The sequence below is a fragment of the Marmota flaviventris genome, chromosome 4 (assembly GCF_047511675.1).
Source record: "Marmota flaviventris isolate mMarFla1 chromosome 4, mMarFla1.hap1, whole genome shotgun sequence".
In the NCBI taxonomy this organism is placed as follows: Eukaryota; Metazoa; Chordata; class Mammalia; order Rodentia; family Sciuridae; genus Marmota; species Marmota flaviventris.
In genome coordinates this window covers 87628464-87683596 of record NC_092501.1, presented here as the reverse complement: position 1 = coordinate 87683596, position 55133 = coordinate 87628464, and the positions used below count along the sequence as shown (strand labels likewise).

Sequence of the window (55133 nt, the reverse complement as noted above, 5' to 3'; positions counted from 1 at the left end):
TGTGCGTATTCACAATAATACACTCTTAATACTGCAGTGCATGCTAATATCTTGTGTAATTTCATTAAAACAAATTAAAATGCTAGTAGAGAAATCACTACATTTCATGGTTTACAGCAGTGCTAGAACACATGAATGATCTTTATTCAAACTAAATTGCTTGGAATTTAGAAATTGCAAGTCTTTGGAAGTTATAAGGATCCTAACAATATTAAAACAATTATGTTTTAAAAACAATATAAATTATAACAAGAGAAAATACTAAACCATAACCCTGTTGCTCTTTTCTATAGTTTCTACCTTTAGCCCACTGATGTATATATCAAAATCGTGGAGCAATAACAAGTCTGAGATTGTTTTTCCCATTTGTGTGACTCAGAGTACTAGGTGGAGGGCAGGATTGCTTGCATTTTCTATTAGCAGTGTTTTTGACTGGTCTAGACTGTCCAGAGGAATAATAATGATGGGATAGTCAGAAGAAGTGGCTCACTTTTAACACTACACTAAAGACAATGGGCCCCTCCATCTTATTTTTTGGTTGGTTGGTTGGTTGATTGTTCTGAGATGGATTCTTATTATGTTGCCCTGGCTGGTCTCAAATTCCTGGGCCCAAAGGATCCTCCACCATCAGCCTCTGAAATAGCTGAGACTATAGACTTGTGCCATGATGCCCAGCCCCTTCATCTTATTTAACGTATCTCTACAATGTGCATACTACTACAATGTGCATACACACATGCACTTATATGTGTGTGTGTGTGTGTGTGTGTGTGTGTAGATACTACTGTTAGGTACAGCAGGAAGAAAACCAGAATTAAACCACAAGCTCCCATGGCTCTATGATTACTTGATTCCCTCTAACTCTACTCTTTATCAGTTAAGAGCAACACTACTCAGTTCCTCAGCAATAAATTTTGGCATCATTCTTTCTTCTCTTTCCACACGATCAATTAGTAAAAGTCTTCCCAACTCTACCTCTGATTTTTGTGCTCAATCCCAAAGAAGGTTATAATCTAATAGAGGAGACATTCAACTAATACATTAAACATCTAGTATATGCATAAAACCAAGATTCTATGGATATAGTAGTGAATAAGATCTATCTTCAAGGAGCTTAAATTCTGGTAGGAAGGGCAGACTGTATTTTTTTAAAGAACTTTAGATTTATTAAGTATAGTCAAAATTTATTGAAATGCAATAGGGAGTGATTGTGGTGAAGGAGCAGCTTTAAGAGGTAGCATTTGATGAGAAAAAAGCAGTGTTCTAGGCAGAAGGAACAGCAAGTACCAACACCTTGAAAAGAGAATTAGCTATATATGTTAGAGTGGTGTTAAGTTAGACTGATATTGATATAGTCTACCGCCCACACGGATACCCATCCGTGTGGGCGGTAGACTATATGTGCAGGAAAGTAAACAGATGAGATCCAAAAGGTAGACAGGCCAGGCCATGCAGGCCCTTGTAAAGACAGTTTGGATCTTATTCTAGTTATGGTAGAGAAGCCCTTGGAAGGTTTAATGAAAGAGAAATAAACAGTTTGCTTTCATTCAACCTTTACAAGCCAGTAATCACACTGATTGCCCTGAAAATGAATTGGGATGGGTAGATAAGAGTGGAAAGAATTGAAACTACTAGCAATTGTCTAGGTAAGAAATGAAAATGACTGAGACCAGGTTTTTAGCAATGGCAATTCTAAGAACTGGTCAGATTCAACACATAACCAGAAGTAGAACTGGGAAGAATTTTAATAATTATGTGGAAAAAAAACTAAAAGAAATTTTTTAAAAAAATCATAGTCACTGGAAAGGTGTGAAAGCAATTAAGACTAAACTAAAATTGCAGAGGGGAAAGCCATTTTCTAAATAAGATAATTCCAACTGTTTTCATCTCAGCTGTTTCACAATTCTGGGAATGGGCTGAGAATTTGACTTGACAGAGGGAAAAGGGCTCTTTCTAGGGAAAAGAGAAACAACCTTTTGATGGTCATGTAGGATGGACCTAACAAATTGGAAACTTAGTGCCCAAAACTTTTGGCTGGTTTACAAATGCATCATCGGGCATTTACCGCAGTGGTGCTCCAGCTGGAGTGATGCTGAAAGCCAGGGTATTGGGATGGGGGATTTTAAAGATTTGATAATACTCACACAGCCTTATAGTCCTTAAGGGACAAAGTCGTGCTAGAGGAAAGAACTGTCCACAAACATAAAAGTAGGTAGTCTACCCGCAGACATTTACAATTTTATGAATCTGTGTGGAGTAGGATATAAATTCAAAGCCTGCAGGAGCCAACTTGACTCCCTTCTTTCACAGCTGGAAAGTAAAATCTACTGAGCTCTTAGTCAAAAGCCTAGAAGGACAGGCATGAACCAGGGGTGGACTGACCCTTACAAAATCTACAACCTAACTCAAACCCTGATTGGATGGAGATAATTAGTCCCCAGTGTTCTCTACCTAGCATCGAGAGATTTTTTTCTCTGTTAACAAGATAATCATTTGTAATCCTTATGATTGTGGTAAATACCAGAGACTGATGTGTAATAAAAAATTACTAGATATACATGCAGACAAGAAAATATGACCAAAACTGAAAATACAAATAGAAGCAGACCTTTATAAGATAGACATAATTAATTTAACAAGGTCTTTAAAATAATGATTAGTGTATTAAATGAAATAGATAAAAGACAAAATGGAGGAAAAGATGAAAATTTCAAGAGTATTGGAATCTGAAAACTGTATACCAGAACTGAAAAAGAGAGTGTCTAAAATAACTTATCTGGATGGGGATTGAACAACATGCCAGTCATAGTAAAAGTCAGGATTAGTGAACACATCAATAGAAAGTACACAAATGAAAGTCCAGAGAGAAATAAGAATGGAAAAAATAAAGCATATGATAAGAGATTTGAACCATGTTGAAGAGTTTAAATAATTATTATAGGAATCCCAGAAAGAGAAGAAAGAGAGAATAGGGTAAAAATAACATCTGGAGTGTTAGGGTCTAGAATTTTCAGGAAGCTCAACAAACACCAAGGAAAGTAAATACTAAGAAAACTAAAGACATATTATGCTCAAACTGTTAAAAAAAAAAAGTCAAAGAAATTCTTTAGAGTTAGAAGTGTACCTCAGTGAGAAGAGTCCTTGATTAATATGTATAAGGCCCTAAGTTCAACCCCATCACCACAGGGGGAAAAAAGAAAAAAAATCTTTAACTAGAATAAGAAAAACTTATTTTCACAGTAACAGTAACATTCACAAGACTTATCAGTGGACTTTTCAATAAAAACCATGGGGCCAGAGGACAATTAGTAACGTTTTAAAGTGCTGGGAGAAGGAAGGACCTATTAACCTGGAATTGTATTCCTGTAAATATATCCTTTAAAATTTAAGATTAAAGACTTGTCAGATAAACAAAATTTGCGAAAATGAATCACAAGAAAACTAGCTCTACAAGAAATACTAAAAGTGGCTCTATAAATTAAAGGAAAATAATCCTAGAAGGAAGAAAGGTAGAAAGGATAAAAAGCACCAGAAATGTCTAAGAATATATAAAAGAATACTGACAGTTTAAAATACCAATAATAATAATGTCTGTGGGGTTTTTTAATATTTAATTTTTAGTTATAGGTGGACACAATATCTTTATTTTATTTGTATGTGGTGCTGAGGATTGAACCCAGTGCCTCACGGATGGCAGGCGAGTGCTCTACCTCTGAGCCTCAACCCCAGTCCGCCTGTGGGTTTTAAAACATATATAGAAATAAAACATGACAGTACTAAAAAAAATGGGGATTGGGTATTAAACTGTTGTATCATTCAGACAGGTAGACTGTAATAAGTCAAAAATGTATATTGAATTCTTTTTCCCCCTCCAAGGGAAAAATAGAAGCATGTATAATTAAAAAGCTAACTATTTGCATACCTGAGGCCATTAACTTCTATAAAGATAAAAAAACACTTTGCTTTGCTTATGGTTCTGAAGATTATAGTCCAAGGTTATACAGCTTCATGGTTTTGGGTCTCTGACAAGGGTAACACATCATGGCAAGAGCATGTGGCAGAGCAAACTGCTTAGCTTATCAGCTAAGAAGTGAAGTACAAGACAGGGAGGGACCAGAGGCCCCTTGAAGGGCATGCTCCCAATGACCTATCTTCCAATAGGCCCTACCTCCTATAAAGTTCCCCAGCACAGTTCCCAGTAGTGCCACCCTGGAGACAAAACCTTTAACACATGGTCTTTGGGGGGAACACTCATCCAAACCATAGCACAGTTCAACCAAAACAATGTAGGAGGAATGATACAGTTAGAAAATCACCATTTTGAAACTGCCACAATAGTAACTGATTCAGGCAAGAATCATCAATAGATGCTAAAGCAAGTAGAAGAAAGTTTTATGGGAACAGTACTTATACATAGCCTGAAATCTTGTTACACAAATTATTTATTAATTATAAGAATAAATATAGCCATTTTATATCAAAGAAATCCGGTAAAGGATTCTACCTTAACCAGTGACTAAAGTTAACAAGACCAATAATGGAACAAATCCAAACCACGTGCTTCCTACTCTGAAGTACTAGAGGACACAAAATTACCTAATTAATAATTCTACCAAAAACCTAACCTGACCCTAATGATGAGTAAACATCCCAAATTGAATAAACATTCTATAAAATAACTGGCCTGAACTAATGAAAAGTATTCAGGACATGAGAGAGAAATGTCTGAACTATCCCAGATTGTAGACTGAAAAGATATTTCACCAAATGTAATGCATGGTTTAAGTCAGATACTGGACTGGGGGGAATTGTGTTTTAAAGGATGTAATAGAAACAATGGGTTAAATGTGAACAGGTCTGTCTATCAGATGATAGTATTGTATCTACAGATCTTTCCAATTTCGATTATAGTGGTATGATTATATAAGTGAATGTCTTTGATCCAAGAAACACACACTGAAGTATTTTGGGACATGACCCTGATGTCTACAACCCAATCACTCAGTGCTTCAGAAAAAAGTACAATGATAAGGGCTGGGGATGTGGCTCAAGCGGTAGCATGCTCGCCTGGCATGCGTGCGGCCCGGGTTCAATCCTCAGCACCACATACAAACAAAGATGTTGTGTCCGCAAAAAAAAAAAATGAATATTAAAAAAACTTCTCTCTTAAAAAAAAAGTACAATGATAAAACAATCATGGAAAAAACTAGCAGATCTGAGTGAAGGGTATATGAGTTCTCTTGTACTATTCTTATTACTTTTCCATAAGTCAGAAATTATTTCAAAAGAAAAGTTTTGTTCCATATTTTTAATAGTGAATTATAGTTGTATATAATGATGGGATTCGTTGTTACATATTCATACATGCACACAATATAACAATATAATTTGGCCAATTTCATTCACCAATGTCACCTTCTTCCCTTCTCTCCTCCCTCCTCCTATTCTCTTTCCTCTACTGATTTCCCTTCAAGTTTCTTGAGATTCCCCCCTCTTTAAAATTTTAGTTTTTTTAAAAAGCTAATGAGGGGGGCTGGGGATATAGCTCAGTCAGTAAAGTGCTTGCCTTGCATGCACAAGGCTCTGGGTTCAATCTCCAGCACCACCAAAAAAGAAGCTAATTAGGAATTTAAAAAAAAAAAAAAAAAAACTTGACTAATCCAGAGAAGAGCAGATAAAGAATAAAGGATCAGGGCTGGGGTTGTAGCTTAGCAGTAGACATGCTTGCCTAGCATGTGCAGGGCGCTAGGTTCCATCCTCAGCACCAAATAAAAATAAAATAAAGGTATTATGTCCATCTACAACTAAAAAATATTTATATTTAAAAAATATTTTAAAAAGAATAAAGGAACAAAATCAGATGGGCAAAGAGAAAAGAAGTAGCAAGGTGGTAAGACTTAAATCAATTATATTAGTAGTTATATTACATCAGTAATTTTATCAGTTCATTTTTACTTAGTAAAATATCTGAGGCCGCTAACCTTATAAAGAGGTTTATTTATTTTATAGTTTTGGAAATCCAAGGATAAATCACCAGTATTGCTCTGCTCTCATGAGGACCCCATGGTTGATGTCGTCACAGTCACCAGAAGAATGCCAGAGAGGCTAGTGTTCCATGACCTCTTCCAAGGGCACATGCTTTGCTCACCTGAAGTCCTCCCACTTGGCCCCACTTCAGTTTCCACACCATCATCATCACATTGAAGGTCAAGATTTCAACACATGAGCCTTGTGTATGTGTGTGTAAAAGGGTGGATGTACTGAAATATCCAAACCATAGCAGCAATTATAAAATAGTAAATCCAGTAATATTTGTAATTACATAAATAGTAAATGCTAATTACATTACTAATTAGTAAATAAGGCAAATGTAAGTAGAATAAATTTTTCAATTAAATGACAAAGATTATTAAACTATTAAAAATAAGACCCAACTATATTACTTATAAGAGACACATTTTTAAATATAGGATATGGATAAGTTGAAAAAGAAAGCATAAAAAAAGATATACTATACAAACATTAATCAAGAGGAATGAAGGAGTGGTCAACTATGTCAAAAGGTACAGAAAAATCTAACACGATAAACAAAGATACTTGACTTTGGCCCTAATTATATTATTATTGTGTCTTGGTTGAATGTCACTGCAACGAAGTATTGGAGATAAATGCTCAATTGGAGTGGGTGAGAGAATGAGAAATTAAGTTTGGGAAAGAGAATAAAGACACTTTGATGTAAAAGGAAACACAAAAATCAGATGGTAGCTAGAGTAAGACTGAGGTCAAGAAATCTCATCAAACGTATCAGAAAAGAAGGCAGGATATATGAGCTTGAATACAAAGAGAGCAATAGCTCCTATAGGTGTCAATGGAATGTATGAGAAGGGAAATCATTAAGTAGATATTTGAGGATGAGGAGATCTTGGAAAAGGGGAATATAGCTGGGAAAGGTAATAGGATACTTGTGGTGAATGCTGTGTTAGCTTTCTGTTACTGCAACAAATTCCTGAAGTAATCGATTTACAAGGGAGGAAAAAGTTCATCTTTGTTCACAGTTTCAAAGGTTTCAGTCCATGTTGTTGGACCCTTTTGCTTTGGGAGCATGTAGCAGAGGAGACCTATTCACTTCCTGGGAGCCCAAATGCAGAAAGAGAAGGAGAATGGCATCTCAAATTCCTTCAAGGACATACCCCCAGTGCCCTAACTTCCTCTTACTAGACCCCACCTCTTAAAGGTTCCACCACCTCTCAACAAAGCCACAGGCTGGCAATCAAGTCTTTTAACACATGGGCCTTGGGGAGATACTTATCCAAATCATAGCAAATTCTAATCTGACTTTGTGATCATGAATTAGAATTGAGTCTAGTCAGCTCAATTGCAGGATTTTAGAGTTGGATTATTCCAGGCAAGTATAGCAGAGGGGAAAAGGAGCAAGGGATTAAGCAAGACTGTAGTAACAGTATTGAACAATGAAATCTAGACAAGAAAGAAAATAAGAACTCAGTTGTGGAATGCTTAGAGAAAAGTGGTAGGGTTAGAAGATTGGATGAAATCAGAGAATTGCAGGAATGAGGAAGAAGAGAAAGTGATTGTGTCAGGAATAGGATATTTGATTTGAAATCAAATGGTGGGAGGAGTTGCAGTTATTGGTGATAATAACTTGGATATGACCATATGATCTGATAGTTGGAGATGGGGAGAAAATGACTGAAGGTAGTCACTTAGAAACCAGAGTGATAAATCATCTGTGTGCAGGTTAAAGGTGCCAAGAATAATGAACAGGAATAATGGTAGATAGAGGTGATAAAATAATTAATCATTAAAGAGATGACCAGTCAGATGACAGAAATGAGGAAAATTATAGGCATGAAATTCTGAGGACAGTCCTTTAAAGGACAGAAAAAAGTTTGGGTAGATATATACACCAGTAACCCAAGAGGGTCAGTATGGAAATAGCCAATCACACATTGGCTTAGTGCTTAAGAATGATTTAAATGTCTTTCCCCAACAGCATGTCCATGCAAAGGAGTCTTGCAGCTGTGCTGGTTTTGAGTTGGCTGAGCAAATCAGGGAGGAAAAAGAATGAGAGGATGTAAAATCAAACCCACATGACTACACCAACAGAAACATCCTCAGTGAAGAACACTACAATTTCTTTAGTTTCTAAGGGAAGATGATGGGCTTGGTTTTGAGTATTTTGTACCCTTTCTTTTCACTTGTATTATTAAATTTGGGCTAATTTTTGGGGGGAGAGGTATGGAGAATGAACTCAGGGGCACTCAACCACTGAGCCACATCCCTAGCACTATTTTGTATTTTATTTAGAGACAGGGTCTCACTCTCACTGAGTTGCTTAGCACCTTGTTGTTGCTGAGGCTGGCTTTGAATTCTCAATCCTCCTGCCTCAGCCTCCCAAGCCGCTGGGATTACAGGCATGGGCCACCACGCCAGCTAAATTTGGGCTAATTATTAACGTGCATTTTCCATTTTCACAAATACGTTAAAACTTCAGGGGAATTCACTGTAAAAAAGAACAAAACCATTTGCAACTGTTTATAAGACTTTGCGTCACTGTTAAATCTCACAGATGAATTTTGTATTCTACCAAATGGATAAGCATTTTCAGTATTTGTGATCTTGTACAAAATGAAAACTGTTGGAGACTAATATTTTCTTTCCTACTTCCAAGATAATCAGGAAGAAGTAGGAAGTTGTTTTGTTATCAGACAATGGGAGATATTTTGTCAAATACATAAAATATTCTGTGTTACCATAATATGAAAGGCTGTTGTAATAAGACATAGTGATTATTCCCATGAAACTCTTGTAATGATACTCTCTCTCTTAAAGGACTTCCAGGTTTTTTTCCAAATAGAAAATAAGCAGTATTTGAGTACTAATGCTTTTATTCCCATTTTACCGGAAAGGAAACAAACAACATGAACAATTTATCTGCTATCAGAGAAAATATTTTATAACCCAAAATAAATGTTTACTCACTAACAGCTGTAAATTGCTTAAACTGGAGATTTCAGAGGAATTTTTCACAGTAAATAAAATGATTACTAAATTCTTCAGTTACAGAACATTCAAGGCATGTGTTTTTTCTACACAGCTTAACTGAAATGTAGTTTAACCAATGGTTTACAATTTAGTCAAATAACAAAGCTGCAAACCACTGAGGGAGTCATAAATTATATCCTTTGCACTTTCAAAAAGCTTTCAGCTGGTATTGATCATTTGTTTTTATTTTCGAAGCATAACAGCTTTAACATAATTATATTCATTAGTCTGACACCTAGAAAGCAATGAGCATTGATTTGTACAATGAACAAATGAGCAAGTTTTCTTGTGTTCTTGAATTATAATTCCTTCATTTGAGTATATTCAATTTATTCACATAATATTAGGTTCATTTTACGACTGGGGCACTTAGAATTTAGTTAACAAGGGGTAGGAAATCTCCAACATTGTAATAATAGACAAGTGATGCCCACCTACAGCCAAAACCGTCCGATGGGGAAGTATATAATTCTTTGCTTTCAGAGATGATAAAGAGGCACATGATCATTGTATGGGTGTTTAGGAGAAAGGAGAAACGGACTCCCCTCACTGCAATAAAAAATAGATATTTCAAAAATTTCTAATGTTTCTTCCAACTAATGTTTCTTCCGTATTAGCTCTAAAGAGACTCTAGGTTTTGAGTTCATCCTTTTCGCAGGTGGCCCATTCTATCCTTGGATTACTTTAATTCCTACAGAAATCATTTTCCTGAGCCAGAATTCGCCTCCCCCAACTTCATTCTGTAGGCCTCACTTGTCTGCTCTGGAGACCTCTAGGCCAGTTACCACCTCCTTCTTCAGCCAGTCAGGACCGCACCAGTCCACGGGGCAGTGCCAGATCCACTTCTCCTCCTCCTCCAGGACACACAGCACAACCAACAGTCTGCAGCTCTGAGACACCGGGCACCTCGAAGCCATACAGCCGCCGGGTCCCAATCCACGAGGTGTGGAGCCCTCAGTTTGTGTGGCTTTTAAATTTTATTTTAGCTAAGGAATCGCTGCATAACACCGTATCATAACAAACGTGAAAACATTTTCGGGGAGATGTTGGGAACACTGGTGAGTACATTTCACGAGGGACAAAATGTTTGACATTTCTGGAGGCCAAGGGTGCAGCGCCGCTCCGTGTCTGTGAACCCGGGCTGCGTCCGCGTCCTTCGGTGCCCAGGAGACGCCGACGCAGGGGTCTGACAGGGCGTCAGGTTCCGGGACCCACTGGCCGGCCCCAGCGTCCCAGGCCGGGAGCCCACGCGGGCCGGGCGCCGGGGGCGGGCGGATGACGGCGTGGGGGCGTGGGTCTGCGAGGCGGCGGGTCCGAGCGTCGCTGGCACGGGGCGGGCTCCCTCGCTGGCCGGCAGGCGCGGCGCGCGGAGCAGGGGGCTGGCGCGGGGATGGCGCACCCGGGGGTAAGCGGCGCGGGCGGCGTCACAGGCACTCGCAGCCCGCCGCGCAGCAGCCCGGCAGGCACACGCACACGTGCACGCGCGCCCCGCACCCGACCCCCTCGCGGCCCCGGGCTCGGGGCGGCGGCGGCGGCAGGGGTCGGGGGCGCGCGGGCCGGCGCCGGGCGGGGCCCCGGGGACCCCGCGGGCGGCGGGCGGGCGGGGAAGGCGCTCGGGGGCCGGTCCGCGCGGCACCCATTCTCGGGAAAGGCCTCACGGTCTGCGGTGCGGCGCGGGGCGCCCGCGGGCTCCAGACGCCGCGGGCGGGACGCTGGCGCGGGGCGCTGGGCGCAGGCGGGCTCCTCCGGCGGGCGCTGAGCGCGGCCTGTCCCACAGGTCTGGATGCTCGTGGCTGGCTTCCTGTTGGCGCTGTCACCAGGCCGGGCGGCGGGCGCGCTGAGGACGGGCAGGCGCCCGGCGCGGCCGCGGGGCTGTGCGGACCGGCCCGAGGAGCTCCTGGAGCAGCTGTATGGGCGGCTGGCAGCGGGCGTGCTCAGCGCCTTTCACCACACGCTGCAGCTGGGGCCCCGCGAGCAGGCGCGCAACGCGAGCTGCCCGGCAGGGGGCAGGCCCGCGGACCGCCGCTTCCGGCCACCCACCAACCTGCGCAGCGTGTCACCCTGGGCATACAGGTGAGCGGGGCCGAGTTGAGCGAGAGGGTTGGGGCGGGATCGGGTCTTGCGGGAGCAGGTGGGGCGGGGCAGGGTGGGGCAGATGGGGCGGGGCCAAGCCTTGTGGGAGACAGGTAGGGAGGGGCGGGGCCACACAGGACAGGACTGATGGGGCAGGTAAGGGGGTTGATGCGGAGCTGGTGGAACAGCGGGGTTCAGAGCAAGTCATTTCTACAAAGGCCTGCCACACTTCCTTGTAGAAATACTGCTTCGCCTTGTTTTATCTTACATTATTTCTTATGCATCATATATTTTGAGCACCTATTCTTTGTCAAGTATGTAGTTAAATGGGTTCCATGAAGAACCAACCCAGGGATCCTTTATTAATTTGGGGTTCTTCGTAGGAGGCCTGTTGAAGTTGGAATGTGGAAGTCTGCAGACATTTCTTGAGAGCCTGTGTGATCTCGGCTGCTTGACATTGAGCCCTGAGAGGTACCCTCTCAGAGCCATTTAGCTTACAGTCTTGGGGAGTAGAAGAAATAACTGGGAAGGAAATCATAATAAAAGGCAGAATATGACAGGACTCGGAAAGTTTCAAATGCATGGTGGTTTAAAGGTGGGTGTGGGGGAGTTGCATTTTGGGGAATGAAAATGGCCCTCAAAATGAAGAATGAGCAAGATTCTGAGATTGACCTAGAAAAGAAATCTGTTACAGTTTGTATCTAGATGGTCCCCCTGAAGATCATGTTTTGAAGACTTTGTCCCCAGTGCAGCAATGTCCTGAGGTGGAGCTTTGGGGGAAGTGACTGGGTCATGAGGGTTCCAACTTCATTAGTGGATTAGTCCATTGGTAGCTAATGGCCCCTTTCTCAGTCTCTTTTCACTTCCTGGCTGCCATGAGCTGAGCAGTTTTCCTCTGCCGCATCTACCCTTCCACCATGATGTTCTGCCTTACCTCAGGCCCAAAGCAATGGAGATAACCATGGACCTAAACCTCTGAACTGGAGCCAGAATAAACCTTTCTTCCTTATTATATCAGGTATTTTGGTCACATCAACAAAAAAGTGATTAACACTAGGTCATTTTGGAAGAAAGGAGGAATATGCTAAAAAGGAAGGCTGAGGAATGTTGGGAATGCGCGGTGAGGTTGAGCTACGGTGTTCTCTGCAGACTGGAGTGATGTCCCCTGGCCTCTAGAGGAGGGGCTCCCAATGTGGCAGGAGAAGACAAGAACAGACCTAAAGAGGGAGCTCTCACACTGTCCAGAAAGGGCTGCATCTTGGTTGATGAGAAACCAAGTGATGAGTTGGTTTGAAGGGAAGGACTGCTTATGGCAAGAGAGAAGAAAAAGCATGGTGTCCACAGAGAGCCTAGCTCTCTGAGGAGCAGGGTGAGTGTGTCATGGGGAGGCTGTGCTCAACACTTAAGCAGTGTTCAATGCTTGAAACTTACCTAATAGAATGTTTTGTTCTGTGGTGCTGGGGATCAAACCCAGGGTCTTATATATGCTAGGCAAGTGTTCTACCACTGAGCTACACCCCCAGCCATGTAAAAATACTTTGGATCAACAAAGCCATGTAGCCACTGTGTTCTAGAAAGATACATTAGCTTTCCATTACTTTAATACCTGAGATAATCAACTTATATAGAGAAAATCATTGGGGCTGGGTCTGTAGTTCAGTGGCAGTGTGCTTGCCTAGCACACATGAGCACTGGGTCTGATTATTAGCACCACATAAAGACAAATAAAATAAAGGCATGCTTTCCCTCTACAACTACAAAAAAAAGAAAAGAAAAGAAGTGTTATTCTGGCTCATGGTTTTAGATGGATGTTCCAGTCCTTGGTTAGGCAGACACAAGGTTTTTAGACTTCTGGTTGGGGTGTGTGATTGCAATTGCAGGGAACGTGTGGCAGTGTGGCCAAGCAAAACCACTCACCTTGTGGCTGGAAAGCAAAAAAAAAAGGGTTCCAAAATTATCTTTGAGGGTACTTCCCCAATGACCTAAAGAACTCTCCCTAGGGGCATGGGAAGAATGGAGGAGCTTTGGATTGGTCAAAGGGGAGGGGTTATGAGGATAGAAAAGATGGTGGAATGAGATGGATATCATCACCCTAGGTACATGTATGATTGCACGAATAGTGTGTCTCTACCCTATGGACAACCAGAGAATTGAAATGTTGCACTATTTGTGTACAATGAATTGAAATGCATTCTGCTGTCATGTACAACTAAATAGAACAAATAAAAAATTTTAAAAGAAGAACAAATTTTTAAAATTTTTTTTAAAAGAAAGAAACCCTCCCTAGACCCCGCCTCTTAAAGGCTTGACCACCTCTCTTGGGAGCAAGTCTTTATCACATGGACCTTTGAGGAACTGTTAAGATCCAAATTATAGCAGCTGTCTCCATGAGAAATAGAGGGAGATACTAGATAGACACACTGCAGTGCTTTCGGCAGAAGGCAGTGAGATTCTCAATTTGCAAAGGAAAAAGAAAGACTGCAGTTTCCCTTTCACACTCAAATGTGAAATGTCCTGATTAAATAAGGGTGATTCATTCTACTTGGGAATGAGGGAAAAGAGGTATAAAATGGGCTTTCTCCTATACCTACACCTGCTGTTAAATGAGGTGGGTGGTTTGCTTTTACTTAACACCACAGGCTGCCCTGGGATGCTAAAATTTAGGGCCTCCTTCTACCTGGCTACTCTGCAGAAGTCTAAGGCCTTCACAGAACCCCTGTCCACATGTGAGTTAGGCCCAGAACCCCTTCTGCCCACATCTTGTCATTCATTTCATTCCTTCAGGACACATGTCAGCCCATTCTTTCTGGTGGCTCCCTCTCTTGCTTTTCCTCTCTTACCACCATTCCCAAGACCAAAAAGTATCAGCTAATCTATTATCCTTCTCTTTCCAACCTCATATTATGCTTCTGATGTGCTAAATAGAATTGAGAGAAAATCTCTTGAGACAATAGTCTGACTTCTCTGCACAGAAGCTGCTGCCTTTGCATCCCTCTATAATAAATTCTAGTCTCTCCAGGCAAAAGGATGCCTGAGTTGGGCTGAAGATCCTGTGGGTCAAAAGATACATCCCTCACACACAGCAGTGAATCTCAAGCTCTGTTAGCTATGTTTGCCATGTTTGTAGCTTGAGTTGTCAGTGTTAGTCCCCTTTCTGTTACTGTGACAAAACACCAGAGAAATTATCTCTTTTTTTAAACTTTTTATTTATTTATGTGGTGCTGAGGATCGAACCCAGGTACTTGTGTATGCAAGGCAAGCGCTCTACCACTGAGCTACAACCCCAACCCCCTAAGAAATTATCTTGAAAGAAGAAAATAGTTATTTTGGCTAATGGTTTCAGTCCACTGTTGATTAGCCTCATCATTTTGGGCCCTTGGCAAGGAAAAAAAAAACAACATGATAAAGAGCATGTGGTGGAGCAAAGCTATTCACCTTATCATGGTCAGGAAGCAGAGAAAGAGCTGGCTTTTATAACAAAAGCCCCTCTCCCCAAATCCTCTAAGTGTTGAATCCATAAATGGATTAATCCATTCATGAAGTCAAAGCCCTCATGACCCCGTGATCTCTGAAAGGACCCACGTGGGAACACTGCTGCATTTGAGACCAAACCTCAAACCATGAGCCTTTTGCCAACATTTAAATCCAAACTATAATATTCTGTCCCTGGACTCCAAGGGTTCCACAGGCTACCCTGGGGTGCTAAAATTTAGGGCCTCCTTCTACCTGGCTACTCACCTGTCCATCTCACAATTCAAAACACAACCAGTCGTCGATCTCTAAGAGTCCTCATAGACTTAACAGTTCCAACATTACTCAAAAGTCCAAGTCTAAAGTCTCCTCCACGACTTCAGGCAAACTCTTAGCTGTGAGCACCTCTAAAAATGATAATAATCAAGTTACATACTTCTAATATACAATGGTAAGGCAGATAGAGGGTAAATATTCTCATTCCAAAAGAGGGGAATGGAGCATGGAAAGAAGAGGATGTGACCAAAGAAAGACTGAAACCCAGCAAGGAAAAAATTAAATCATATAGCTCCATCTCCTGCATCTGGGGAATATGGTAGCATTATGTGAGTTCTGTGGTCTTGGGTAGCCCCACCCCTACAGCTTTGCTGACTGCAGCCCACATGGTGTTTTTCTTAGACTGACTCTACTTGCTGCCTACAACTTTCCTTTCCACATGTTCCACATTTCTGATATCTTAAACTTCCTACAGTCTTGATTGCAGCATTGTCATCACTCTTACAGCTTTATGCATGTCCTGCCAGGGCCTGCCTGCAGGAACTCTGAATCTGCCACACACTTTCTGGCTTGCCAAGCTTTCCTTTGAAAACTCAGTGGAAACCTCTGTGACCCTGTAACGTTTGCATTCTGCATGCCTGCAAAACCAGCACAACGTAGATAACATCAAGGTCGTAGATAACATCAAGGTCGGCTGCCAGTAGCAGCACTAGCTGGCCCCATGGCTACAGAGACCTTGGAGTGCCTAGATGGCTGAACACAGGGAAGCTCATTTTTAGATGGTCCTGTGGGAGCTGGGCTCCCTGGAACTCTTCTTCAAGCAAAGTCCTTCAAGTGATTTACACTTTTACACCCTTGAGCCTTCAAAGGGCAGGTTTTTGCTGACTCCCCAAATGCCCTCAAGGTATCTTTCCAATTGTCCTGGAGCCAAGTACTTGGCTTCTTTTAAATGATGCTACTGTTTTTAACAACTGCACCCTTCTTGGCTACTTCTCACTTCTTTTTTGGCCAAGTTACAAGTTTTTCTAATCTTTCTGCTCTATTTCTTGTAATAAATATTGCTAAAACTAGCCAGTAATATCCATGTCACTGCTTGAATGCTGTGCTGCCTTGAAATATCTTCTGCCAGATTAATTACTTTTAATCTGAGCCTGACACAAACTCTCTCAGGGCATGGACAAAATATAGATATATTCTTTGCTAGAATATAACATGTGAATGGCCTCAGTTCCCATTACCATCTGAAACCTCATGACCTCAGCCTTTACTGTCTGCATTCCTATCAGCATTGACTTCTGAGCACCTACCAGAATCTCCCATTAAACTCTGCTTACAATATTCTGAGCTTACTCTAGTCTAGTCTGCTTCTCCAAACATTTCCAAACTCCTCTCACAAATCAGTTCCAAAGGCTTCTGAATCACACTGTCACAGTCACAGCAACAACCAATGTTGGTACTAATTTTCTGTGTTAGCTTTCCATCACTATGAGATAATACCAGAGAGAATCAATTTAAAAGGAGGAAATATTTCTTTTGGCTAATGGTTTCAGCCCACGGTTACTTGGCCCCATCACTTTGGGCTTATGGCATGGAAAAACAATATGGCAGGGAGGATGTGGTGGAGCAAAGCTGCTCACTTAATGGTGGCCAGGAAGCAGAGAGGGAGCTGGCTTTTTTTTTTTTTTTTAATGTTTCTGAACTTTTATTTGTCTATTTTCATGTGGTGCTAAGGATTGAACCCAGTTCCTCACACGTGCTAGGCAAGCACTCTGCCACTGAGCTATAGCCCCAGCCCAAGAGAGCTGGCTTTTATAACAATCTAAATCCATTTAGCTATGAATCCACAAATGGATTAATCCATTCATGATCAGAGCCCTCATGATCCTCTCATGTCCCAAAGGATTCCCTTCTGAACACTGCTGCATTTGGGATCAAGCCTTTATATGAGCCTTTTAAAGACATTTAAGATTCAATCCATGACAATGGTATAAGCAAATTGGGGTAACAGAATGCAGAGCCAATGTTTTGGGAGGAAACCAGGAGTTCCATATTAGGCTGGTTAAATTTTCTTTTTGTTGATTTGGTAGTTGCAGATGGACAGAATGCCTTTTTTTTTAAAAATGTCTTTAGTTGTCAATTTGTTTATTTATATGCGGTGCTGAGAATTAAACCCAGTGCCTCATACACACTAGGCAACTGCTCTGCCACTGAGCCACAACCCCAGCCCCAGAATGCCTTTATTTTATATGTTTATTTTTATGTGATGCTAAGGATGGAACCCAGTGACTCACACATGGTAGGCAAGTGCTCTGCCACTGAGCTACAGCCCCAGTCCATGGGCTGGTTAATTTTTACCTGCCTGAAAGACAAATAGGTGACAGTCAGCCATGAATGTGGGTGTTGGAGCTAAGGAGAAAGCCGGCTTAAGGACAAACTGGGAGTTAGCAGCCCTAGAATTCTGCACATAGTTATTGATTGAGCTGCCCTGGTTATAGGCTGACACTTGTGTATCCCCAGGTCACCTGGGAGAGCAGGAAACAGTGATAGCAAAGAGGCCGTGGGGTGTGATCAACACACTGCATTGGTTGGTCCTATTGATGCTGTTCTGATCTTCCTTATATGGATCCTCAAAGCTGAATGGTCCCAGGAGCAGGACAGCTGTATCCAGTGGCTTGAGGCAACATGTTGTGCATGGTTTTTCATATTATTTAGCAACAGTGATGAGATTGTTTTTCCCATGAGCAAATGTGAACTAGGTAGCCAATGCCCACTGGAGGAAAGGTGGTCTTCAGGAGTTGGTACTAGGCCACAGCTCCAGATTTCTGGCCACTAAAGCTGGCCCTGCTTTCCTGCCGGGAGACCACCTCTTTGCATCTTCCTTTGATCACCTGTCACCATTTTGTGTTAATGGGAAGATTAAAAAAATGTGAGATCCTGTGAAGTGCAGAGCCTCTTCTGCAAGAGATGTTGTAGAAGGACTGGCTTGGTCTTTCAGTGGAGTTCTAAGGACCCTGGATGAAAGATGCTCTCCCACAGGCCCATCAGCTTAGGTTCAGAGGTGTATCATTCTCCCCATATCTGCAGGTTCTGCATCCATTCATCCAGCAGATCAAAAATATTTGGAAAAAGCCAGGTCCAGTGGCGGACACCTGTAATCCCAGTGCCTCGGGAGACTGAGGCAGGAGGATGGCAAGTTCAAAGCCAGCCTCAGCAAAGGCGAGGCACTAAGCAACTCAGTGAGATCCTGTCTCTAAATAAAATACAAAATAGGGCTGGGGATGTGGCTCAGTGGTTGAGTGCCCTGAGTTTAATCCTGGGTACCCCCTTAAAAAAATTGGAAAGAAAATCGCAACTGTGCTGAACATATATGAATTTTTTTTGTTATTATTCAACTATTTCCTTAGCATTTACACTGTTAGGTATTATAAGCAACCTAAAGTTGATTTAAATATAGGAGGATGTGTGTGGATTCTTTGCAAATAGTATCTGAGCATTTTGGTATCCTCAGGGTTCCTGAGCCAATCCCCTGTGGATACTGAAGAGCAAGATAACTATATTTTTATAAGCAAAATATTGTGTATGTGCCGGGGAAGATCAAGAAAGATCCATTGTTCTAAGAAAGATAGGAAAGCAGACTACAAGTCAGAAATACTAACTGGCACAAAATGGATCACTTTAGGTGGATAAGATGAGTTTAAAAATAGGCATTTGGAGGGCTGGGGATGTGGCTCAAGCGGTAGCGTGCTCGCCTGGCATGCGTGTGGCCCGGGTTCGATCCTCAGCACCACATACAAACAAAGATGTTGTGTCCGCCGATAACTAAAAAATAAATATTAAAAATTCTCTCTCTCTCACTCTCTCTTTAAAAAAAAATAAATAAAATAGGCATTTGGAATATCAACAGGCTTTCTGTATGTTTTGGGGAGAGGTGGATCATGGTATTGGGACAGCTGGGTTGCCAGCTGGAAAAAAATACAATTGGATCTCACTTCTATGTGAAGATTAAATTCCAGATGATTCAAAGATTTAAAGGTGAAAAATAGAATCACAAAGAAGGAGAAAAACACGAGCAATTTATAATCTTAGAATGGAGGAGGCCTATTTAGTAGGTCATAGTCCCCAAATGTCATAAGAGATAAGGTTGAGAAATATAATTACATAATTGTATACCATTTTTTCTTGGCAATATAAAATAATAAAAATACAAGAGCAAACTGGGGGAAAAATTAATTACAACCCATGTCACAAAGGGCACATTTCCTAAAGAGTTCCCACAACCAATAAGAGAAAGACCGTTAAGGTCATGGAAAGATGAGCCAAGGGCAGGGATGGTTCCCAGGGAAGGAAGTTCAGATGACTCATATGCTTGATAAAGCATGAAAAGCTGTTCACTGCAGGCATAGTAAGTGAAATGCGTGTTAAAACCATATGAGAATCCTTTTTTTAATACACGCATTAGGCTACTTTGCCAAGGGTGTAAGGAAAAAGGCATTCTACAGTAGAGGAGTGTGAATTGGCACAACTTTTATAGAAGACAGTTGGATATTAGCTATCAAAAAACATTTTTTTTTAGATGGGGGTCTCACTATGTTGCCCAAGCGGGCCTTGAACTCCCATGAGGATTGCAATCCCCTTGCCTTATTCTCCCAAATAGCCAGGACTATAGGCATTTGCCACTACACCTGACTAACACATTCTTTTTTTAAAAAATATTTTTAAATTGTCAGTGGACCTTTATTTTATTTATTTATATGCAGTGCTGAGAATCAAACCCAGTGCCTCACACATGCTAGAGAAGCGCTCCACCAGTGAGCCACAACCTTATACCCATATTCTTAAATTCATATACCCTTTGACTCAGCAATTTCTCATCAGTGTTTCTCCTATGGGCCCACATGTCCGTGTACCAAATGATAGGTATGAGTTCATTATTGTAATGGCAAGGGATTGGAAACTGCTTAAATATCTACAAGTTAGGTAAAATGCTATATACAACTAAAAAGAAGAATGAGGCACTTCTAGAGTACCTAAGTAGATCAATCTATCACCAGCATAAAGCAGGGAAAGGTGTATATCACATTTTGCTCTTTCTAAGAGAGAAACTGACATATGTATATGATAAAGGATTTTTAAAAAAGAAAGAAAGAAAGAAACAGGGTCTTGCTATCATGTCCAGGCTGATCTCTTGGGCTCAAGGGATCCTTTCGCTTCAACCTCCTGAGTGGCTGGGACTACAGGTGTGTGCCACTATGCTGAAGACATTTCGTTTTTAAAGAGCAGAAAGAGAAATTTCCCAACCATGAGGGAAAAGCAGATACTGAGGAAATGGAGCCTCAGCACATCATGGCCTGGGACACACCAAGAACCTTGGTGAGAAAGGAGCTGTTTGCCCTTACAGGCTGTGGGTCTGGCAAAAGAGGCACCCTGAACATTGGGGTGGAATTTTTCAGAGCCCTGTGACTCCACTTCTGGGCTATGCTATGATGAGGAGCACAGGCCTGGAGATCAAGAGATTGTCCCCCAGTGAGAAGTCCAAAATGGTAGAGCTAGGATTTCATCCTGGACCCCTCTGATTCCATGGAGCCAGGGCTCCTGCCCAATGTGGTATTAAAAAAAAAAAAAAAAAAAAAAAAATTCAACTCCCAGAATACAAAAATATTTTCTCATTTACTTTGTGGCATAATGTTTGTTTTTCTTTTACTTGAAAAACAAAATGCCAAAAATAAAATAAATTTGCTCAGTATGATTCTTAAAAGCCACATTAAAATACTGATAAATGTATTGCAAGGACACTGAGGTTTATTAAGGTTTTAACGACACAACACCCACATATGCTGAAGCCCCAGAGATAAACACCTACTAATACTTAAAGTAATTTTAAATTGTTTATATTTTTCATTTTTGACGCATAGTCTAAAGATAACTTTTCTCTAGGATATGAATAATGTACAACAATTTATTTTTAGGCTTTATTTGTTACCCTTTTTATATAGTTCTTTTCCTCCACAGCATCTAAGAGACTATACCTAAATTTATTTTGCAGTAAACAGCTCCATGGATAGCAGTAACAACAAGGAAATAAGTGGAAAGAAAAACAGGACAGGAAGCAAAGAGAGAGAGGACAGGGGATGGGGAAGTCAAGTGACTTAAAAATAGGCATACAGGCCACTGGGGAGTGTAAACAGGCAAAGAGACCGTCCCAGCAGGCTGATACAGGTGCAGTTGGGTGCCTTAGGCAGAGCAAGCCTGCAAAGGAGAGTCAACCTAGCCCAGGCTGCAATACCTGGATGTCTTCCTATGGAGAACTCAAGTTGCCAGAACTTTCAGCAAGTGACTTTGGAAAGAGGAGAAATCTGAAGGAAATGAATTCCCCTCAGGAATCTTGATTGAAAAACAGACACAGATTAGTAATAGTAAGGAGCTGGGAGTTACCTCAGCATCCACCAATAGGCAGGTAGAACAAGTAGATGAAATACTGACAGCTGTAAAGAAGAATGCTGCCCATTCAGTGCACCTGAGAACATCTCTACTTATTAAATATCCTGAGCACTTCAGCACAGCTTCTTCTACCTGTGAGTTGGGCAAGGTCATCACTGCCTTTCTGATGGTCCATTCAGAGTGACCTCATGCTCTAACAAATCCATCATCTGGTGTTTATTGATGCTACACTTTAACAGTTTTCATTGGGAAAATGCTGAATTTTATAAAAGGAATATTTTTGCTCACCACTCCTCTAACCCTTAAGTTTAGCTAATCCAAACATCCTGTTTTTCATGTAGACTGTCCATTAATTGTTCCATTTTTACCAACATAGAAACTTAATGGCACATTCACTCATCAAATATTGACTGAGGGCTGTGCAGGGTCCAAGCAGGAATAGAGGAGAGCTATAGGCTGAGAGCTTCCCTCCTAAAATTCACCTCACTTTCTCTCCATCTAATACTTTTTTATCAAAGGAATATAATATTAGAGAAAGAACAGTTAGGAGTAACGTCATCCCTCCCTTCTCCACAGTTTCACATCCTGTGGTTTCATTCAACCTATGTCGGAAAATATTAAATGGGTAATTTGAGAAATAAACAATTTCTAAGTTTTAAGTTGCATGCCCTTCTGAATAGGGTGGTAAACTTTCGTGCCATCCCACCCCTGCCTGGGATGTGAATTGTCCCTCTGTCTAGTATACCCACACTGTATATACTACCCTCCTGTTAGCCACATAATAGCCATCTTATTAAGTTGACTGTTGTGATATTGCAATGCTTGTGTTCAAGTGACCCTTATGTAGTAGCCTAATACTCCATCACACTGCTTACGTCATCCACCTCACTTCATCTCATCAGGCAGGCATTGTATCAGCTCATGTCATCCCAAGAATTGTGAGTTTAGTATAGTGAGATATTTTGACAGACTGCATTCACATCACTTTTATTATAGTGTTAAAATTGTTCTATTTTATTAGTAGTTTTTGTTAATATTTTATGGTGCCTAATTTATAAAGTAAATTTTTTAATAGGTATGCATGTATATATAGGGAAACTATATAATATATAGAGTTTCCTACTATCTGTTTCAGTTTCAGGTCACCCACAGGGGGTCTTGCAGGGTCAGTATACCTGGTAGATAAGTGAGGACTGCTGTATAACATCAGGGAAAGTTATACAAGTAGCCTTTTAAAGATATTCCTGTTCATCTTTGTTCAAATGCATCATCCCTCTTTTATGTACTTCCAAATGTGTGTGCCAACACTAAGAACAAAGGGTTCCTGCTGAGTGAGAAGCCCCATGGCCTGAGCACCCGCAGCCAGGTAACAGGGTTCTTTCTGTCCTTCCCTGCCTTGGGCTCCCATCAGCAAAGATGTTTGCAGTGGCAACTGTGGACAACAGGGGGCAGCACCTTGCCAAAATCCAGTCTAATCATCTGTTCTGGGGTGGCCCGTCCCAGTGATCTTTAGAATTTGTGGGGTTGGGGATTCCTATTCTTTTTCTATAATTTTTTCCTTAGTATATTCACTCTTTGCTGGGCACCTGCTTCATACCTATGGGTTACTTTTATGACTTTAAAACTAGCCTTTCTGTCTTCAAAGAAAATCTGTATAATTCTGGTATAGCTATATATCATATCTAGTGTGTGTGTGTGTGTGTGTGTGTGTGTGTGTGTGTGTATATATATATATATATATATATATATATATATATATATCCATATCCATATAAGCATGGGCACAGTATCCTATCTGCACAATATTATAATGATAATGTTGTGTTAATAAAAAAAAAAAAGGGGGAGATCTAGAGAAAGGGCCAGGAAAAGAGAATAGAACAGAGTGTGACTGGCTGGAAGTCTCCGTTACAGCCAGAGAAATGGAGGGCTGGTATTATTCATCCTTATTCACTGTGGTAGAAAAGGAGACATGCATTGGTTAAAGCAGCTTACATAAAAAAATGTTGGTATTTTCCCCCAAAAAAAATATTTTTATGGAAAAGTGACCTTGAGCCATCCAAAGTACAGCTCACTTTTCCCCTCTCTGGGTTTCTCAAAATACATCAGGCTCTGCTGTACCTATCACTGTTTCACAGAGTAAAAATAAAAGCATTGTCATGGAGCATTGTAATGGGATTATCGTTTTTGCTTTGATAGTTATCTCCCTTGAGGGCCTGGGTTTTACTTTAGCATTCCTAGAGTAGCCAGGAGGGATGACAATATATCATTCCTTGGGCTCCTCTATCCATGTTCCTCACCTGAATAGAATGTGTGTGCCCTTCATGCCAATAGAAAGATTTGGGCAAATGCAGGAAGTTCCTTGCATGCCATAAAGTGACATTCCTCATGGTGTCTGTCTTCCAGAGATGGCACATGAAGAATGTGAAGGAGGACAATAAGGACATTGCTCCCTAACTTACTAAGCCATCAAAGAGAAAATACCAGGAACTTTTCTGGAATTAAAGAAAGAAGCTAGGCTAATGCGATGTTAACTATCTCTCGTGGCCTGTGTGTGGTGACAGCTGACTCCCTGTGGGCCAGGTGGGCTTCTCCCTTTGTGCACAGGGGCACCTCCCTCATGCCCCAAGATCAGACACATCAAAGATGGCTCTGAACCCACGTTCTACAGCTTCCCCAGGGTAGAGAGCTTAGTTATCCCATGGGCATGAGTGTGTTTTCCTTTGAAGAGAGTCTCCCAGCTGTGCCCAATGCGTGGCATTTGCCATGACAGAAGAATAAAAGCCTTCAAGAAATTTGGTCTTTCATTCTCATTTCTCTTTCTTTCCCTCTGCCATAAATTTTTTCCCTCTTGAATTATCTTCCAAATTCTTTTCCAAAGCCTGAATCTCTCCTTTTCCAGACCTCCCAAAACAGCAGATTTTACATGAAATGAATGGATTTCCTGGTTGTAAAATTGCCACACCAGGCGCTTGTCTGGTTGCGAAATATCCACGAACTGTAGAGTCTTAGGTCTGTGTGGCCCATGTAGCTTGTGGTGCAGGCAACTGGGCGAATCCAGCTGAGCTGGGTGACTATAGGCCAGCTCCCTCCTCTGTCAGTGACTCAGTTTCCCCTCATGAGTGAGGGGAGGGCGGGCAGGCAGAGCCTTCTTGCTCCTGGTGGCCCTGAGCTGGCTTGTTGGCAGATGAGCAGGTTCTCTCTGGAGCCCTTTTCACTGGCTCAACTTCAGGCCGGGCCTTGGTGCCAAGTTCAGGATGGCACCGAAGGCAACTGCAGTCCCCAGATGGAACAAGACCGACCTCTAGCTCTCCTTGGCCAGGTGAATGCCCTGGGGAACTGTGCCCCGGTCAGGCCTGCTGCAATCCCTGACTGATTTTTCCATGCCCTCTTTCATGAGAAATGCACACTGATGTTTTCCTGTAGGGGCCAGAAAAGCATTTTTCAGAGCTTCTTGGCAGCATGTATTGCAGCTCTTTGGCTCCCTCCGGCCTTAGCAGATGGAAAGAGGGTGGAGCTGATGGGCCTCCTGGCTACAGCTTTCCCCCAGAGGGAAGCTGTGGCCTCCAGTGTCCCCAGTTACCCCCTGAACCTGGCCCTGTAGTTGGGGGGGCCTATGGTACACAATGAGACTTTTGTGTAGCATCACAACCATGCAGGGCATGTTCTAAAGGGAAAATGAGAAGATGGAAGGTTAATATAAACCCTGGTCTCTTTTTTCAGTGCTGGGGATGGAACCCAGGACCTCTCATATGCTAGGCAAATGCTCCATCACTGAGCTGTATCCGCAGCCCTAAAACCTCTCTCTTAATGACTCATTACTTCTCTTAAATGTGGAGACCAAAATGGCTTGTACAAGAGCTATCTTTGAGAATTATCTGGGGAGCTTTTAAAAGAATACCAACAGCCTGGCCCCATTCCACAGCAATTAATTGCAGATCTCTAGGGGTGGGGGAACAGCTTCACTATTTTGAAGAAACTCATTTATGTGCCTCCAACTGAGATGCTAATGGTAATGCTAATTCTTGTTGGATTAATAATGTTCTTTTGCACGAATTAGACTTTGCAGCATAAGACACTCCTGGGCTGGTATAGTCATGAAATCCAAGCACCAGGAAAATGCAACCATCCAATCATTTGCCATCAACTGCAATCAGTATATAGGTGGTTAACAGATCACAAAACACCCTGTGGCAACATCACTTAACTACTGTTGACAGTGCAACCAGGAATGGGTTTCTGTTGATTTATGTCAATTAGTGACTCCCAGTTTAAATGAACAAAGCAGATCCCTTGGGCAGCATGTGAGAATGGAGCTTCTCACTCAGCAAGTGTGTGTGAAGTCTGAGAATCCACCTTTTTTCTGTTCTTTTTATATATATTTTTTCTATTGACACAATAACCAGGGCATACTGTGATGATCTGATGTATGTATACATTATGTAATCAACAAATCAGTATAATCAGCATATCTGTCACCTCACACATTTATCATTCCCTGGGAATCTTCATTTTTAAGAAGAGCTCATATACAGTTCCAATGCAGGTGGCACACTTTGGAAATCTTGAGCCACCTACCTATCTCCCTCAGTGAGAGGGGTTTTTCAGAGAACTCTCCATTCTTGACAAGGGAAGCTATTTGTCCCTCAGTGTCCCAGGGGATGCTAGGCATCTTGGTTTTTCCATTTATAATGTCTTTATATCTAGTCTGTTCCCTCATTCTTCTCCCAAAGTGCTATCTCTGCCTCTATATAAATTTTAGAGTGAGCTCATCAAGTTCTTAGAGAAGTCTTACTGGGATTTTAGTTAGAACTGTACTGATTTTAAGACTGATTTGGGGGCAATTCCAAGACCTTTGAGATTCAATGTGTTTATTTTAAGTTCTTTTCTAAGCACAAAACATTGAAACAAATACCACATCCTTGGTCCTGCCTTCAGGAAACTGGGGAAGAGCCTTCCTCTTCATTTTGCAAGGAATCAGGCAGGTTGGAGTGATTTACCCAAGGTCACCGGTTGGACCAAAATTTCAAGTCTAAGACTCATATCAACTCCATCCTGCCCTTTTCAGAAAGTCTTAACCTGGCTGAATGCACCGACCTTCAGAGCTGATGAATAACATGGTGGAAACTATTTTGTCTCTATTTAGATCCTCTGGTACGAGTAGGTTTCCAGATAGGAATGGGGAAGGCATTTCCTCCCAACTTTGTTCCTGGGGTTGGGGTCTTTGAATAACTGTGAGGGGAAACAATAATACTCAGCCTCTGCTACTTTGAAATTGAAATAATTTCATGTTTTGCAAGGTGGGAGGGTGGGCCACATCAAGTTTGTGCCAGTAATGCTCCAGCTATACTTGGGCATCAGATAGAACACATCAGGTGGCCGATTCCTTCTGGGAATGTGCTCATTGTTCTCTGAGCTGACCTCCGGAACCGCTTGGAATTGTTTCCTAACATGTCCAGGCCCCAGGGGCAGCACTCTTTTTCTGTCTCTGCTGTCACTTACATTCCTCCCAAAGCTCAGTTTCCATCACCTCTAATCATCCCTGGAGGACTTGTCCTTTGTTCTTGGATTAAGCCAGGCCAGCTGTCACTCACTCAAGCCAAACTTCACACGTGGCCCTGGCCACTTCTGAGATCCAGCAGAGGGGAAAAGTTGATGTGTTTCAAGCATGTCCCTGTGCCAAGTTTGCGCAAATCAGCATGCAGAAAATGTGGAGACAAAAGAATGATTGCTCCCAGGGAGGCAAGGACACAGTGCAGAATTCTTGCTGGGTTTCATTTCCATGTATGGGAAAAGAAAGGTTTCCAGATGGAGTGTCTTTCTGTTTCTTTCCCATGGCAGCTTTTTGAAACCAAAAGGCGCTCCTGGCTGCTGATTTACCCAGATTTCAGGCAGGAAACTGGGGGCACAGACTTGAGTTCAGTGTCTGTGCCTGGCTCTGCTGAGATTTCCAGGGCTTCTGGCATGACTTCTCCAGCTCTAACCAGCTTCCTTCCAAACACACCAGGCTGTTCTGTCTGTGGCACTGGTTCCGCTGACATCAATGCCATGGCCATAGGCTGGTCCATTCATTGTAAATGCCCCCCACCTTCATAAGGTCTTTCTATTGTAAGAGAACCCCCCCTAGTCTGTACACCATTTGAAAACAACTCATATTCATCCTTCTTTTCATCTCCCAGGCAGAAATGAAGAGGAAGGGCAGGTGGCTTTTTTTTTTTTTTTTTCAGTCCTTAGCCAAAAGGGGTCATGGTGATGGTCAAAAGGTCTATCCTAGGGACCAGTAAGATATTTTGGGGATGAATATTTTTAGTCAATGAGCCTCTGACCATCATGCATCCAAGCAACTGTCTTTCACCTACAAAACTAACAAGGGTGATGCACAAGCACCAGTTGCTTCTGAATGACACCCAGGGTGATGGGACCTGAGTAGCTACCTAGACACCACATTGTACAGAAAGACAAATCTTAAGTGAAACTGAAAGGGATGGTCGATGCCAGCAGGTCAAGCCGACATCACCAAAGAGGAAACCAGCCTGGGGGATAGCACCTAATGCACCCCAGCCCTCCAGTGCTCCTGTAATTTACTCTCTGTCTTGCTGTTGGGTAACTTTCCTCCAGGAATCTCAACTGTGCTGGGCAACTCATCCTCCATTCCTGGTTCCCAGGAGCTGCAGGGTTCAATCTCCACTTTCTGCTCCGCTTCCACCTTGAATTTCTCATGAGATCGCTACCCCCCCACACACGTTCTCCCACTCGATATTCACATGACACCCCCACACATTCACACACATAAACTCTCACTTTTCATATTCACACATGCTTGTGCCCGTGCATGCTCACACACATTCATACACACCTACTTATGTGCCCTCACATTCACACACATCACACACACATACCCATAAACATGCTGTTTATACTCACACATGCAAATGCTTACACCCACACTCTTTCACACATGCTTACACATGCTCAGGTATGCAATGCTTATATCACATGATGACATGCTCACACTTGGATATGCTCACACACAAGTTATCACAGTCACACTCACATATCACTCCAGCTGCAGTTTCCCACCCACTGCAGTCATCTGTTTTCTGGCTCAGGTGTGTGTTGCTGCTTCGTGTTTGCAGGTCCCTGAGCTCTCTTCTTTGCTTAGCCCTCTTGTCTTTTATCCTCATCTCCAATGTATGTAGATCATTTCCTCAGACCCCTCATAGGGTGCTATTGTTTGGATCTGGAATGTCCCCCCAAAGCTCATGTGTTGAAGACTTGGTCTCCAATGCAGCAATGTTCAAGAGGTGAGGCTTTGGGAAGTGATTGTATCTGAGGGCTCTGATGTCATCAACAGATTAATCCACTGATGGTTGAATGGACTACTGGTTTAATGGACTACTAGTTGGAAGAAGTAAGTCTCTGAGGGCATGCCTACCCCTTATACACGCACACACACATGCACACATACACACTCTCTTTCCCTCTCTCTCTCCCCCCTCCCGCTCTTTTCCCCTTCACCCCTTCCCCCTTCCCTCCCTCCCTTCCTCACCTGCCCTCCCTCCCTTCCCTGTGCCATGAGCTGACAGCTTTTCTCTGTCATGCCTTCCCATCATGATGTTCTGCTTCACCTAGGCCCAGAGTGATAGAGCTGATGGACCATGGACTTAATCCTCTGAAACTGTGAAACCAACCTGTCTTCCTCTAGGTTGTTCTTATCAGATATTTTGGTCACAGTGAGGAAAAGCTGACTAACACACTGGGACTGGCCACAGTCCCTGAACCTGGTATCACATGGAGCTGACAGATGCCAGCCTGTCCTGCCCACAGACCTGTGCACTCCTGGAGGGCACAGCCCAAATCTGTGCCCTGCTTATTACCATATCACCATCTCCTGTTGGCCAAACCCAGAGGGTACCCAGTGACTTCCCCAGTGTTCAGCAGTCTCTATTAGTGTGCACATCTTCAAGTGAGGGCGCTGTCAAGCCACAATGCACTAATACACTTTAAAATTAATACTTCCCTAATATCTACATACTCAGTCAGGTTCCGATTTCCCTGATCACTCTCCATCAGGGACGTTTTTGAAATTTAAAATTTTCCTCTTTATTTTTAACTGTTCAAAGTACCAAAACTGTTGTGAAATTAGGACAAGAAATTCCCATACACCCTTTACCCAGGTGTTCCCAAATGGCAACATCAATAGCCAGCAAATTAATCAAGATCAGGCAATGAACATAAATAGGACACTGTTATCTAATCTGCAGACTTCATTCAAAGTGCCCTCCTAATGCCTCTTCTCTACCCCAGGACAGAGATCAGTTGTTTTGTGGGATGTGCCTCAGTTTGGATTTGATAAGTTCTTAAAGCAACCATATAATTGATTCCTGAGACAGAAACACATGGGAACGAGCAGAGGCTCAATGAGTCTTCACTGCACCAGGGCAGTGATGCCCCTGGGGTTTGTGTCCCTCTCTCAAGCCCTTTTAATATGTAGATTCCCTCCTAGTTTTTCTTGGAAAACCTATCAAGTTTCCCACATTCATATTGCTTTGCTGTGGTTTGAATGTGTTCCCCAAAGTTCATTTGTTGGAAGTTTAATTCCCAAACTCACAGGTTGGTAGCATTTGGAAGTGGGTTAGATGAGGTCACGAGCTGGGGCTTCCTGGGGCTTCCTCTTCCTTATAAGAAGAGGAAGAGAGATTTGAGTGGGCGCCCTTGCTCTGTCTCACCATGTGCTGCCCTGCACTGTGTTATGATGCAGCATGAGGCCCTCCCCAGATACTGAGAAGAGACCAACTCCAAGCTCTTGGGCTTCCCAGCCTCGAGAACCATGAACTAAATTCTTTATAAATTACCCAATCCCAGGCAGATTGTTATAGTAATGACACACAGTCTAAGACTTTCCATCCCCATGTCTGATAAACTGGTTCCAATTCAAGTTCAGCTTTTGACCACTTCTCTCTCCAGCCTCTGCCTTTCTTGGCCTTAAGGATGTCACAGTATCCACACTCAGATTTCTTTCCCTCAAAGTTGGTGACCTCTACTCCTTCTGTTCTCCCTCACATGCTCCTCTTAATCACCATCCATATACCAACAATTCAAAATTAGCTTCAGCTAAGATCCCCATTTTGGGCCCCAGATGCTGTTCCTCCCCAGAGATGAAGGGATCTCTCTAACCATCCATCTGTTCAGGTCATTTCCCATCCTGTTGCCTTCAGGGTCAGACCAGAATTCCTGATGGATGTGCATTCCTGACAAGGTGCAGCTTTCTTCATCCCTGTGACCTTCTCAACTTGTACCTCCCACCTGTACCTACTCCCTCTATCCTGTACTTTGACCTCCATCCCAAATGCTCTTTCTCATTTCTTCATGTAGATAAATCCAGTCAAGAGCCACCTTTTCCTAAAGCCTCTCACAGGCCAGGTGAACTTCTTTTATTAGTATGTCTCCCTCCAGATTGTGAATCTTGGATAGTGGGTATGTGTTTTGTCTATATCCTTATTGCCTGAAAAAGCCCTCAGATATTCAGTGGATAAATGTTGAAAATGATATTGTGAATACTAACTATAAATGTCTTTCCTTCAAATGTTAAGTTAGGGTCTTGAATTGACCTTGGGTTGTGAGGTCAGAAGCCAACACAGGCAGACTAACCCGTCCCCGGCTCCTAGCTCCTGACTCTTTCTTTGCAGACAGGCTGGAATGGGCCATGAGGAAAAGAGGAGAAATGACCACACAGTCTGACCTTTCTGTCCAGGGCATGTTACCAGAATCCTAGGCCAGAGGCCTGACTCTGGGGTCCAACAAATAAGGTGCAGCCGCTTGCCCCAAACACTAAGCAGAAAAGTAATGGTGAAAAGCAGGAAAAAAACTTTAATCAGTACATTTACACTAGGAAGATGAGGGGACCCACAACTTTAGCCCTGTCTGCAGGGGACTGACAATGACTTTGATGTTAATAGAAAGGGAAATGAGGGCAACTATTGGGGCTTTGCATAGCCAGAGGTTCTATGCAGCTACTAAAGCAGATGATCTTGATCAGGCATGGACTGTCCATTCTTACCCGATTCTGCAGGTTGGTGATAAGACAGTTACTGTTGCCTGGGGAGTGGTTCCAGGACATTACAAGATGTTTATCAATCAGAACTTGTTTTAGTAAGATTTTTTGTTTCTGTGACCAAAAAGACCTGACAAGAACAAAGTAAGGAGGAAAAGTTATTTGGGGCTTATAGTTTCAGAGGTCTCAGTCCATAGACGGCCAACTCCATTGCTCTGGGCCCGAGGTCTGGCAGAACATCATGGCAGAAGAGTGTGAAGGAAGAAAGCAGCTCAGTACATGGCCACCAGGAGGCAGAGAGTTGTGCTTACCAGAGATAAAATATGAACCTCAAAGGCATGCCCTCCCCACTCCCCCAGTATTCACCCTCCTCCAGCCATACCCTGCCTACCTAGGTTACCACCTAATTAATCTCTACCAGGGGATTAATCCACTGATTGGGTTACAGTGCTCATCACTAAATCATTTCACCTCTGAACCTTCTTGCATTAACTCACACATGAGCTTTTGAAAGGACACCACCATAATGGACCTGTTGTTCCTAGAATCCAAGGCAACTCATAGCAAAAGAGACAGATGCAAAATGGAGGCAGAGGTTCAGGCAAAAGTGAAGAGACTGAGTCTTTGTTACAGGCAGTCAGACAACATGTTCTTGGCATTTGATCCCAAAATAGGAAGACTGGAAGGAGAATGAAATTTATCCAATTTAAACCAGATTTTGAATATCCCAGGCCAGCCAGTCCTGCCCTCTCCTTGTGCCATGTGGGTCCCTTCAAACAGAAAGGCATATGGACCCAAACAGACAGATGGACACAGTCACCTTGCACTTCAACACAGGTGTCCTGCAGTTGCCTTTGCTTGTGGTTCTGCATCAGTGTCTCCCCTTCATGGCATCTGTACCAGCCTGCGCATCTTCTGTGACTGGCCAGTGGAGAGGCCCCAGAGGTGGCCCCAAGCAGACACTGGGTCTCTTTCTATTCCATTGGCCCCTGTAGTCACATGTGCAGGCTGCCTAGAATTTTTTTTCTATTTACATTATTGCAGACTTTAGGTTAATTTTATGGGTTGGCTCAAGGATAGATATAAATGCTGTCTTTAGCATTTAAAATATAACAAAGCTCAAGTGTATCTATTTCAGTGTGGGGCCTCAAGTGGACACTAACTGTATGATAAGATGTCAGATGTAAGGCCTAGCCTCCTCCTCAACCCATTTCATTTAATCAATTATTTCAACAGAGTGTTTGCTATGCTCCCCACCTTTTTTCTGGTGTTTGGTCTCAGAAGCACAAACCTTGTAGAAGCTGTCCTTTCTCCATGTGTGTGCCCCCAAATCACAAATTAATCCCTCAATCTCTCTTTTCAGAATTTCCTATGACCCGGCAAGGTTCCCTAGGTACCTGCCTGAAGCCTACTGCTTGTGCCGGGGCTGCCTGACTGGGCTTTTTGGGGAGGAGGACTTCCACTTCCGCAGCACCCCAGTGTACATGCCTGCTGTCATCCTGCGCCGGACCTCTGCCTGTGCGGGCGGTCGCTCAGTGTACATGGAGGACTATGTCACCATCCCAGTGGGCTGCACCTGTGTCCCTGAGCAGGAGAAGGACACAGACAGCATCAACTCCAGCATCGACAAGCAGGGTGCTAAGCTTCTTCTTGGCCCCAACGGCAAGCCGTCTAGCCCCTGAAGAACATCTGGGAAGGGTTGGGGGAAGACTTGGTCAGCCACCTGTGCACAGTACACGTGCAAGGAAAATGGACCCAGCCCAATAGGAGCAGTCTTTCAATGTAGAATAGTTGGCAGGTTATCTGACCCAGGTATTCCCTGGTTTTATTTTTTTTTTAGGCAAAAGTGGGCACAGAATTATTAAAGGCTGATGGGAAGATGACCAGGTACAGGGCATCCGTGTGGTACTGGCATAAGGCCAGCCACACAGAACTCAGTAGCAGGCAAGTGGGTTTGGAAATGGTTTCTTCAGGCTTCCTGTGATTGCAGCAGTGTGTATGGCTGTGTGTGGCTCAACAGTTGGGTGGTTGATCCAGGAGGAGATGCGGATACATAAGTTTTCTTTAAAATCTTTTTTAAAAAAGTAGAGTACATACTACTTTTTAAAGCAACTGTTTTGAATAGGAGCAGAAACTATTTTTATATTAGCAATTTAGAGCAACTATATTTAATTTTTTTTATTTGACATATAAGCAATTTATAACATTGTTTTCCTCTGGACTCATCAGATAAACTCTTTTCAGCTTGCATGTGGCCTGGGGCTTTGAATTCAACCTGCCCGCCCTTGGCTGACAATAATGAAATGGACATATCTGAATTTGACCTATTCTTTCTTCCACTGAAAGTCTTCACAGGCCAACAGATGAGCAGAAAGGATGCCTAGAAGTGAATTCCACAAATCCAAACTTGTTTTTATTCAGGAGTACATAAATGGTTTCAGACCAATAATAACTTAAATTTTTCTCATTATTTTGTTGTTGTTGTTTGTTTGTTTTTATTTTTGAAAGCCACAGTTGTCAATTTCTGGACAAAAAAGTGGAATATGACATCTTTGCCAACTCTCAGGAAGAATCCTATCCTGTATTGGCTTAGTTAAGACCAGGCCAGTATGAAGGAAATGTGGGCCAAATTAGAATTTCCAGAGATCAATGTTGAGGTATATCTTACTTTTCTATTTAGGTTTAAAGTCTGTCCCTGAATGCAATTATTTGTAAAAGTTTGTGTTTTTTTTAATGATTAAAACAATTGTAGATGGAAGTTATGTTGGCTGTGTGCATTTTCTTTCTTTCTGAATTCTGCTTAGATGAGTTTGACTGAAATGGAACACAGGATTTAAGAGCTAAGCGTGAGCTCTACCACTGAATGACACCCCCAGAACCCCACTGAGTTTTACAGGAAATTTAGAGGCTTTACATCTTAATTTTATGGTTACGGTTCAAAGTAATCAAGACTTGATGGTCTTTCAAAGATCATCTAGTCATGTAAAGTTAAATCTTTTTGATCTTTTGTGACAAACCCAAACCAAGAAATATCCTATATTGGTATATATTTTAACCACCAAACTTCACTTACCATGGAAATAACAGTTATTATGTTACTGACAGCTGGAGTCTGATCTAGACAGAAGAGTCATTCAAGAACTTTCAACTCCTACTAAATGTTGACAGAAGAAATACACACCAATGAGAAAAATCCAGATGGTCCAAATAAAAAATTCAAAATTTAAAGTGAAAACTATAGGCAGTTCTGTGGAGTTAGTGAAATTTTACTTCCCTGTTCAAACTCAGGGTTGGGGGAAGGAGAATGATATCCCTGGTGGTGGTTTGTCTAAATACATTCCTATCTAGAAAACACAGAATTTTTAGAATATGAACGAAAATCTATAAGTTAGAGAGTGGCTTTCAAATTAGCCATTTGGGTAATTATTCCTGTTATCAATACTGCTGTGTAACATTTACCAGGTCACCCCTCAAAATACAAATGGTGCAAGTGTCAGGATATTAAGAAGCTATTTGCATGGGGAAAACACCACTATTTTATTCCTTATGTTATATAAATTCAACTTATTAAAGGGTAGCACATTTCCAATGCAAGAAATTCGTTTCCCATTCTAAGATCTAGAAAGGTAATCTTTTTGTGTCCACCCCCCAATGGAATATTCATCCATTTACTAAACATCTGCTATGGTTTCAGGGCTGGAGATTGAACTCAGGGCTTGTGCATGCAGGGCAAGCTCTCACTCTACCCCTGGACTACACCCGAGTGCCTTAGTTTGGATGTTGGGTACCCCTCCACAGGCCCATGGCAGTGCTATTAGGAGGTGCTGTGGACCTTTAGGAGGAGGAGCCCCCTGGAGGTTCTTATGTTATTGGGGATGTGTCCTCAAAGAAGAAAGTGAGGTCAAAGGAACCCTAGTCCCTTTCTCTCTCTCTCTTGCACCTGGCTCACGATTGAAGCCATTTTGCTCTGTATGCCTTCTCTGCATTTGCCACCTGGAATGCCCAACATAGGCTCAAAGCAATAGGTCTGACTAACCTTGGATCAGAAGCTTCAGAACTGTGAGCCAAGTAAGCCTTTTCTCGCAGGTATTTTGTTAAAGTGACAGAAAGCTGACGAACAGTATTTATTGATACCTACCTGGATCCACACAAGGAGTGCTGTCTTATCAGTCTGTGTTCCTTTGCCTGTGTGAGCTGTTTTCATTACTTCTTGTTACGGTTTGGATATGAGATATCCCCAAAAAGCTCACGTGTGAGACTATGCAAGAAGGTTCAGAGGAGAAATGATTAGATAGTGAGAATCTTAACCCAATCGGTGAATTAATCCTGGTAGGGATTTAACTGAGTGGTAACTAAAGGCCAAAAGGGTGTGACTAGAGGAAGTGGGCATTGGAGGTATATATTTTGTACCTGGTGAGTGGAGTCTCTCTCTCTGCTGCCTGATGATCATGTGAACTGCTTCTCTCTGCCACACTCTTCTGCCATGATGTTCAGCCTTACCTAAAGACCTGAGGAATGGAGCCCGCTACCTATATACTGAGACTTCTGGAACCATGAGCCCTCAAATAAACTTTTCCTCTGAGGAAGGACCGAGGAAGGAGGACCTCAAGTTTGAGGCCAGCCTCAGAAGCTTAGCAAGACTCTGTTTCAAAATAAAAAGGGCAGGGGATGGTGCTGCAGTTGAAGCTCAGTGGTAGAACACTTGCCTAGCATGTGTGAGGCACTGGGTTTGATCCTCAGCACCACGTGAAAATAAATAAATAAAATATAGGTATTGTGTTCATCTACAACTAAAAAAAACAAATTAAAAAAGAGGGCAAGGAATGTGGCTTAGAGATAGAGTGCTTCTTGTTCAATCTCCAGTACCACAAATAAATAAATAAATGAATAAAACAAACATCAAACAAATCCTTTATTTTAAATGGATTGCTTGAGCAGGTATATAACACTTTGAATGACTCATTTTGTTTTTGTATAAAAGATGTTTAAAATGAAATCTTTAGTACTTTCACCAGGAAGCAGCAATTAGATAAGGCAAGTTGAAATAGAAGTGGTGACTAAGAATGGGGACATGCTGTTTCAATGAACAATGACAGTTTTATTCTCTTGTTAAAACTAATGTTTTTTGGGGGGAGGTTGGAATACTGTGTTTTACCAAATAGAGAAAACGGACTAGAGAAACTGCCAGCTAAATTTCAGTGAAACTTTGCTTCCCTCTGCCACAATCTTTGCTTCCCTCCCCCACCCAATCTTATCTCACACAGTTAACACAGCTACACTCATCTGCTCGGGTACCACTCATTCCTTGGCTCTATGAGGGAGCCGTGCTGGATACTGTACATTTCAATAGCTTCTTCCCCTCCTCCCAGAAAGTGCCACAGTGAGTGTTCCCTTCAAATAAATTCTATCTTGAGGATTTTTTTAAAGTATGTTTTTAAGCTGTTAATGGATACAATACCTTTATTTATTTATTTGTTTATTTTTATATGGTGCTGAGGGTTGAACCCAGTGCCTCACACAGGATAGGCAAGTTTGCTACCACTGAGCCACATCCCCAGCCTCTATCTTGAGGATTTTACGATACCCCTTGGAATAGAGGTACTTTGCTGTTTATTAAAGATCTCTTCCAACTGATAGTATAATAGCCCTCCCTTATCTTTGGTTTCAGTTCTCTTTGGTCAACCATGGTCTGAAAATATTAAATGAAAACTTCCAGAAAGAATTCATAAGTTTAAATTGTGTACTGTTCTAAATGCTGTCATGAGATCTTATAGTGTCTCACTCCATCCAGCTCGAGACCTGAATCATCCCCTTGTCTAGTGTATCCACCTGCATATACTATCTATCTGTGCGTCACTTAGTGACTATCTGGATCTTGGTTATCAGATGAACTGCTATGGTATTGCTGTGCTTATGTTTCAATAAACCTTATTTTGCTTAATAACAAAGCTGAAGTCAGATATGGTAGGAAGTAGTAACTAACTATAGTCCCAGTTACCAGAGAGCTGAGGCAAGAGGATCGCCTGGATGTAGGAGTTTGGGGCCAGCCTGGACAATATAGTGACACCTGGTCTCATACCAAAAAAAAGAAAAAAGTAAAACAAAACAAAAAAAACAGAGTATAAGTGTAGTGAGGTGGCCATCTTATTACTGTGTATTGTTATAATTGTTTTATTATTATTCTTAATCTCTTACTGTGCCTAATTGATAAACTTTGTCATAGGTATGTAAGTACAGGAAAAAAAATATGGATCTTGATACCATCTGAGTTTTCAGGCATCCATTAGAGGACAGATTACTGTTTCTATCGTATGCTTGTTTTGTTAAAACAATCATTTGGGAATAGTAAATAAAATATATTTTTCAAATACCAACAGTTCCATATAGGGGGCCAGTTTCCTAAACATCCCATTTCACTCCATCACTTTCAGCAGAGTAAAGAGGAAAAAAATAGGATCATTTTTAGTAACTGGCTCGAGCTCTGATTTTAGAATCGAATGGAGAGGGAAGGAACATGGAACTCCTATCTGAAATGAGGTCTTAAAGTTCCCTGTGCATAATCCCACAGATTGAGGAAGCTGAGGCAGGAGGATCCAAATTTGAGGCCAGCCTAGGCAACTTAGTGAGACCCTGCCTCAAAATAAAAAATAAAAATGAGCTAGGGCTGTGGCTCAGTGGTAAAGCACCCCTAGGCTAAATAATCCCCTGTACTGCCAAAAAGAAAAGAGCCGCCCTGTGCATTACATTTGCTCTTAACTTTCTAGGCACCTCACTGCTCCAAATATACAGCCAAATAATTATTTAGATTCTGTTAGCAAAAGTGAAACTATTCTTTCTCACTCATGGGTTCATTACTTTGTCTCTCAGTACAAACCTCTGACTTACAAAAATGTCTATTAAAATACTTTCCAGGGCTGGGATTGTAGCTCTGTGGTAGAGCACTTGCCTAGCATGTGTGAGACACTGGGTTTGATCCTCACCATCACATAAAAATAAACAAATAAATTAAAGGCATTGTGTCCATCTACAACTAAAAATATAAAAAAATAAAATACTTTTCAATCTTTTAAGTTCTTGGAGAATAAGGGGCCAGGAGCCTCCTGAGAGTATATGATGATTGGCAGATGTCTGGAGTGCCTCCACCCCTAATCGGGCAGACTGGGAGGAACACACCAGGCCTAATGGTTTTTTTGTTTTGTTTTGTTTTTTTAAAGGTCGCAAAGGTATAGCTGCAGACTATTTGTGAAATCCAGAAGTGGATTGTACTGAGCACAGATTTGCTATAATTGAAATCGTATCAGGGGTCCAAAGCTGTGAAACACACTTTGGCTGCTTATTAAACAAAAAATGCCATTACTTCATTTTGTAAGCCTTCTAACTTGTATAAATTTTTAATGAATTAAGCCTTTCCCTTTCCCTCTCTCTCCTCTGGAAAAGAAATAAGGTTTCTCTTCAATGAAATGACTGATTTATAGGACAAAATTCTGTGATTTCTAGGTTGTTACTTGTCTGCAATTTGTAAGCTGAACATTTCATTTCTATACATAATTTGTCACTGGCCTAGGTGATTTTTAGCATACCAATTCATAAGGAAAGGTGGATTTTTTTTTTTTTTAAACTCAGGGGCACTCAACCACTGAGCCACATCCCCAGCCCTATTTTGTATTTTATTAGGGACTGGGCCTCACTGAGTTGCTTAGCACCTCGCTGTTGCTGAGGCTGGCTTTGAATTCTCAATCCTCCAGTCTTAGCCTCCTGAGCCGCTGGGATCACAGGCATGTGCCACCATGCCTGGGAAGGAGTGATTTTTAAAAAACATTTATTAAATAATGTGTCAGGTGCTGATAAAAATCAATGTCTCATAAAAATAATTATTAAATTAAAAGTTGTCTGGAAGTATGATTACTGAGTTCTGAGAAAAAAACAAGAGCAGTTCCCCCAGTTCCCCTGGGGTTCACATGCCCAGCCCCTCCTCTCTGGATCAGTCAGGATAGGACAGGTTTAGCTCCAGTGAGTCACAAGTCCCACAGTCTGATGGTCAACAGCAAAAGCTCATTTCTCACTGTTCCTCATGTCCCCTGCATGTTGGCTATGGCCCTGCCACCCTTGAGGACTACGTAGCCAGAGCAGCTTCTGTCTGGAATGCTGCTGGTCACTGTCGGAAGCAGAGCTTTATTCAGAAGTGACACGTGTCACTTCCTTTCACATTCGGTCAGCCAAAGCAAGTCATATGAGGTGGGAATAACCCTTTCCCAGAGAGACAGTGTTGATTTGGGGGAAAGTATCTTGAAATGATTATAGATCTCCAAAAAATTGCAATATTACCAGAGAGGTGTGTACCCTTTACCTAGTTTCCCCCCTCCAGCATAATGTCACAACCAGGAAACCAAGGCCAGTACAACCACAGACCCCATTCTCTATTCCAAGTTCACATTTTGTTTTACATACTCATTTGTGCATGTGAAACCCAAGCCACAGACAAGACACAAAACAATCCAGGACCACAGAGAACTTCCCTTTGTGGCCGTGCCCCTCCCCACAGCCCCCCTCCCCCATTTGTTCTCCATTGGAGAATGTTATATAACTGGAAACCTATAGCATGTGACCTTTGGGAATTGGCTTTTTTCACCCAGCATGATGTCCTTAAGATCCATCCAACTTATAGATTTCAATGGTCCATTCCTTTTGATTACCATGAAGCCTTCTGGGGTATAGATGTATCAGAAATATTTTTTGAACAATAAGAATCTAGTGCAGTCCCCAGCTGTTTCTTGGTAACAATGTTTGGTTCACAGGTGGCACTGACTTCTTCAGGCAGTTTGGAATGAGAATGCTGAGGCTCAGCCACTGGCAGAGGGCACCTGAGATACATTCAAGTCACCCCTCCCAAACTGGGAAAAGGAGGAGAAATATAAAAGGCACTCAAAAATTGGTTCCTTGGATTATCAACTGATTTCATGGAGGCAAGTCAAGTCTCCCTGGGTGGCTGGAGCAGGATGTCAAGTGCTCTCACAAGACCAAGGATGCTGCATGCCAACCACTAGAAGCACCCACTATCCACTGCTGGTCAGAAGGAGCCCACTTTAAGGAACCTCTGGCCCAAAGCAGACACCAATATCCTGTTCACCTCAAGAGGCTTGGGTAAGCCAGCAAGTTGTTCTGTTTTTTCCACATATGTTATCAAATGAGGAATGCATTAGACAGGTTTTAAGATTTCTTTCAACTCTAATTCCATGGATTTGACTGGCAGAAGAATCCCAAATTCCAGGGATGCCCTCATTAAAGAAACAATAATGACAGTTTTCTCCTTTATTCTGAAAATTAGGCCAGGACAGCCCCAGTTTGGGGGGAGTGGGAGAAGAGGTTATAGCTTTTCAATTGACTAAGAAAATAAAAAGGGGGAAATGAAAATGTCACCGGGATCCTTTCCTGTAACATGTCCCTGTCCATGTTTAGGTTCCCTAGTCCAGTCCAGAATCATAATTCACATAGCAGCGGAACTCATTTGCCAAGTTTCGTGTGTGTTCTGGAATAAACTTGCACATCCTCACATCCAGGAGTTGCGCTGCCTGTTCTTCCATGACGGCACCTGAGGAGAACAAATCCAATGAAACAGAGTGAAATACCAACCAGGAGAGGGGACCAATCATGGCTGTGGAGCAGATTCTAGACTAAAACACTTGAAACAACTAACACAGAGAGTGGGGGTCCATTCTTTATATCCCCCTTTACCTTCTCTGACATTTTTATAAATTATCTACTTTTTCCATTTCTTTTTTAGTTAATAAGTAATCTTCCTATTTCTGCAAAGCTTGGACACTTAGAAACAGAAGTGGATTATAATTTATAAAGGAAGACGAGGAAAGCAAAAAGAACTACTAGGCCTTCCCGGTTGAGTCAATAACTTCTTTTTGGTTAGTATATAATCTTACAGAGCCTATGAATGAACATGGACCACCTGTTTGCCCATCTCTCCAATTTCTCTCCCAGCCTACTCCTTGCCCTGTGGTCCATCTTGCCCAAGTGCTCCTCTCCCAACACTCACATGTTGCAGAGAGCACCAGCCAGAAAACAGAAGAATCCCTGATTCTTGCCCTTTCTTCCCCTCCACATTCAGATCATAGCAAGTTCTTCCAATTTTATCACCCAACATGATCTTTTATCTATTCCTAATGCTGTAACCTTGCCAGAACTGCTGTCACTCTCAGCTGAACACTGTGGTGGCCCCACGTGGCACCTGTATCCACTAGCCACTTTGGTACAAAGCTCCAGAGACCAATTGGACCAATTAGACTAATTGGACCCAGTGGTTTTTGGACTAAACACTGTAAAAGAAAGCCTTGATTCCTGGCTCTCATCTGTACAGGGTTTGGGTGGGTAACACCTCTTGTTCCACACTACGTGACACCACCCTCTGGTCACATTGAGCCCCTGAACCTGGTCTGTGCTGGCCCACCCCTGCCAGGGTTGAGGGCACCTTGACTTCCCGCTGAGATCTTGCCCCGGGTCTGGAGTTCCCTCCCAGTCTTCCTCAGTACCAGCCCTGCTTCTCTTTCTTCATTACACTTGAAGAGAATTAGAGCTTCATTTCTTAGGTCTGTTTTGTCACATTTTAAAAATATTTCTCTCCTAAAACTAAAAGGTATATCCCAAGAGATCAGATTACCTGCTTGTTGGCTGGCACAAAGGGTTAGTAAATAGTTGTCAAATGAATGAACATTAAGTAAATTACATTGGTATGAACAAAGAGTGGCATTCTTCACCAAATAAACAATTCTACACCACCCAAGAGCAGACCCCCTGCAGCTCCAGGGCAAAGAGCAGAGTAGGGCATGCAGGAAAGAAGCTGTGGCCCTGAGGACCTGGGAGTAGGACCCGCGACCACACCAAGCACACAGACACAGGGCTGCACAGAAGTAAAGAGATGGGTAGGTGAAGTTTTAGTTCTCAAATTTTAATAAATAATCTTAAGAAAGTGTATCAGTTGCATGAAGAAAACTTTTACTAATGAACCTAATGTAATGTTTAGCTCTATAACCTAAGACAATTCCCTTTATAGATTCTGATTTTCTCTTTATCACTTGTGGAGTCTGGATCAAATACTATTGTTACCATGATGACAGTTCAGTGTCAGATCTTAAGCTAAGCATTTCATGGTCAGCACGATTCACCATGACCCTTAAAAGCAGGTAGTATTTATTATCAGTTTCAGTTTATAGATCAGAAACCCATGGCACAGAGAGGTTAAATAACTTGTTTAAGGTCACATGGTAAGTTCTAAGATTCAGTTCTAAGGATCTGAGTTCTAAGATCTCTTCCAGCTCTTGGAACCCAAGACTTGACTATCCACTGTCATCAGCCTACATGAGACCCAAAATGTGGTACCTACCTGTGCATAGCAGAATCTTGCCCCTTGTCAGGTATTTGATGGTTTCGGATGTCTTCCTGAGACATTCCTCAGAAAGATAGGGAGGATCTGCTATTACAATGTCAAAACTATGTGCAACAATTTTTTCAGGTAAATCCAATGGATTATTATAATCATAGAAGATAAATTCTTCTCCATACATGGCGAATCTTTTGTCATATTCAAAGATGTATATAGAGAAGTCTTCTCTGTGTAGTTCTCTGAGTTTCTGATAAACACTGGGGGCACTCACACACGCAATTCTACAATACAAAATAAATACACTGTGAGAGATCTTTAATGGTGCTACTTTCCTCAAAATAATGGGTCCTTGTGTTCAGATTTTCTTGAATCAAATAATAGTGCAAGCTAATGATTAGTAAATTTTTGAGAAAAACATTATATAGTCTCACTTTTAAAGAATTTGTTATTTAAAAATACGTAACTCATAATTTGAGGTTATGAAATAATAAATGTACTTTTATAGAAAAAATGTTAAAAACATCAGGAACACATTATGATAAAAATTAGATGTAGTTAGCCCAAAGTCTAAATTCACCAAGTGTTTTCATGTTGAGTTTTTAATACTCCTTTCAAATACTTTTAGTCCAAACTAGATATTTTGAAGTCATTTTGTAATATTCATGATCTTGCAAGAAAAATCCCAAGTAGATCCCTAAATACCTCCAGTTTTCCAAAAAGATATAATAAAGCGAGGTCTTATTGCAGACAAACTACTCTGAATGTTTGCATCTTTTTTTGTGCATGTAAGAAAATCAAAGAATGTATTCTTTTTTGCTTGAGATCAAATGCAGGGCTTTGTGCATGCTAGGCACACTAAGCTACGTTCCCAGTTCAAAGACCTTATTTCATTACAAGTAGTGCACAGTTTATATGAATGGGTAGTTTTCCAAGAGATAACTTTTAACTCCAGTTGCTGAAAAATCCAAAAAAACCTAAATATTGAAATGCTGACTTGACTATGGTATGTTTATTTCATGGTAGCCACTTTTAAAAAGACTGAAATAGACCTCTGTATGCTGATTAGGACTGATCACCAAGATCTATTCAAGGAACAGAGAAGAGTAAAACATGATTTCATGAGTATGGGATAGTAAAGGCTGGTGAGGTCAAAACGTGTGTCCTAGCCAGCTGGTGGGGACAGGGCCCTCCCAGCTCAGCACTTCTGCACAGGGCTGGGAGGACACAGGGACAGCGCAATTCTATCTCTACTTCGCTGAAAGAACAAACTGCAACATTCAGGATCAGGTATGCACAATGGAAATTCCTCCCTCCCTCCTTTCCCCTCCCAACCTCCCTTCCTTTCACTGAATTACACCCCTAGCCCTTTCTATTTTTTATTTTGAGACAAGGATTTGCTAAGTTGCCAAGGCTGGCTTCAAACTCGTTATCCTCCTGCCTCAACCTCCCAAGTTGCTGGGGTTGCAGGTGTGCACCATTACACACAGCTTACATACAATGCAAAATTTTTCTGAGAAAGAAGAAATAAAGGTATTTCCAGGCAAACAAAATCTCAGTGCTTGCTTGAGCAGGTTTCCCTGCACTTCAGGCAGGGCAGTGGACCAAGTTGCAAGATGGAATGAGACCGGAGAGGCTGGAGAAGTTGGCAAAAGATAGTGAAGGTTATCAGGTAGCACCTGATGAGCCAGCTAACCACTGGGTGACCTTCTGCAAATGACTGAATTTCTCCAGCCTTGCTGTCTGTCTTTAGAATGGAGAGCGTAAAAGTAATGACTCCACAGAGATGAAAGGACAGAATAAAATGACACTGGTAAAGCACTTATAAGAGAGGGTACACAGTGATCAATAAATTATTTTTACTATCATTCATGTTTAAAATTATGACTTAGTACCTAGAAACACTGATGTCACCTTTCAGAAAAAAAAAACAAAAAGTTGCTTTCAAGGCTCTCCCTTTCTCTCTCTCTCTCCCAGGCTTTTTAATTTTATTTTAAGACAGGGTCTTAATATGTTACCCAGGCTGGTCTTGAACTTGTAGTCCTTCTGCCTCAGCCTCCCAAGTAGCTGGAATTACAGGACTGCACCACGACTGGTAAAGTATCTATTTAAGAAGTAATTCATCCCCAGGATTCTTTTCCACACCCATGTCTTAGAGCATATGCTTTCCACAACTGGCAGAAACTGGAGGAATGTTCTTTGGATTGGGGCATGCTCAAGAGAGGGATGATAACCACAATTGATGATGTGGTTCTATGTGGAAATAAAAGGGAACTGGGTGTTTAGCTCAGTGACAGGGAACTTGCCTAACAGGCTAATGTTCTGGTGCCACAGTTTGGCTGGGCACAAATGCCGCAGTCTGGCTGGGCACACAATCACGAGCCACCACACAGCTTGTAGATTCAAACAGCAACTCTTTATTCCCGAACTCACACCGGCACTCTACAAACACGTTCTGGGGAAATCCACGTTCTCTGCCCAAATCCACCCACTGGGCTTCTGTCTCCCAAAGAATATACTGTCTGAATCCCGTGAGAACTCAAGGGGAACTCAGGCAGCAGGATACACCCTATTCCCAGCAGGACTAATCTTAAACCTTAAACCTGGAACCTAAACCGGGAACGCCCTAATCCGCCTTGGTCCTTGAGCAAGGTCACCTACATTCAATGTCACTGCAACATGGGGTACGCTGGCAAGGAAACTGTCATACCTACTTGGCTAATGGCTCCCAGCATTCTGGGTTCCATTTCTGGCACTGAAAAGAAAAAAAAAAAAAAAAAAAGCAAAGCAAAACAAAACAAAAGAATAGGAAGTTAGAAGAAATACATTAAACTCAATGGATATTGAGACTTCCTCTTCTTTCAGTCATTGAAGGATGCATAACTTCCAGGGAAGAATTAAGAGAATCTTCCCTAGATCTCTGACCAGCCTATAGGAAAATGCTATACACAATGACACTAGGTAGGGGCTCTCTAGGAAATAGCTCATCCTGATCCTCCAACTATAGAGACCAAAGTAGATAATGTAGGGCTGGGGGTGTAGATCAGTGGTAGAGCATATGCTTAGCACATGTGAAGTCCTGGGTCCAATCCCTAGCGCTAACCCCCAAACCAAACCAAACAATAATAACAATAAATTAAAGTAAATAAGGAACACCCACGTGTCAAATCTTCCAGCTTTTGAGTGCCCCATGCTTAAATATGAATGTACAGCTGAGGGTCAACAGACATTTGAAGCACCAATATTAGACAAGTATCTGAGGTTAGATAGATAAAAGCATTTCAGAGTAAACAGAAACTATGCAGGGAAAAGAAAATGTTTATAAATTATAGGAAAATGCTATACACATTGACACTAGGGGCTCTCTAGGAAATAGCTCATCCTGATCCTGATGTTATAAATTAGTTACAGAACTAATAATATTCCTAAGAGGGATGAACAAGATACAATAGTAAATGAATATTCAAAGGTCAAAAAAAGAGCTATATACAATTACAAATATGATAGTATATATGACAAACTCAATAGAATAGTTAGACAATAAAGTTGAGGAATTCTCCGAGAAAGCTGGATAAAGAGACAACAGACAGAAAATGAGAAAATTAGAGTCCATATTCAATTAGCAGAAGTTCCAGAAATGGAACAGGAAAAAAAAAAAAAAGAAAAGAAAGAAAAAGAAAACCATGGGTGAAGAAATCAAAGAAAGAATTTAAGACAATTTCTTTCCCAAACTGAAGGACGTGAGTTAAAAAAAAGAAAGGATTTCTTAGTGTTCAATGCAATAGATAAAAGTGGCAAAAACCAAAAAACTACTCTGGGTACCAAAGATTAAGAAAAGAAAACCCTAAGCCTATAGGGGAAAGAACCAAAAAAACAAAAACAAAAAACCAAAACAGGTTTCTTACAAGAAATCAGAGTGTCATTGGCTTTCTCAACAGAAACAATGGAAGCTTGGAGAAAATGGAGCAATTCCTTCCAAATCTAGATTTAAATACCCAGAAAAACTATCACTACCAAGTGTTAGGGGAGAAGCCAGGTGTAGTAATTAGCTTTTTCTTGCTATGACAAACACCTGAGAAAAATAACTTAGAGAAGGAAAGATTTTGGCTCACAGTTTAAAGGTCTCAGTCCATGGTTGGCTGGCTCCACTACTTTGGGCCTGAAGTAAGGCAGAACATCATGGAAGAAGGGTGTGGCAGAGGAAACTGTCAGCTCATGGCAGCTGGGAAGCAAAGAGAGTGAGAGAGAGCAAGAGCAAGAGAGAAGGAAGGCGTTAGGGACAAGATATAGTCCCCAAGGGTATGCCTCAGGGACCCACTTCTTCCAACTATGCCCCACCTCCTACAATTTATACCGCCTCCCAAGAGTCTATGTAAATTATTAATCCATCAGTGAATTGATCCACTGATGAAGTTAGAGCTCTTATGATGCATTCACTTCCCAAAATCCCCAACTATTAATATTACTGCATTAGGGACAAGGCCTTCAACACACGAGACTGGAGGATTCCAGATCCAAACCATAACATCTGGTGCAATAACACCTGTAATCCCAGCTACTCTGGAAGATTAACCGTATTTATGTGGGTTTGTCTCTGTGTCCTCTATTATGTACCATTGGGCTACCAGTCTATTTTGGTGCCAATACCATGCTGGTTTTGTTACTATAGCTCTGAAGGATAGTTTAAGGTCTGGTATTATTATGCCTCCTGCTTCACTTTTCTTGCTAAGGACTGCTTTAGCTATTCTGGGTCTCTTATTTTTCCAAATAAATTTTATGATTGCTTTTTCTACTTCTATTTCTAAGACTGTCATTGGGATTTTAATAGGAATTACATTGAATCTGTATAAAGCTTTTGGTAGTATGACCATTTTGACAATATTAATTCTGCCTAACCAGGAGCATCAGAGATCTTTCCATCTTCTGAGGTTTTCTTCAATTTCTTTCTGTAGTTTTCACTGTAGAGGTTTTTCACCTTTTTTGTTAGATTGTCTCTTTTTTTTTTTTTTTTAAGGCTATTGTGAATGGAGTAGTTTTCCTAATTTCTCTTTCAGTGGACTTATCGCTGATGTATAGAAATGCATTTGATTTATGGGTATTGATTTTATATCCTGCTACTTTGCTGAATTCATTTATTAGTTCTAAAAGTTTTCTGGTGGAATTTTTTGGATCTTCTAGGTACATAATCCTGTCATCAGCAAATAGTGGTAGTTTGAGTTCTTCTTTACCTATTTGTATCCCTTTAATTTCTTTCTTTTGTCTAATTGTTCTGGCTAGAGTTTCAAGGATGATGTCAAATAGAAGTGGTGAAAGAGGACATCCTTGTCTTATTCTAGTTTTTAGCGAGAATGCTTTCAGTTTTTCTCCATTTAGAATGATGCTGGCCTTGAGTTTAGCATATATAGCTCTTATAACATTGAGGTATGTTCCTATTATCCCTAGTTTTTCTAGTGTTTGAACATGAAGGAGTGCTGTATTTTTTCAAATGCTTTTTGTGCATCTATTGAGATGATCATATGATTCTTGTTTTTAAGTCTATTAATATGATGAATTACATTTATTGATTTTCATATGTTGAACCAACCCTGCATTCCTGGGATGAATCCTCCTTGATCGTGGTGCACTATCTTTTAAATATGTTTTTATATGCAATTTGCAAGAATTTTATTGAGAATTTTTACATCTATGTTCATCAGGGCTATTGGTCTGAAGTTTTCTTTCCTTAATGTGTCTTTGTCTGTTTTTTGTATTAGGGTGATGTGGATGCTAATTCACAGTAATGCAGGGGGAGCACTAGGGAAGAATAATGTTACCTTAGATTAGGAGTAGGAAGTGATGGGAGGGATATATATATATATATATATAGAGAGAGAGAGAGAGAGAGAGAGAGAACTGGTCAAATCAAGATATATGTATATATATATATATTATATAATATAACATATATTATATATATCACACATATATATAATTATCATACCTGACCCCATAAACTGGTACAATAATGATTTTTCAAAATAAAATAAATCATTTTTTAAAAGTTCACATCAGAAACATTGTTAACAAATAAAAAGCAAATGAAAAACTGGGGAAATATGTAATATGTAGTATGTTTTGGAAATCTGCCTTATCACGGCAACCATTCTATCTATATGTATCTCAGAACATATTGTAAGCCTCAAATATGCAAAATAAACTTTATTTTAAAAGTAAAAAAACCAAAACAAAACATGTTTGTACTTACTGATAGGAGATCTAGATAGAAAATTTGGAAGTTAATTAATAATATGGATACAGAATACATAAAAATAAAAGAATTATTATCTGCATAGAAAATAAAAATTGTAGAAAAGAGGAAAATTGAAGTCTTAACTATAAATAAGACTATACAGCCACAACAACATGAGCCAGTTATAGGGTACTGATTTAACATCTGAGCAGCCATCTTAAATGTTAACTGCCATTTTATGAGATAAGTTTCACTTTCCTGTACTTCCTCTTACCCAAACTCCCCTCACCTCCATTAGTGACCTACCCACCCCATGGTACCATAACCCTAAGTCAATCCCAGAAGGACACTACTTCTTTGCTCTGGAAAGCCCCATGGTACCATGGACCTAAGCCAATCCCATGCTATACCCCACCTGCCTAGCTCTAATGCAAGCACCCCTGATCCTATCCCATAGAGCCACAACGACAACTCCAAACCCCTAACCCACAAAAGCTGAGCACCCGAACATCTTGGGGCCTCTCTCTCCTCTCTATAGAGAGATGGCCTTTATTTGTCGGCTTTGACAAATAAACTTTCGTGTGGCTCTCTGCCTGGTCTCCGTCCTTCATTTCTTGCTCTCCTGTCTCTTGTTTTCTCACTTTCCTTTCACCGGTCCTAACTAAAATTAAGATAGGACTATTGGGAATATGGACAGAAAGCATGCATGTTATGTGATTATGGTAGAGCATAAAAAGAGCTAAATCCTCTACAGTGAAAAGAAAGAAGTACCCCCTTGACTGTGGTTTTGCTTTCTGCAGTTTCAGTAATCTGTAACTGATATAATTCTAAAACATTAAATGGAAAATTCCAGAAGTTGTTCATAAATTTTAAATAACTTTCAGTTGCTATTGTTGATCTATTACTGTGTAGAGCGCTTGCCTTGCATGTGTGAGGCACTGGGTTAGATCCTCAGCACCACATAAAAATAAATAAACAAAATAAAGATAGTGTGTCCATATACAACTCTCTCTCTCTCTCTCTCTCTCTCTCTCTCTCTCTATATATATATATATATATATATATATATACTACTATAGTTTAAAAAAAAAAGAATGTATGTATGGAACAACATAGTGTATAAAGAGTTTCATACTACCTATGGTTTCAGGTACCCACTGAGATCTTGGAACAGATCCCCCTACAGATAAGGGGGAATGATAGTAAATGTCTAAAAATGACAAATCACAAAGTAGCAATATAAACATATTACTCAGAAATCTGACTGTAAATACCAAAAGAATCAACTGAAAAGAAGCTGAAAGTAGGGGGCAGGCATGAGGGACATTAGTAATGGATGTTTTTCTGAATAAACCTTTTAGAAACATTTGACCCTTTAAATTACATGCATGAAGTTGGGCGCAAAGGCACAAGCCTGTAATCCCAGGAGCTTGGGAGGCTGAGATAGGAGGATTGCAGAGTTCAAAGCCGGCCTCAGCAATGGCGAGGCACTAAGCAATTCAGTAAGACCCTGTCTCTAGATAAAATACAAATACGGCTGGGAATGTGGCTCAGTGGTTGAGTGCCCCTGAGTTCAATCCCTGGTACCTGCTCCCCCAAAAATTATATGCACGAAAACCTTTGACAAAAATAAAAACCAAATTAACAAAAAAGAAAGCCTATATTCATCAAAGTTCAAAAAGACCAAACATTATGATTTCTCTGTCTCTCTTTCTCTCTTTTTTTGTGCTGGGGAATCAAACTCAGGGCCTAAGCAAGTGCTCTACCACTGAGCTATACCTGCAGCCTCCAAGGTGTTCTCTTTTAAAGCAAACTCTAGACATATAAAGGAAAGAAATTGGTTGGAAAATGTCAATATAAGAATAGTGGGCTGAGGATATAGCTCAGTTAGTAGAGTGCTTGACTTGTATGCACAAGACCCTGTGCTCAATCCCCAGAACCGCCAAAAAAAAAAAAAAAAAAGGAATAAAGGCCGGGGATACAGTTTAGTAGTAGAATATCACATTTGCCTAGCATGTGCTAGATCCCAGGTTTAATCTCTAGTACAATCACACACACACACACACACACACACACACCCCAAAAAAAAAAAAAAAAACCAAGAGAGAGAGAGATTAGAAATGACATGATGAATAGATTTCTGAATGCATCCCTAAACTCAGTGTTGAAGCAGTTCTTAATTGGTCATGTGCTGCAAACCACAATATTTGCATATTATAGTAAAACTTCTCACAAACCATCTCTCATCTAGGAAGAACGTTCAAAATATTAATTTACAGATCCATTTAGGGTTCATAAGCATGATAACCAGTTTTCATGCCATTGTGTGAGATGTGCCTCAGATTCATTTAGAGTAGAAGACAAAAAGGAAACAAATATTGAATCTCACCTGCCACCTTCTCCAGCAGCAGCAATCACCTCCTGTGCAAGTCGCAGAGCAGTTTCCTGACTATACCAAAACTGGCTCAATTGCTGTAACAGAGGGAAGGGTTGATATCATTTCAGAATTCACATAAACTTTGCTCTTTTCATTTATACCTACTATGCCAGTATGCATGTATTCACTTCTTTTGTAAATTAATTTCTTTGAAGCCCATATGTATAAATTAAATTTATGCATTAAGTATCAGTTACTGCTAATGTGACAAAAAGAGATAACTGGTCAATGTTTCTCTTGAGAGAATACACCCCTACCTTTATATGAGTCTTCCCCTCCAAAAAAATTAAACTTGAACCTGATTAGGCTTCTAGATTCAGTTACAAGTGAACAGAATCACAAACACAGAGGATGGGAGAACATGTTAAAGACACCACAGGGATGCAGATAATTTCCCCCCCCTCCATGGCCTTATGTGCATGTTTCCTGAATTATATATTTCTCAGTTAGGGCTAATTATTTTTTTGTTTTGTTTTGATTTGTTTTCTTCTTGTTCCATTTCATGCTGGTTGATGCTTTTCTTTAAAATTCTTCTGATCCTTAAAGATGTATTCGTATTTGTAAATTAAGGACTACCGTAGTGGAAATAAAGTAGCTACTCTGTAAATCTATTTCTTCAACAGACCTTTCTCTACTCTGAAAATACAGGGCCCAGGTGGACCAGTTTCCTGGGGCATGCAAACCAAGGATTCTCTACTGTAAAAATCCATCCAGGGAGGCTGGGGTTATGGCTTAGTGGTAGAGTACTCGCCTAGCACACTTGATGCACTGGGGTCGATCCTCAGCACCACATAAAAATAAATAAATAGGGGCCGGGGTTGTGGCTCAGTGGTACAGTGCTTGCCTAGCATGCATGAGGCACTGGGTTCGATCCCCGGCACCACATAAAAATAAAATAAAGGTATTATATCCATCTACAACTATAAACAAACAAACAAATAAATAAATAAAAATAAAGGCATTGTGTCCACCTACAACTAAAAAAAAAAAAATTAGCCAAAAAAAAAAAAATCTATCCAGGGAGAAGCAGATGATCATGACCCCAGCTGGCCCCTGTGGAGAAGGAGGAGGAGCAGACGACCATCACACACACACACACACACACACACACACACACACACACACACCAGCCGACAGTAAGGTAGGAAGAGAGCAATCCTGACCCGCCACCCAGTAGGAGGAAAGCAACCTCAGACCAGATGTTCTGCGGCCCCATTTACCAACACGTGGGGTGGTTTTCCCCTCTGGCTTCCATCTAGTGACAACAACCAGGACCTATAAGACCATCTTCCAAGTTCCTGCAGGCAAGATATTGGTAACCTGCAGGGACACTACAAGATTATAAGGTAGAAACTGTAACACCTCGAGTCCACACTGCTAGAGAGGAAGACAAACAAACCACACGAAGAAACAAGGGAAGAAAGTGCGTGGAACACACTAAGCTGACACAATAATGGATGCTATTGACAGCACAGTAGATGAAATGTCAGAGAAGGAGTTTGGAGTGTACATAAAAAATTATCTGAGAAGCAAAGAATGAATTAAGAGAGCAAATACAGGCAACAACTGACTGCTCCAACAAAGAGATACAAGAGGAAATATAGGTAGCAAAAAAGATTACTTTAAGAAAGAGATAGAAGCTCTGAAAAACAAACAAACAAACAGAAATCCTTGAAATGAAGAAAACAATAAACCAAAAAAAAATTCAATAGAATGCATCAACAACCGACTAGATCACTTGGAAGACAGAACCTCAGGCAATGAAGACAAAATATATAATCTTGAAAATAAAGTTGACCACACAGTGAAGAAGGTGAGAAGCCATGAATAGAATCTCCAAGAATTATGGGACAACATGAAAAAACCAAATCTAAGAATTAGAGGAAGCACAGAGATACAAACCAAAGGAATGGCCAATGTCTGCAATGAAATAATATCAAACATGGAGAATGAGTTGGAAAATCAAATACAAGAGGCTTACAGGACCCCAAATGTACAAAATTACAACAGATCCACACCAAGGCACCTTACAATGAAAATGCCAAATAAGGACAGAATTTTAAAAGCCACAAGAGAAAAGTTTCAGATTACATATAGGGGGAAATCAATTTGGATCTCAGCAAATTTTTCAACCCAGACCCTCAAAGCCAGGAGATTGTGGAACAACATATATCAAGCACTGAAAGAAAATGCATGCCAATCAAGAATCTTTTATCCAGCAAAATTAAGTTTCAGATTTGATGATAAAATAAAAACCTTCCATAATAAACAAAAATTAAAAGAATTTACAACATGAAAGCCTGCACTACAGGTTGTGGCTCAGTGGTAGAGCGCTCACCTAGCATGCATGAGGCACTGGGTTCAATCCTCAGCACCACAATAAATATAAAATAAAAGATATTATGTCCACCTAAAACTTAAAAATAAATATTTTTAAAAAAAGAAAGCCTGCACTACAGAATATTCTTGGCAAAATATTCCATGAGGAGGAAATAAAAAACAACAGTGAAAATCAGCAAAGGGAGGAACTACACTAAGGAAAAATCCAATCAAAGGAGAAACCAACTCAAGTTAAAAATAAAAAATAAACCAAAATGACTGGGAATACAAACCATGACTCAATAATAACCCTGAATGTTAATGGCCCAAACTCATCAATTAAAAGACACAGAATGTCAGATTAAATTTTTAAAAAATACATCCAACAATATTCTGCTTTCATGAGACTCATCTCATAGGAAAAGACAACCACAGACTGAAGGTGAAAGGTTGGGAAAAAAATATATCACTCACATGGGCCATGTAAACAAGCAGGGGTTTCCATCCTCAAATCAGATAAAGTGGGCTTCAAACCAAAGTTAGTCAGAAGATATGAAGAAGGACATCTCATACTGCTTGAGAGAACCACACATTAACAAGACATAATAATCATAAACATCTATGCCCCAAACAATGGAGGTTCTACGTATATCAAACAAACCCTTCTCAATTTCAAGAAGCAAATAAATCCCAACACAAAGATACTGGATGACTTCAACACACCTCTCTCATCACTGGATAGATCTTCTAAACAAAAACTAAACAAATTATAGGACTCAAGAATACAATCAATGATTTAGACTTAATAGACATACATTTCATCCATCATCAAGCAAATACACCTTCTTCTCAGCAGCATATGAATCCTTCTCTAAATAGATCATTTATTATGCCACAAAGCAACTCTCAGCAAATACAAAAAAATAGAGATACTACCCTGTATTCTATCAGATCATAAAGGAATGAAACTAGAAATCAATGATAAAATAAAAAATAGAAATTATTCTAATACCTGGAGCCTAAATAATACGATATTGAATAAGCAATGGTAGCAGAAGACATCAGGGAAGAGATAAAAAAAATTCTTAGAGGTAAACAACATACAACATATCAAAATCTCTGGGACACTATGAAGGCAGTACTAAGAGAAAAGTTCACTGCATGAGCTCATTCATTAAAAGAATAAAGTCAACAAATAAATGGCCTAACATTACATCGCAAAGCTCTAGAAAAAACAAAAACAAAATAAATCAACACCAAAAGTAGAAGACAAAATGATTAAAATCAGAGCTGAAATCAATAAAATTGAAACAAAAGGAACAATTCAAAAATTTGACAAAATGAAAAGTTGTTTCTTTGAAAAAATAAATAAAATTGATAGACTCTT

The 55133-nt window shown here is 41.1% G+C and overlaps 2 protein-coding genes across 5 annotated transcripts in view; one reads left to right on the top strand and one right to left on the bottom strand.

Annotated features, from left to right (window-relative positions):
* Positions 1-9933: 9933 nt before the first annotated feature.
* On the top strand, positions 9934-34126 carry Il17d (interleukin 17D). Of its 2 annotated transcripts, none has more exons than XM_027941531.3 (3): positions 9934-10121; positions 10841-11136; positions 32739-34126. In XM_027941531.3, exons 1-3 carry the CDS (start codon positions 10107-10109, stop codon positions 33055-33057), a joined length of 630 nt encoding a protein of 209 aa, XP_027797332.2. In that variant the 5' UTR covers positions 9934-10106; the 3' UTR covers positions 33058-34126. The 2 variants fall into 2 exon arrangements, with proteins under 2 accessions (XP_027797332.2, XP_071466869.1); XM_071610768.1 differs by lacking the exon at positions 9934-10121 and adding an exon at positions 10307-10468.
* A 6543-nt stretch (positions 34127-40669) lies between these two features.
* Positions 40670-55133, bottom strand: part of Eef1akmt1 (EEF1A lysine methyltransferase 1) — a 42870-nt gene continuing 28406 nt past the window's right edge. For all 3 annotated transcript variants that reach the window (XM_027941557.2, XM_027941558.2, XM_027941560.2), the window contains 3 exons: positions 51380-51462; positions 42765-43045; positions 40670-40964 (listed from right to left, as the gene is read on the bottom strand). In XM_027941557.2, the coding sequence (XP_027797358.1) occupies positions 40837-40964; positions 42765-43045; positions 51380-51462 (492 nt within the window). In that variant the 3' untranslated portion in view covers positions 40670-40836. The remainder of the gene's footprint in view (positions 40965-42764; positions 43046-51379; positions 51463-55133) is intronic.

Coding starts and splice junctions, on each gene's coding strand:
- Il17d (XM_027941531.3), top strand. Junction 11,137..32,738: donor GTGTCACCCTGGGCATACAG/GTGAGCGGGGCC, acceptor CTCTCTTTTCAG/AATTTCCTATGACCCGGCAA.